Raw genomic sequence first — 72,089 nt, 5'->3', positions numbered from 1 at the left:
CAAGAACACAACAGCAATGCGCAAAGGGGTGGTTCAAATGGCTCTGAGCACTATGGGACTTAACTTCTAAGGTCATAAGTCACCTAGAAATTAGAACTACTTAAACCTATCTAACCTAAGGACATCACACACATCCATGCCCGAGGTAGGATTCGAACCTGCGACCGTAGCGGTCGCGCGGTTCCAGACTGTAGCGCCTAGAACCGCTCGGCCACCCCGGCTGGCGCAAAGGGGTGCAAGCATACGTTTCTGGTTTGACGATCACCGAGGCACCCTGTCGCACTTTGCATGGTCCGTTGAATCCCATAGAGAATGCCTGCAACTATTTGGACAAGTAAGTGCAACGTAACAACTGGCATCCCTGGAATTTGGTATCGCTACAGGATGTAATCATCAATGAGTTGCTTCAGGTGGATACAGCATACCCGAAGAATGTGATGTCTCCTTGGGGGAGGGTATGGGGGAGGGGGGGCGGGGGACTAATCTTTCGTTTGGTGTACTTACTTGTTTTCTAGTAATTAGAAGTTTGGGGATCACTATAGTATTGTACACGCTCAAATTCTATTTTAATGACCACCCACTCGTATCCAAAGTAACAGCCATTTACTGCACTTCCTGCAGCAAGAAGAGTTGGAAGTGACTCAGTCAAGGGGTGATCGGATTCCACTAGTATATACACTGATCAGCCAGAACATTACGATCACCTACCTAATAGCCAGCATGTCCAACTTTGGCACGGGTAGCACGGGCGATGCGTCGTGGCATGGAAGCAATGAGGCCTTGGTAAGTCGCTGGAGGGAGTTGGCACCACATTTGTACATACAAGTTACCTAATTCCGGGGAAGGCGACGATGAGCCCTGACGCCACGTTCAGGCACATCCCCGATGCGTTCCATCGGGTTCAGATCTGGCAAGTTGGGAGGCCAGCACATCAACTGGAATGCGCCACTGAATTCTTCGAACCACTCCATTACGCTTCTGGCCTTGTGACGCAGCGCATTATCTTGTTGAAAAATGTCGTTGCTGTCAGGAAACATGACCGTCATGAAGGGGTGTACGTGGTCTGCAACCAGTGTACGATACTCCTTGGCCGTCATGGTGCCCTGCACGACCTCCACTGGACCCATGGACGTCCAACTGAATGTTCCCCAGAGCGTAATGGAGCCGCCACCAGTCTGTCCCCGTACCACAGTACAAGAGTCAAGGAACTGTTTCCCTGGAAGACTACGGATTCACGCCCTCCCATAGGCATGATCTAGAAGATATTGGGATTCATCGGACCATGCAATGCTCTGCTACTGTTCCAACGTCCAATGCCGATGGTCACGTGCCCATTTCAGTCTTAGTTGCCGATTTCGTGGTTTTAGCATTGGCACATGAGTGGGTCGTCGGCTGCGGAGGCCCATCGTCAGGACTTTTCGGTGTACAGTGTGTTCAGGCACCCACGAACTCTACCTAACATTAAAGTCTGCAGCCAGTTCCGCCACAGTTCGCCGCCTATCCTGTTTTAGCAGTCTGCCCAGCCTAAGACGTCCGAGATCTGCAATGAGGGGTGGCCGCCCAACCCCATGACGTCTGGACGTAGTTTCACCTTGGTTTCGCCACGTGTTGAAGACACTCACCACTGCACTCCTCGAACATCCAACAAGTCGTGCAGTGTCCGAAATGCTCATTCCGAGCCTCCGGGCCATCACATCTGCCCTCGGTCAAACTCAGATTGATTGCTAGTCTTCCCCGATCTTCACACGGAGACGCCTGGGGTAGCCGCGCGGTCTAGGCGGCTTGTGACGATCCGTGCGGCTCACCCCGTCGGAGGTTCGAGTCCTCCTTCGGGCATGTGTGTGTGTGTTGTCCGTAGCGTAAATTAGTTTAAGTTAGTATAAGTAGTGTGTAGGCTTAGGGACCGATGACCTCAGCAGTTTGGTCCCATAAGACATTACCACAAATTTCCAATTTTCTTCACACGGACAGCACGCTCATTGATACTGCATACACCATGCGTGTCTCTGATTAGCAGTCATTCCTCACCAGGTGACTCTGCTACTGCATGGACGGATTTATATCGGTAGTAGGTCGGTGGTCATAATGTTGTGTTTGGCCTACTACAGTAATTGTTGTAGTGGCAGTATCGTTTGTTGATGAAAGGTACCTGCGAAGGATTCAAACAGTGAATACGACGATAAAATTGGTGCTACAGATATTCATTTGGTTCAAGTTTCTCAAGGGTTGGGGACCACAGAAGTATTCGGAAGAGTTAGTTGTTTTCTTACATTCTTATGAATATGTTGCAGCGTTTAAAGGTGAACTGTCTTACCGAAACATCCAATGCTCACAAATTAAGGCAGCAGTCACTTAACTGTGAACGGTAGTGAGTTCATTCAGAAGCTGGTGTGAGTCCCTTCCAAGGGATTAATGCTAACACGCCGACGTTCACCCATCCTGTGAAGCAGAAAATCTGACGAATTGGAGATGGTGCCGGTCATCAATCAGTAGCAATTAATTTCGATACTCTGATGCAAATGCCAGTCTCTTCTGTTAACGTATCGTTATATCGTGGATATGGAAACGACCAATCTGCATCAGACCCACTTGTGCAGCAGGATTCACTGAATCTGGCTGACCACTCTTGTTTAGCTATCCCTTTGTAGTATGCCTCTTGGCTGTCACCAACGATCTTGGTTGACTTTCTAGTCGGACATCAATAATTGTACCTGTAGATATGAAGTTTCACCGCTCTCATGAATTCGCTGCTTCGATAACTTTGCCGTGCCTGATGTGGAATCCGATCGCATCCTATTTGGATTAATACTTGGAGACAGCTGCTGCTTTGGAAAGGAGTGCCTCTGTCACCAAGGCGAACAGAGTGGTTCCGTGTGTCACGTATGGGACAATTTCAGCTGTGATTATGGCTGTCTGCGTCGTGGGTTCATCACAAATACACTAATTGATCAAAAGTATCCGGACATCCGTATGTACTACGAAATTTACCTCGAGATATCCGAGAGGCGGGCTCGCCAGTATCAAAGGAGATGGGAAGCATTGTGTTGTCAATAGAGAAGTAGTTACAGCAGCAACAGAGAGTAATAACAGGAGTGCTTCAGTGATTTCGAACTCAGACTATTCACTGGATGGCACCTGATTAAAAATTAAACAAGGAACCTTCAACATTACAACCTTTGTAAAGCTGACCAAGTCGACTGTTTGTGATGCGATTCTGAAGTGAAAACACGAAGGAGCGACTGTAGCTAAACCAACACCACGCTAACCTCATGTACTGGTGGGCAGGGCCCGTCAAGCGTTGCGGAGGATGGTTGTAAAAAAAATCGCAGGAAATCAACGGAAACGGACTGCTCTACCCAGAGTCCCGATCTGAACCCGGTGAAATGTGAAAAGCCATTCGGATGAATCAGAACGTTGACGTCGCTCCCAGCGTCCAATATCACCAGCTTCCCCCTTTCGGCTCTTGAGGAAGAACGGGCTGCCATTCCCCCACAGACATTCAGATACCTCATTAAATGTGCCTGAACAGAGTTAAAACCGCCATAAGGGCAAATAAGTGCCCAGATAATTTTGACCAAATAAGGTAGAACACTTTGTCTGCGAGTTCATGCGAGCATTGTGATTCTCACGAGCTACCGTGTCAATGGTGGCCCTCTACTCATCGAAAATTGGAGCTGACGGAGTCAATTACCGAAGGCAGTAACTTGTTGATGACTGATGTTGCTGTCGATTATTGCAGATTGTAATAATGGGTAGACGCGTCGTTACAATTTAAATGCTTGCTATACCACCTTGTGGGTTCACTGCACATCACAGGCGCAGAGAACAGAACGTGATCATGAAATCCGGAGTTTAACCTTCGAAGCAGTGGTACAGGCCGATGGCATACTTTTAATAGGTCGAAAGTCACAAGAGGCAATGAATCTTGCTTGTCGTCCGCCTCGGTAATTGCGTAGTCAGCGCAGCGGATTGCTAAATTGAGGGGCCCGGGTTCGATTCCCGGACGGGTTGGAGATTTTTCCCCCCTGGGGGGCTGGGTGTTCTGTTGTCCTTACTTTTGTATCGTCATAATTGACGTTAATATTAAGATGGCTGAATGGGCACGGACCGAATGCCAATAAATTAAAAAAAGTAAAAAATATTGATTACCGTCATGGCCCTTTCCGGGCAGAGGACGGAGATATTCCCGTGTGGGGGTTGTTTGTAAATGATGGGTTACCTGATAATTCTGCAACCGTTTATCACCGGAGAACGAAATAAGAGAGCTAATCCTGAAGTTCTGATCATCTCATAAAAATATCGTTGCGGAATTAATTTTTTTGTTTGTTTACAGGTGCAAAAAATGGTTCAAATGGCTCTGAGCACTATGGGACTTAACATCTGTGGTCATCAGTCCCCTAGAACTTAAAACTACTTAAACCTAACTAACCTAAGGACATCACACACATCCATGCCCGAGGCAGGATTCGAACCTGCGACCGTAGCAGTCGCGCGGTTCCGGACTGAGCGCCTAGAACCGCGAGACCACCGCGTCCGGCTTACAGGTGCACTTCTACAGTCACAGTGTGCAGTGAAATCCAGCGCCACAGTCTTTAGCACACCGCAAAAAAAAGGTTCAGCTCAGTGATAAAGTGGAGTGTCGTTTTCTGCATTTTCAAGTTGAATGCGGCTACGATAACGCATAATAAGTTGGAGTAAGAGGATGGCAAGACAGCAGTACAGTATGGCACAAAGGTTAGAAGGCACAGACAGTTACGGGGTGGGCAAACACGGTGAATGACGATGAACGAAGTGATGGACCTAGAATCGCAAAAGACGTGGCGCTCTTGGTGGTCGGACACTGGTGTTTCGCAGTCGAGATGACAATGGAAAAACATGGAACTCAGTTATGGATCACTTTTCAATATTTTAAACACGACAGAAATCGGCGTCCGTTTGAATCTGCTACTGCTCACACTATTTCAGAAAGCCAGCCCATCCGAGGCAGCAGCGAAATTCTTACTGCCGTGTCAGACCAACTCAAATGATTTCTTTAGCATGGACGATTGTTGGGTGTATCACTGCGACCCCAAAACATAGGAACAAAGCAAGTAGTAGAAATATGTGGATTCACCACCAACGAAAAAGGCGAAGAGCGAACCACTGTCTGACAAGATGATTCTGAATACTTTTTAGAGAGCCATGATATGGTGCTTAGAGATTATGCTCGTAATGGGCAAACCGTCAAGGAGCGTTACTACTAAAAACTCGAGCCAATGTTACGGAAGACTGTCAATACGAAGAGTCGCGGGAAGCAGTCCAAGGGGATCTTATGCTCCAAGACAACACTCCATGTCATTCCGGACAGGACACAATAACATACACTCATGCTCATAAGTTAAGGATAATGCTTATACATGGTGAAACAACGCTCTGGTGGGCGGTTTACGGGTTTAAATCACCTCGGAGTATGACCATGCGGTGCATTTGACCTGCGGTCGTCGCACGGTGGCGCTGGCAGCAGTCCGCATACGCAGAGGTGTGTCGGTGCATGTCAAGAGTACAGTGCAGCGAGTAAGTGTGCAGACGTTTTCAGACGTGCCAATGGTGACTGTGTTTTGAAAATGGCTCAAAGAACACATATCGATGACGTTATGAGGGGTAGAATACTAGGGCGACTGGAGGCTGGCCATACACAGCAGATCGTAGCACGGGCCCTCAGTGTGCTACAAAGTGTGATCTCAAGATTATGGCAACGATTCCAGCAGACAGGAAACGTGTCCAGGCGCTACAGTACGGGATGTCCACAGTGTACAACACCACAAGAAGACCGGTATTTCACCATCAGTGCCCGCAGACGGCCACGGAGTATTGCAGGTAGCCTTGCTCGGGACCTTACCGGAGCCACTGGAACAGTTGTCTCCAGGCACACAGTCTACAGACGACTGAACAGACATGGTTTATTCGCCCTGAGACCTGGAAGGTGCAATCCACTGACCCCTGGTCGCAGGAGAGCCCGTAAAGCCTGGTGTCAAGAAGACAGTACATGGTCATTGGAACAGTGGTCCCACGTTATGTTCACGGACGAGTACAGGTATAGTCTGAACAGTAATTCTCACCGGGTTTTCATCTGGCGTGAACCAGGAACCAGATACCGACCACTTAATGTCCTTGAATGGGACCTGTATGCAGGTCGCGGTTTGATGGTGTGGGGTGGGATTATGATTGGTGCACGTACACCCCTGCATGTCTTTGACAGAGGAACTGTCAAAGAGGTCAGGTGTATAGGGACGTCATTTTGTACCAGTATGTCCGCCTTTTCAGAGGTGCAGTGGGTCCCATCTTCCTCCTGACGGATGATAACGCACGGTCCCATTGAGCTGCCATCGTGGAGGAGTACCTTGAAACAGAAGATTTCAGGCGAGTGGAGTGGCCTGCCTGTTCTACAGACCTAAACCCCATAGAGCACGTCTGCGGTGCTCTCGGTCGACGTATCGCTGCACGTCTTCAAACCCCTAGGACACTTCAGGAGCTCCGACAGGCACTGTTGCAAGAATGGGAGGCTATACCCCAGCAGCTGCTCGACCACCTACCCAGAGTATGCCAACCCGTTGTGCGGCCTGTGTACGTGTGCATGGTGATCATATACCATATTGATGTCGGGGTACATGCGAAGGAAACAGTGGAGTTTTGTAGCACATGCGTTTCGGGACAGTTTTCTCAACTTATCACCAATACCGTGGACTTACAGATTGTGTGTGTCCCCTATGCGCCTATGCTGTTAGCACCAGTTTTGTGTAGTGCCACGTTGTGTGGCACCACATTCTGCAATTATCCTTAATTTATGAGCATGAGTGTATTTTGCTGCTTTGCACTATTAAATTTGACCTCATCTCTCACATTGTCTTAACATGACGTCTCTAAAATGATGACGACGTGATTCGAGCTGGAACGTTTCCTGAAAAGCTAAAACTCATATTTCTAAAACCAAAGTCTCCACCAAGCCATTAAATAGTTGGGAAAAATGCGTCATATTGAAGGGCGAATACGGAGAGAAGGACTAAAACACTATCAGAAAGATTCATGGCCGCAATCCCAGTTTTTCGAGGTGGTACTTAAAAATTGAAAACTACCCCTCGTACGTACTATGCGCATCCGTTTTTCCGCCCATAAAACCTTCTGCGACCTAAGTCTTTAGTAAGAGAATTAACTGTACCATCACTCCAGATACGTTGCAGAATTATTTGAGGTTAACTCCAAAGATATAAGGGAGCCTGAGTAGCAGCCATATCATCTGACTTCAATCCTACTCAACTCGTTTGAGTCGACGTGACGCCCTTTGACTGTCAGACTCTTCAGCACTTTCTTTGTCTGATAGAAGTCATGCCTCGAGGAGTACTAGTAGGGATAAAACGGGGTGCTACACCCTTCTGGGCCCACACCTGTAAACAAATTCTGCAAGAGAGTATCCTCCTTCGTGTATCGCAGCAGTATGCGAAATCCGTAGGAACAGTCTATGAGTCTCTATAAATTTATTTCGTCAGTGCACATAACTTGACGTATCTCATGTGTTACGCGTTGTAGACACCATCTCATTGAGGTATTGATAATAGTATGACTCAACAGTGTTGTCCTCCATTAAGTTCAAATGGTTCAAATGGCTCTGAGCACTATGGGACTTAACATCTATGCTCATCAGTCCCCTAGAACTTAGAACTACTTAAACCTAACTAACCTAAGGACAGCACACAACACCCAGCCATCACGAGGCAGAGAAAATCGCTGACCCCGCCGGGAATCGAACCCGGGAACCCGGGCCCATTAAGTTCCCGGTGCTTCATATCAGAGATGATGCTAACCAAAAGGTACTCCTACAGAAATTTTACTTTACTTACAATGCTACCTAAACGAGGAAACCTTCCGTCGGTAGAGGTAATTCAGTAGCGAAATTATTAAACCATCAGCTTAGACGAAATTGAGTTCATTTAACTATCAGATCATACCAGTCGATGCAATAGTCGAGTCGTACCTAACGTGGGGTAAATGTACACTGTTAACTCACTGGTAGAATGTGAGAAATAGGGCGGTTAACATTGTAAAGTAACATGGTACAGAAACGATAACATAAACTTAGTTTTTAACAACTGATTTCGTGCTGGATCACTTGCGGGCAGTCCCCGTTCTATGAAAACGAGGAGGAAAATTAGAATCTCGTCGACATCATTGTCATTAGAGACGGAACACACACTAGGAAAAATTCAAGGCTGAAGAAGGAAATCGGTCATGCCCTTTCAAAGGAACTATCCCAGCATTTGCTCGGAGCGGTTTAGGGATATTGCGATAAACCTAAATCTGGAGAGCGGGACGCAAATTTCAACTGCCGTCCTCCCGAATGTGATTCCAGTGTGCTAAGCTGCGCCTCCTCGGTCGGTCCGTTCTATGAAGTCACAGATGTTCGCAGTCTAAAGTATCTTTGGGTCTATAAACAAATAGTATTCATATTTACAAGGCAATCAGTCATCATAATTAATAATAGGTAAGGAGTTAATAATTAAATATATCATCCAGTCTTTTTAGTACTACGTACCTTCGCTACTCTTTGACCTACAGACGGCCGAGAGTATCTGCCGGCTGACGTTTAGAGCTTCTGTACAGTTGCAACGATCGTATTTCTCTGCTCGGCGGCATCTAACTATTCTGGCGCTCTTAAATAGGTCTCCTTGGAAGGTCCATCTGCTAGAGTAAACTTCCGTAGCTAATCTTAGCCAAGGATGTCAACAGTGCTGACACAACTGCAGCAACTTTTGTTGAATCTTAAATCAAATTATACTAATTTAAATGCGGAGATGAAACACTTGATCAAATTTTTCAGTGGTGATTTCGCTCTCCCACTGATAATGTCATTTCGTTGCTGCTGTGTAATAGAAGCTGTTTATACTTCTCGTTTGGAGTAAAAGTCTCGCATTTTCCAAAACACAATTACCTCTGGAGCATTGTGAGCATCTAACAGAAATCCTGTTTATCCAGTAATGTTTAAGTCGTCCGTAGCTTTTATAGTGTCTATTATAGCTGCTAAGAACCCCAGGTTAATATTTCTCACAGCATCCCACTGCTCTCAGTGGTCTATGTACGGTCTGTAATGTGTATGCCGAGTACAGTTTTCCAGACGCCTCTTTACAAGACTACTTGCTTCATATCCTGTGAAACGACTCGTTTCCAGTATTCAGGGCCCAATCAAGTTGCTCCCACGCTCATTGCAATCGTAACTGACGATATAGGGAGTAAACATTGGCGCGTATAGGCCGTCATCTGGGGTGCTGCTTATAAGGTTTACAAAGGCTGGTCTCCATCAAAATAATTGTGCATTCCACAGCATTATACTCTGCTATTGGCTGCTTCGCCATTGTTTTTTCCTTTACCCAGTAATCAAGAGTTCGATGGCCCCGATTTTAAGTGAGGAACTTACATCTAACTTCTTACCATCAGCTTGCCTTCTCATTGTGACTTTAGTTGTCATATTACGTGAAGTATCTGTTGGCTCTTTTGTACTCGTTTCAGCTATCAGTTCATAAATAACTTTGTCTTGGACACGGTCCTTAGTATCAGTCGTTTTCGCCCCTGCATCATTTATTGTAACTTTCACACTGGGACTTAGTACATAGGCATTCTCATACCTACAACAGGGCGGTTAGCGTAATTTTAAAATTCCGCTTTGAAGTCACATGAGAACTCATTTATTTTAAAGATTCACATCAAAGAAAGACCTATTGAGATGCGTGGGAACTCATTTGTCTAGTTGTATTGAGAAACTATCAAGAAAGTATGCGAATGAAACGAGAAATATCATATGAATCGCCGAACGATAACGTACAAAATGTCACTTACCACAACATTTTGCTTGTGAACACTGGGCTCGTATACAGGAGAACGGTGGTTTAAATCTCCATTCAGCCATACAGATTTACGTTAGTTGTGATGCCCCTACACCGATTAAGGCGAACGGCGAATGGTTACTATGAAAGGCACGTCCGGTATCTTTCCCCAGCGTTCCTCAATCCGAGATGTGCTCTCACTCTGACCTATTCGTCGACGGGACATTAAACGCTAGTCTGCCTATAACATTTCGGTTGAAGCTACCGTAGAAATCCATTTCTGCTGTTATATGCTGTATGTATCCCATGAGTTTGCGATAAATAAACCCAATTTCATTGATAGAGTTTTGTTTTATTTCTGTACCTTATATGTAGAGCAGAATCTACTGAGACTGTTGTCTGACGCTGAACTGAATATTAATCTTGTACACACAGCCACTACTTCTTCAACTTCCACACGTATTATATCTTCATCCTACTTTATGCTTGTGCGGGATTTGTGGCATCTCTGCTTTAACGTCAGCCAGTTAAGCGGGTGGCATAGCTGTGACCGTTCCGTGCACACTGTATCGACCAGATCGATGAACGAAATTTTTCTTTCTGGTTCTTTTGTTTCGTTTCATAAAACAAATGTTGTCAGAATACCAAGAGGCTCTTTACTCCAAGCTCTGTAGCAAAGTTTCTCTCTCTCTCTTTCTAATTCTTACTGTTGTTAAACAATTCATCTATTGCAGCAGTAACACACTTAGCTCGAAACCATTAGTACTGTTTTCCACTTACCCTTGGTACCGTAGGTAATATCATAGTCAGTACGTTATTTTATCACAGTCATTATATCAGCTTGTATACACTGGCTGACAAAACTTTCTTTCATATTGTGATATTCAACTTCTTCCTATGTAATGCGTTACTTAGTCCATATGAAACGCCTGCAAAACTTTCCTTCAACTAATGATTTATGTTATGAGAAGTGATGAAAGAAATAATTCATTTAGGAAGAAATTTGCTTTTGTGACGCGTTTTGTTTCTTACTCTGCAGTAGTAAGGTAGCAACAGCCGTGTCATATGCTTGCCCTCACAACCTGGGCTAAACTTGCGCCTTGGAGCACAGCTCTAATGGATGAACGAGCCGTACCGGTTTTCTGTCGCTGACTTCCTGAGAACAGCAGCTTCAGACAGGCCGTTCTGAGAAAGTGTAGTTATTATTGCTTTTTTTCGAAAACTTACTTCCAAAATAACATAACGCATTCTTTTTTAAATTAATTATTTCTCAAAGACTCTCGTCTTGTAAGATTAAAAGTTTTTTTGACTTTCAGATACATTTAGGTATAGCTTTACTATTTGCTGTGGATGTTTTCTTTTATTCTGAAAAGAATATACACTGAGGCGACAAAAGTTATGGGAAAACGATATGCACGTGTGCAGCTGGCAGTAGTATCGCGTGCACAAGGCATAAAAGGACAGTGCATTGGTTGAACTCTCATTTGTGTTCACGTGATTCATGTGTAAAAGTTTCCGACATGATTATGGCCGCAGGACGGGAATTAACCGACTTTGAACTCGGAATGGTAGTTGGAGCTCGACGCGGCGTTTGCGTAGAGTTGTTGGTGCTAAAAGACAAGCAACAGTGCGTGAAATAACCGCAGAAATCGATGTGGAACGTACGATGAACGTATCCGTTAGGCGAAATTTGGTATTAATCGGTTACGGCAGCAGACGGTCGACGCGAGAGTCTGTGCTAACAGCGTGACGACGCCTGCAGTGGGTTTCACGGGCTCGTGACCACATCGTTTGGACCCTAGACGACTGGAAAACTGTGGTATGGTCAAATGACACCCATTTCAGTTGATAAGTACTGATGATGGGGTACGAGTGTGACGCACACCAACGAAGCCATGGACCCAAGGTGGCAACAAGGCAATGTGCAGCTGGTGGTGGCTCCAGAATGGTGTTGGCTGTGTTTACATGGAATGGACTAATCCTCTGGTCAAACTGAACCGATGATTGAGCATTTGCAGCTATTCATGCACTTCATGTTTCCAAACAACAATGGAATTTTTATGGATGACAATGTGCCATGTCACTCGGCCACAATTATTTGTGATTGCTTTGCAGAACATTCCGCACAATTTGAGCGAATGATTTAGTCACCCAGATTGCCCAACATGAATCCCATCGGGCATTTATAGAACATAACCGAGAGGTTAGGTCGTGCACAACATCCTACACCGGCAACACTTTTTCAGTTATGGACGCCTGTGGAGGTAGCACGGCTCACCATATCTCCAGGGGACTTTCAACGACTGTTGAGTCCATGCCACGTCGAGTTGCTGCACTATGCTGGACAAAAGGAAGTCCGACAAGTTATTAGGAGGTACTCCTTGACATCTGTCATCAAAATGTATATACGATACATAAAATTTTCTGATTTAGGATGATTGTAAGAAAAACCGTTTCTCTTAGTCCACTGTTTTCATAATTCGAATACTGCCTTGTTGCACATTGTACTCCTGCGTCGATAACCATGGTCGAAAACGCAGGCCTGTTTGATGACTAGGTACCTAGTTCGAATACTAATGGTGCAGAAAATTTTCATTGCCATTGTTTGACTGAGAAGGAGAGGAGAACTTGTGGAGTAAACTTCCTCGTCGCTATACTTTGCTCGAATGCTGTCGATTCAATTGCACACCTCTCCGCAATGTCTGATCGAGTGAAGACGGGTGTCACTGTTGAATGTGATCCGTCTGTCGGATGGCGACATTCAGCTCGGCGGGTCACTTGGTGCTTTTCGAAAGTATTATGCCATGTGCTGGTATCAGATTTCATTTTCTTCCACTATACTACAGAATGCACTCTTCGCAGTTATGCATAAGATGCAGTTGTACATCCGGCACTCCACAGTAAGTCGGAGGAACGCATCTCCGCTAGCATCTCGCTCGGGAAGGAAGTGCAGGATTCTCTTCCTACACCAAACGCTCATTCCTGAATAAGCGCCGGCCGCTGTGACCGAGCGGCTCTAGGCGCTTCATTTTGGAACCGCGCTGCTGCTACGGTCGCAGGTTCGAATCCCGTCTCGGGAATGGATGTGTGTGATGTCCTTAGGTTAGTCAGGTTTAAGCAGTTATAAGTCTAGGGGACTGATGACCTTAGATGTTAAGTCTCATAGTGCTTAGAACCATTTGAGCCTGAAAAAGCGATTAATTTCGACTTTTGATGTTTAATTGTAAATTTTAGAGTAAGTTTATTCATGTGACCTCCGCCTATGTTCGACTTCAAAGTGCAATAAGCACTCACAATCCGCAGGTGGCAGCACAAACAATGGAGGGTATATAAAGCGCGTCGGGGGGACGAGGAAAGCAGTGCAGTCGTTGTCGTAATCCGGAAACGAAGTTATTTTTCTGACGTCCAAAAGGGCGTGATAACTGGTTTTCGGGCCAATGGTGGAAGTATTTCCCAAACGGCTAAATCTGTAAACTGTTCGAGTGCCGCCGTTGTTAACGTATGCCATGAATGACGAAATGGCGCTAGCCAAAACCGGCGACGAGGTAACTGTTGTGCACCACGGACCATAGATGAAAGGGGTGAATGACGGCTGCGGAGATGTATACGGGCGAATAGGAGTGCAAGTCTTGAGCAGCTGACCACCCAGATGTACCAAGGGTTTACCAACAGTTCAGTGAACCTTGCTGCGTAAGGACCTGTGCAGCAGACATTTCGTGCAGATACCGATGTGACTGCTGTAATCGGAGACGAAGGGTGGGATTTGCATGGCAGTAACGCAGCTGGACATCCACTGAGTGACGACATGTAGCTTTCCAGATGAATCACGTTTTATGCTCTATCGGATAGATGGCTGTTGGCGTGTACGGTGTGTAACGTCTGAAAGCGAACACCCTGCAACAGTCGTCCATGAAGGAGGAGGGAATCTTATCGTCTGGGGAATGTTTTCGTGGCATTCCCTGTGTAATCTTCCTATTCATGCACGCACAATGGATCAACACTAGTGTGCCTCTGTCCTTGCCGACCATGTCAACCCCTACATGCAGTTTGTTTTTCCTCGGAACGGTGGCATCTACCAGCAGGACAGTGCAGCGTGTCACCCAGCTCAGAGAGAGAGAGAGTGCGCGGCTCGAAGAGCACCAGCCTGAATTTACCATACACCCCTGGCCATCAAACTCCCCGGGTTTAAACCCAATCGAGAATGTGTGGGACCGTCTCGATCGGACTACTCGTGCCACGGATCCTCAACCGAGAAATATCCACATCCCTGTCGGTATCTACCAGAGCCTTATTGATTCTCTTCTTGCACGTCTCGCATCGATGGTTAGAAGATGGTTATTCAGGCTTTTGAAATGTTGTCACATTAATGTGACTGGACAGTATATAAATGATGGTTATTCAGGCTTTTGAAATGTTGTCACATTAATGTGACTGCACAGTGTATAAATCAATTTTCCGTTAAATACGGTATATCTTGAAATGACGTATCAGGATTTTATGCAGTATGTTGTGCATACACGAGAAATGTATTTGGCTCTACATTTACCAGTTTTTCAACAATACGTTTTACGGTACCTGTCCCTACAATGATTTAATAACGATCGTTTGCGAGAAATACCAATTCAAATACTTTCAGATGTGAAATATGAACAAACGTCAAACGTCGGCTATCAAGTCCGATGAAAAGTCAGATCATAAGCTAGCTATGACGTGAATCTCTTTCAATCATCTCGTAGTAAAAATGTTTCTCCATTGATGTTAGCGAACAGCAAAGAATGCCTCGTGGAACCTTAAATACTGGTAACTGTCCAGTAGATGCAAAACTTGGGCAAAATAATTGCGCCAAAACTGAAACACTACAGTTTCAAACCTTACTAGGCTTTGTCCCTTACTGGTAACACGACTATGAGATTTAAATGGTTGCATATCGCGTTGGGTAGCCGTCAAGTAAATCGTTGTGGCTTTATTTCCACGGGGTATATGCATTTTTGCGATCATAGTATTTTAATTACCACCTCGAAAAAATAAAGTTGGGTAATTAATTATTTGTTTCCAGAATAAAATTATCACTCTGCAGCGGAGTGTGCGCTGATATGAAACTTCCTGCGAGGTTAAAATTGTGTGCCGGACCGAGACTCGAACTCAGGAAGGAAGGGGTTCTGTCGTTTGGGGGAAGAGGCCAAACAGCGTGGTCATCGGTCTCTTGTATTATTGAAGGACGGGGAAGGAAGTCGGCCGTGCCCTTTCAAAGGAGCAATCCCGGCATTTGCCTGGAGCGGTTTAGGGAAATAACGGAAAACCTAAATCAGGATGGTCGGGCGCGGGATGAACCGTCGTCCTCCCAAATGCGAGTCCAGTGTGCTAACCACTGCGCCACCTCGCTCGGTTAGGGAGGAGGGAAGGAGATGAGGTACGGGTTGAAATAAAGCTGGGAAGATGGGTCCTGAGTCGTGCTTGGGTGCTTGGGTGGCTCAGTCGGTTGAGCACTTGACCGCGAAAGGCAATGGCCCCGAGTTCGAGTCTCGGTCCGGTACGCGCTTTTAATCTGCCAGTTCATCTCGGCAGCTGCGCGGTCGGCGGCGCAGATTGTTAACCGACGGGGCCTGGCTTCGATTCCCGGCCGGGTCGGAGACTTTCCCTGCTCGGGCACTGGATGTTGTGCTGTCCTTACGTTGGTAGCGTCATAGCTGACATTGCACTATTGATCTGGCTATATGAGCACTTCCTAAAAGCCAATAAATTGAAGAAAAAAGTTTAAACTTTTTGTTTGTTTGCCAATACATTTGTGATGACTTGGTACGTATTGAATCTCCGTGCCCTGCGACATAGTCTAATACAAATGAATTAATTAGCGGCCTGGGTTGGCCTGAATAAGTTGCAACATTTCCGCTGCTGTTTTAAATGTATTATTGCTTGTTATACCACATTATTGAAGGCCTGCGCCGTTCATTTCGGGTCCTTCAGTGGCATACTAGACTACTGTTGTGCGGGATTTTTATTTAAACTTGCACGTCTCTTCAAACAATAAAAAAATTAAATACGTAACTTTGTATTCTCGAGATGGTACAGGGTGTTTCAAAAATGACCGATATATTTGAAACGGCAATAAAAACTAAACGAGCAGAGATAGAAATACACCGTTTGTTGCAATATGCTTGGGACAACAGTACATTTTCAGGCAGACAAACTTTCGAAATTACAGTAGTTACAATTTTCAACAACAGATGGCGCTGCGGTCTGGGAAACTCTATAGTACGATATTTTCCACATATCCACCACGCGTAGCAATAATATAGGGTAGTCTCTGAATGAAATTACCCGAAACCTTTGACAACGTGTCTGGCGGAATGGCTTCACATGCAGATGAGATGTACTGCTTCAGCTGTTCAATTGTTTCTGGATTCTGGCGGTACACCTGGTCTTTCAAGTGTCCCCACAGAAAGAAGTCACAGGGGTTCATGTCTGGCGAATTGGGAGGCCAATCCACGCCGTCTCCTGTATGTTTCGGATAGCCCAAAGCAATCACACGATCATCGAAATATTCATTCAGGAAATTAAAGACGTCGGCCGTGCGATGTGGCCGGGCACCATCTTGCATAAACCACGAGGTGTTCGCAGTGTCGTCTAAGGCAGTTTGTACCGCCACAAATTCACGAAGAATGTCCAGATAGCGTGATGCAGTAATCGTTTCGGATCTGAAAAATGGGCCAATGATTCCTTTGGAAGAAATGGCGGCCCAGACCAGTACTTTTTGAGGATGCAGGGACGATGGGACTGCAACATGGGGCTTTTCGGTTCCCCATATGCGCCAGTTCTGTTTATTGACGAAGCCGTCCAGGTAAAAATAAGCTTCGTCAGTAAACCAAATGCTGCCCACATGCATATCGCCGTCATCAATCCTGTGCACTATATCGTTAGCGAATGTCTCTCGTGCAGCAATGGTAGCGGCGCTGAGGGGTTGCCGCGTTTGAATTTTGTATGGATAGAGGTGTAAACTCTGGCGCATGAGACGATTCGTGGACGTTGGCGTCATTTGGACCGCAGCTGCAACACGGCGAACGGAAACCCGAGGCCGCTGTTGGATCACCTGCTGCACTAGCTGCGCGTTGCCCTCTGTGGTTGCCGTACGCGGTCGCCCTACCTTTCCAGCACGTTCATCCGTCACGTTCCCAGTCCGTTGAAATTTTTCAAACAGATCCTTTATTGTATCACTTTTCGGTCCTTTGGTTACATTAAACCTCCGTTGAAAACTTCGTCTTGTTGCAACAACACTGTGTTCTAGGCGGTGGAATTCCAACACCAGAAAAATCCTCTGTTCTAAGGAATAAACCATGTTGTCTACAGCACACTTGCACGTTGTGAACAGCACACGCTTACAGCAGAAAGACCACGTACAGAATGGCGCACCCACAGACTGCGTTGTCGTCTATATCTTTCACATCACTTGCAGCGCCATCTGTTGTTGTAAATTGTAACTACTGTAATTTCGAAAGTTTGTCCGCCTGAAAATGTACTGTTGTCCCAAGCATATTGCAACAAACAGTGTATTTCTATCGCTGCTCGTTTAGTTTTTATTGCCGTTTCAAATATACCGGTCATTTTTGAAACACCCTGTAAATAGAACTGCATGACTACCCGTCGTCAGCTGCGGTGCGTATTAGCCTCAGGGAGGCCTTTGGCGATAATTTCGAGCGTAGTGCTAGCGGGCTCATCTGCCGCTGCGAGGCGCTGCTGGGCCAGCGCTGGCTGCACGGCGTGGCGACGGGCAGGCGGGCGCCTCCGTCTCCGCTGCCGCCAACGCCGCCCTCGCCTTCAAATCCCCGAATTATTTTCCGCTAACGCCACCCTTATCGGCCATCCGCTGCCGCTCTGCTGTTTACACGCGCCCCCGTCTTGCACTGCTTCACGCCGCGGCGTATGACTTTGCTCGTTCGTATACTTGCGTTTCTCCACTACGCATGTACACTGCGTAACAACAAAAAGTGGATCACCCACACGAGGAGGAGGAAACGAAGCGAAACTTCACGGGTTGCGAGAGTATGTGACGATCATTCAGTGGTTACTAAATCGAGTCGAATTAAAAAGAAATTGGCAGTATGAGTCCACTTACCAGTATAACGTTACACAACTTCTGACCTGTATGTGTGCACTGATTCGGTTGGGAAGCTGTCGTAAAGCCGTTGTATCATCTCCTGAGGCCATCTAACCCATTATCGTTGTAACTGGTCCTTGATATCCTGGATTCTGGCACTGGGACAGTTGACGTCCGAGCAGGTTCAAATGGCTCCAAGCACTATGGGACTTAACATCTGAGGTCATCAGTCCCCTAGACTTAGAACTACCTAAACTTAACTAACCTAAGGGTCCGCAACTCGTGGTCGTGCGGTAGCGTTCTCGCTTCCCGCGCCCGGGTTCCCGGGTTCGATTCCCGGCGGGGTCAGGGATTTTCTCTCCCTCGTGTTGACTGGGTGTTGTGTGCTGTCCTTAGGTTAGTTAGGTTTAAGTAGTTCTAAGTTCAAGGGGACTGATGACCATAGATGTTAAGTCCCATAGTGCTCAGAGACATTTGAACCATGTTTTTTGAACTAACCTAAGGACATCACACACATCCACGCCTGAGGCAGGATTCGAACCTGCGACCGTAGCAGCCGCGTGGTTCCGGACTGAAGCGCCGAGCAGGTTACACACGTGTTCTGTAGGGGCAGATTTGGAGATGATGTTTATCGTGGGAGTACCTAAGCATCGCGTAGACAGTTCATAGGGAGCCGTAGCATTTGTGGATGAGAATTGTCCTGTTGAAAAGTGGCACTACGATACTGTTGCATGCGAGATATCACAATATAACGCAGGATGTTCAGAGTGCTATTAATCACTCTCATCCGTGACCTGAAGTCATACTTGATGGCATCCCACACTATGACTTGTAAGGATGGGATTCCTTCCCAGGTCAACACCATACTCGCCGTGGATGTTCATCCATGGAAGTGCAGTTCTGCCATTCACTGCTCTAAACGCACCCGTTTGTGTTGTGGTGTTAGCATCGGCCTACTCGTGGGACGGTAAAGCTCCTACTAGTTTCTGATCAATTGTGCGGATGACACAAATAGCTGCAGGAAGTCCATTGCACGATCTCGACTGGCAGCCGTGGATGTGAATGGTATACGATGTGCTTTGTGCACAATACGGTGATCCTCAACTGTAGTGGTCAGACATAGAGCCGACGAGTATAATTGCCTTCAGTATCCCCGGGCTATTGTCACGTCTAAGTGTCCCACGAAACTGTATATTGCACAATTCGACCACTCGACCAAATGGAGACCCACAATGAGATCCTTTTTACTCTCTCTCAGCTTCTGATAACGCGGTCTCACACGAGTAGGCAGTGTATACTTCTTCGTCACAGCAATCAGTCAACATATGACGCTGTTGGTACCCTGTCAGACATGGTAACAACACTAAACAACAAAAGCCTGATGGATGTTCTACCTGTCCCAGAGAATTGCAGCTCTAATAATTTACAGACCTACTGATGATGTGCACTAAGTTACATCGGCATCCTAGCCTGTCTTCTGGCTGCTTGACTTATTTTGTTAGACAGCGCAGATTACTACATTCAAGAAGGTGCGCAAATGATCGTGTAGCACAAAGTCAAATTTGAATTTCTCTCGGCGTATCTAACGTTGTGTAAAGTCCTAAATTACCACTACAATGCACAAATGAAACGAGCCTAGCCCAATCAGACACCAAAAGATGACGTAAGCAGAAAAAAACACACATCGCACACAGCATTTGCATCACTGATGTGTGGTTTTGGAAACCCAGCTCACCCTCAAATTCAGAGCTTATGGAGCTCCCTTCGCATTGGTTTGGTGCTGACAGAGTTCGCAGATGCGGCATTGAATTCTGCAGTGACTTTCGCAGCTGTCCTCCTCTTATTTTTCGTCACAATCCTCTTCAATGCCGGCCGGGGTGGCCAAGCGCTTAAAGGCGCTACAGTCTGAAACCGCGCGACCGCTGCGGTCGCAGGTTCGAATCCTGCCTTGGGCATGGATGTGTGTGATGTCCTTAGGTTAGTTAGGTTTAAGTAGTTCTAAGTTCTAGGGGACTGATGTCACGATCACGGATGATGTTTTCCCCTGAATGCAGTATGAATCATCGATACGGTGCGTCTTGAAACACCAAACACTTCGTCCACCTGGGTTACAGAAGCAGCCACCACACGACCATCAACAATTTGCTCTCGTTCGAATTCACTTAGCTCCTACATAATGCAATCACAAATTCTATAATTCACTCAGAACTACACAAAATACTGTTCTGACCACGACTGACATTTGCAGTGAATTGGGGCCATTGCACAGGTACCGTTCTTGGTCAAGTACTATGGCGCCACCTGCAGCCTTGAGTAGTGTATTTATGTTCAAGCATGCATTTTTCTCTGCGTTTCCATATTTTCGTCCAACCCCGTATATAAGTGGAGAAGAGACGAATGGTGAATTCTCCTTGCGAAGATACAGGCAAAAAATGGAGAAATCCATTGTTATAAGCTATTTTGACAGAGCGGAGTTCTCATTATCCGGCGCCTGGGAAAGAGTATCTCGAAAACGGCGAAGCTCGTCGGCTGCCCTTGTGATCATCTTTTGGAAAGTGGTTGATTGGCGGTGAAACAACGAACACGCGACAAGGTGTTGAACATCCATGCCTCATCACAGAGCACGGAGGCCGGAGGTTTGCTCGCTCTGAAAGCAGGGCAGGTGGCGATCAGTGGCAGATCTGACGAGAGATTACGCTGGTACGTTGTGGAACATGGGGCTCCGTAACCGACGACCCCAACATTTTCCCACGTTGACCCAACGACATCGTCAGTTACGACTGAGTGGCCTCGACATAATCGAGAATGGACAGTGGATCAAAGGTCGCATGAATCACATTTCTTTTTACACCAGGTCGATGGTCGTATTCGGATACATCGCCATCTAGGCGAACGGCTGCTAGAAACCTGAATGCTCCACGGACACAGTCTCATGGGCTCAATATTACGTTATTGGGCTCATTCATATGGGCTTCCATGGGATTGTGGTGTTAATAGGAAGTTCCATGACTGTCGTGGACTACGTGAACATTATTGTGGACCACTTAAATCCCTAATTGGTCGATGTCTCGACGACGGCGATGGCCTCATTTAGCGGGATAAATTCGAGGCAAATTATAAAGTACACTCATGCTCATAAATTAAGGATAATTGTAGAATGTGGTACCACGCAACGTGGCAGTACCAAAAACTGGGGCTAATAATATAGGCACATAGGGAACACACACGACACAGATCTGTAAGTCCACGGTATTGGTGATAATTTGAGAAAACCGTCCAGAAACACATGTGATACAAAACTCCACTGTTTCCTGCGCATGTACCCCCACATCAATATGTGATATGATCACCATGCACACGTACACAGGCCGGACAACGGGTTGGCATACTCTGGAGCAGGTGGTCGAGCAGCTGCTGGGGTATACCCTCCAATTCTTGCACCAGTGCCTGTCGGAGCTCCTGAAGTGTCCTAAGGGTTTGAAGATGTGCAGTGATACGTCGACCGGAAACATCCCAGACGTGCTCGATGGGGTTTAGGTCTGGAGAACAGGCAAGCCACTCCATTCGCCTGATATCTTCTGTTCCATGGTTCTTCTCCATGATGTCAGCTCGGTGGGGCCGTGCGTTATCATCCATCAGGAGGAAGGTAGGACCCACTGCACCCCTGAAAAGGCGGACAGACTGGTGCAAAATGACGTCCCGATACACCCGACCGGTTACAGTTCCTCTGTCGAAGACATGCAGGGGTGTACGTGCAGCAATCATAATCCTACCCCACTCCATCAAACCATGACCTCTATACAGGTCCCTTTCAAGGACATTAGGGGGTTGGTATCTGGTTCCTGGTTCACGCCAGATGAAAACCCGGCGAGAATCACTGTTCAGACTATACCTGCATTCGTCCGTTGACATAACCTGGGACCACTGTTCTAATGACCATGTACTGTGTTCTTGACACCAGGCTTTACGGGTACTCCTGTGACCAGGGGTCGGTGGAATGCACCTTGCAGCTCTCCGGGCGAATAATCCATGTCTGTTCAGTCGTCTATAGACTGTGTGTCTGGAGACAACTGTTCCAGTGGGTGCGGCGAGGTCCCGAGCAAGGCTACCTGCAGTACTCCGTGGCCGTCTGCTGGCAGTAATGGTGAGATATCGGTCTTCTTGTGGTGTTGTACACTGTCGACGTCCCGTACTGTAGCGCCTGGACACGTTCCCTGTCTGCTGGAATCGTTGCCATAATCTTGAGATCACACTTTGTGGCACACTGAGGGCCCGTGCTACGATCTGCTGTGTTTGACCAGCCTCCAGTCGCCGTAGTATTCTATCCCTCATAACGTCATCAACATGTGTTCTTTGAGCCATTTTCAACACACATTCACTATTAGGACGACTGAAAACGTCTGCACACTTAGTCGCTGCACCGTACTCTGACATGCACCAACACACCTCTGCGTATGTGGGCTGCTGCCAGCGCCACCGTGCGACGACCGCAGGTCAAATGCACTGCATGGTCATCCCCCGAGTTGATTTAAACCTGCAAACCGCCCACCAGAGCGTTATTTCACCATGTATCAGCATTATCCTTTCTTTATGAGCATGAGTGTAGTTGGCAGTATGAGCCCTATTATCAATATGACGTTGCAATGCCTCTGGCTTGGATACATCAATGCATCTCTCAGCATGATGACAGGGTTTACTTCAGTGATTACCAAAGCGAGTCAAATTTACAAAGAATTTGGCAGTTGAGTCAACTTCTCAGTATGACGTTGCCTCCCTTAGGCCTGGCTGCATCATTCTGCATGATAACTATTAGTGTCACAAGGCTAGAATCGTGTTACAATTGGTTGAAACTCAGTTTATGTCTTAGCTATGGGTATTAAATACTAATGAGTGAACAAGTAGCATTAACTTTGTCCAATTGTTGCTCGACCAGGGAGGCACTAGGATTCCACGGAGGATTTAAGCTTAAACCTCCGTCTCTGTGTATAAGACCAGCCGCTAGTTTAATCTCAGCAGATTCCTTAATATCACTGCCGGCCGGTGTGGCCATGCGGTTAAAGGCGCTTCAGTCTGGAACCGCGTGACCGCTACGGTCGCAGGTTCGAATCCTGCCTCGGGCATGGATGTGTGTGATGTCCTTAGGTTAGTTAGGTTTGATTAGTTCTAAGTTCTAGGCGACTGATGACCTCAGAAGTTAAGTCGCATAGTGCTCAGAGCCATTTGAACCTTAATATCACTAACCTAGTAACTGGAAGTGCATGCCCAGAATCTCTGTGTTGCCATACTGCAATAGATGGCAGGTATCAAGGAAACGCTATGCAGTCGCAGATTTGCTAGCCTGTTGTATGTGTGTGTGACGCTTATGCAGTATATACAGGTCTTGATGATCTGATCGACATATGATTTGCTTCGGCTGAATGGAATACGGTAGACTTACCCCCTCCCCTTATGCGAACCAAGATTAACTACTTAAATTCTGCGTAGAATCCTGCTCCAAACAACAGACGGACAGAGTTAGCGCTACTTGCTGGCTCGTTACTACTTAATATTTCCCTGTCGATAACGTCCGACAGTTGCTTTCTGGTTGACGTAGCCCCTCCTACTAACGGTTTAAGTTTTCTTAAAATAGCCACATCTCGTTTCATTTGTGCCTCGATAATGAGGAGGTGATCACTTGTCGAAATAGCGGTAGTTGAAGTAAAAGTTATCTAGCTGTTTGTTCGTAAGTTTTTTGAACACTGTGTAGCATAGTTTCCACGCCAGCAGTTACATCTTGAGTGTAAGTCCTGATCGAACAGAGTGCGTTTCGTTTTCCGTAGTTTTCTTATTTTCCTTAAGGTGAATAATTTAACATTTCGATCGCGAGTGGTAGTAAGCTTTCCTATAAAGTACACACATACTGCAAAATCTGAATACCACTACTTTATCCTGTTATACCTAATTACCACCAGCGATGACTTGAAACTTGATTATTGTATATGCGTCCAGTTCTTGATAACATTCTTGATATAATTCAAGACACTAGTTTGGCCAACTTGGTTCAGACACAAATAACTGTTTTAACTGGAAAAGGAGCCAGTAGTTGAGGTAATTCTCAAAAGACACGTGGTTCATTACTTAAGGATGTGGTAATTGCAAATAATCTGTTCGTGTATGAAATTTATGGTTGACTACATGAACATGTGTAAAAGCAGCGTAAGCATCTATTGAGTGTACGTAACATCACTGGATTGCATATTGCAAGCATGTGTTATATCCATCACACTGCCCATTACTAACCTTTCTAAAATGAAGTAAATTCCACTGCTGATTCTTGCTACTATTATTGTTATTAATAGTTATTATTCTCATTCCATTCTCGTTTCGGCTTTTTAACGCTAAACGGATTTTTATGTGTTATAATAGAATAGTGTGGATGCATGATGACAAATTACATGATCGTGTTTTGTAGATAAAATTAACAGAAGGCCAACGCCGATTACTTGCTCCATCCTTCCAGAGATAAGCGAGTGTTTCGTTCCTAAAGTCCTCGATGGAAGCCACGTAATCCTTTGCTGAAACTTCCTCGCCGCCCTACCCTACACCTGAGTTACGTTTACACAGAGTGAGGTGGGATACTGGAAATTCCTTTCAGAGGACCGAGGAGTCGCAGTGGCATGGGCAGACGATTTGTTTCCGGGAAGTGAGGTGTGGGAGAGGGGGGGGGGGGACCCTCAGTTGGTTTAACATCTCTTCGATGTTGTCACCGGTACTGGCGGTTAGGTGAGATGATAAAAAGCCTGAAGAAAGCGGAAGTGACTTAAAATACAAACTCAGTGTCTTAATTACTGTACCTTCTCGGTCATTCGTATCGAGTCACCGCTGTTATCTTGCCACGATGTCTTGAATTGTTCCTTATACTGTAGCACTGTAGCTCCTTATAAAGAAAGCTACTTATCGAAGACACTACCAACAACAAACTGATAGGCTTATTTTGACACCAAGTGTGTGCGATTTATCATGAGCGAAAAGTGAAGCAAATTCTTTGTACAGTACATGTGGAACATATTGACACTTTACGTCAAAGTACGTTAATTTATATCTGTGAACCGTGAAGACAATACATAACCAGCACTCCCAGGTGATTAACCTGTCACTGCAGTATACACGTCAAATACTGCCAACGGTCGTCTGTCATATAAAAACGTAATTTTATTCTAAATCGCGGGATGTATAGGAACTATGCTGCCAGTAACTATCATTTCCATGATTCAGCCTTCGTACTTAAAAAATGACGGAACACTCTGATGTTGTACATAGAGAAGGTGCATTAGGAATTAAAGTTTCATCTACACGGCCTGATAAAAAAGTGAAGCACCTGTAAGGAGTGGAGGAACGAAATGAAACTTTGCAGGTTGCGACGGTATGTGATGTTCTTTCAGGAATTACAAAGTCGAGTCAAATCTTCAAAGAACTTGCCACAACGAGTCCGCTTCTTAATATGACGTTGTACGTCCTCTGGCGTGGATGCAAGCGCTGATTCGGTCGGGAAGGGATTCATATCGACATCGCATCCTCTCCTGAGGCGAACTGGCTCACACTTGCTGTAATTGGTCCTTGACATCATAGACTCTAGCACTGGGACGGAGATGAGTCTCAACTGGTCCCATACATGTTCTGTCGGGAACAGATCTGGCGATCTTGCAGGTCACAGGGATATGTCAACCCACGCAGATAGATTACACAAACAAATACCAAATGTGGACGATCATTGTCCTGTTGAAAAATGGCAGCAGGACGTATGATATCCGTGACATATCGTTGTGCAGTCTTATTTCCCTCCGTCACTACTATCCGTGATGTGAAGTCATACCCGATGGCTTCCCACACCACGACAGCGTCTCTGCGAAACGTAGGATGCATGCGGCCTATACACAGGTCTCCGCCATGTTCACCGACGATGGTCAACCGGGATAGTGCAGAACCGCGATTCATTGCTGAACACAATGAGACGTCATTCATCTGCAGTCTGTGTTTACCGGTCACAGTATCACTCCAAACGCAGCCGTTTGTTTTGTGGTGTTGATGAGAGCCTATGCATGTAAAGGTGATTTCCTAGTACTGGTGTTCCTAGTCTCCAATCAATGGTATGGGATGACACAGAATGTTGCTGGCAGCTTATTACTTATTCTCGGATGGCAGGGCAGATGTGAAGGGAATGCGATGTACTCGGTGCATACTATGGAGACCCTGCCCTTGTGGTGGTCAGGCGTGGCCTACCGGGACCTGGCCAACGAATGTGACTGCTGTCACCGTTCCCAAGTTATCCAACATCGGGCTGCTGTCACACTCCAGTGCTCCACATATCTGGATATTGCGCGATTCGACGACACAGACAAATGGAGATGCGCAATGAGGCCCATTTAAAACTCTGTCAGGTGCTAATAATATGTCTCACACGACTATGCGAACCTACCAGGCCTAGTAACAACACTAGGCTCGAGCAACACTTTTACACTCTGCTGCAGAGAGCTGCAATTCTATCATTTACATAACCGCCGATAGTGTGTACACTGACATCCGACCATGTCTCTTTGGTGCTTAACTTTGTTCTTCGCGCAGTCTATGAAGGTAAGAAAACAGGAATTATTTTGGCGTCAAAAACAAATGATGGGAGAAAGCTACTTTTATTTTTGTCTCTAATCAGTTATTACGTAAGACATATACGTTGCACACAGAGATGGTGGGAAATGGTCATAATCTCGAGGGAGACGACTTTTTTTACATCCACTCAACATTAGCCAAGCCGTGTTCGTGTATGGGTCATATGTCATAAATAGGCAATGTTGCATACCCTTTGGTTTACAAAAAAATCTGTTATTGGGTTTCAGGAGTATCCTCGTCCTAGATTTACCATGAAGTGAGTTAAGCCCTATTTAGGCGAAGTGAATAGGAAAAACGCTTCGTGCAGATCTCTGATTAAAAAGTACTTTCGTTCAATTTAAATTATTTTTCCTCGTAATTTTTCGTAGAAAGCTCTATATAAAAAAGTTTTCAACGTTCTTAGTTTTGTGGCTCAGAAACTGGGTAAAGTGTGCTGCAGCTTCGAATTAGCTTTCCGTTTCCAGTGACATCGTCGTCGACAGGACGTTAAAACCTGATCTCCCCTCCTTCCTAAGGAACTACTTTTGTTACCGTAGTTTCTCGGTAAACTCTAAACTTCCTACCTTCCTTCTCTCACCAAATTCCTTTCAGATTTAACGAGATAACGCGTAAACTCAGTATACTGAAAACGATCACACGTGTTCAGTCGAATTGTCCTTTACTTCAGGATTATTACTTATACTGCAATGAGACCTCTCCCTACAGCTACCAAATGAAAAATGCTTTGAGGATTGTCGTACCAACTATATTGAGAAAATGATTCGTCTTTCTCCGGACAGCCGGCCGGTGTAGCCGAGCGGTTCTAGGCGCTTCAGTCCGGAACCGCGCGACTGCTACGGTCGCAGGTTCGAATCCTGCCTCGGGCATGGATGTGTGTGATGTATTTAGGTTAGTTACGTTTAGGTAGTTCTAGGGGACTGATGACCAGAGATGTTAAGTCCCATAGTGCTCAATTTTTTTTCTCCGGACAAGGAAAGGTTTGTAACGTTTATCTGATGTTACAGTCCAGTAGCATTATTACCAAACCGCTATTTGTTTATTCTCCACCTGTAGTTCGTGACAAACATCTTTGAAAGCATAAATATGTGTTTTTCATCATTATAGCGCTCTTTCAGGCATTTCTGATGTGTTGACTAAATGTTAGCTACTCCTTATTTAAAGTACATTAATATGTCACATACTAGTATTTATAAAATAACTTCTATTCTTTACAACAAGAATACAAAGAGAATTAAGTATATAACTTTGGTATATAGCACCGGTATGAGTGCTTAATGCATCAGGGCGTTGTGGGGCAGTGCTTAACACACATCACTCGCGTTCTAGGAGAGCAGCGTTCATATCCCGGTCTAGTCATCCTGTCGTCTGAATTCTGCCGTTTCCCTCAACCACGAAAAACTTGAAAAGTCCTCCCGCGCCTTTCCATTGCATCCTTGTCTGATTCACGCATGTGATCCAGTTCTAATTACATTGGCTGACAAACCGGGTGAAGCGCCCAGAAGATATCTGCGGTATGTAAATAATTAGTGTTGCAATTCTACGAAACAGTTGTGGTCCAGCTTCCCTCAGGAGAGAATACAACGGCTTTATGACGCCATTCTCAGCCAAATCGATGGATACACTCATGGCAGCGTGATGCAACGCCATACTGATAAGTGGAATCTTACTGTCACCTTTTTTTACAAATTTTACTTGATTTGGAATCACTGAAGTAACATCACATATCCTCCCAACCTGTGAAGTTTCACTTCGTTCCTCCTCTCCTTCTGGGTGCTTCACTTTTTTTCTTCTTTTTGCCAGGAAGCATTGTCTTCAGCAATCACCGGAGAGGTGAGGATGGAAATTAAGAACTGAGAGGCGTTGTATCAAAGGTGACACACAGGCTCATGTTCTGGGAGACCGTTTACATTATCGGTCTTGTGTTTCGTGCACTGCTCCTTTTTCCTTCTTGTTGCGCCCCGCAGATTTATGTGGTTCATGTTTCATTCTACAATGAGTAAACAACCCATCATTTGCCAGCTAAGGACCGAAATCGACTGAGTTACCTAGTTTATTTGAACGGAAAAAACTGTTGTAAAACAAGTATTCATTTTTGCCTAAGATCTTATACATTTGTAATTAATTTATCAATTCAGATAAGCTAACACCCTTGTAGAGAAAATATTTATATTCATTTTCAAATATAAGTGTAGTTTTCTGGTTTCCCTGAAAATGAAATTAATCTGTCCATAACCTAGTAAACAGGAATAGCTGTTATTGGTGTATAGTACGCACCACGACTTACTGATGACATTTACTGTTGGAATACCGACAGCATGCGTCTGAAAACGAACCAGGCAGTATATTAAATATTACAATATCTATCTCGCGAAATTACTGTGTAGGTAAAAATTACACAAATTAGCGTTATATGGAAGTTTATGCGTCGGATTAGAATGAATCCTTCTCCACAAGCTTATTGACGATTGTTTGCTGAGTTCAAAAAGAAGATATCTACTGTTTATATAAAAAACTGAAGTTTAGCATACAACTGAAACCGAAGCAAAGACAGGATTATTCTTGTACAATCCATCGATAAATCTGGTAAAGGGTACCTTCTGTCAGAGCTACGCGTTGAAGAGTGGTCACTGATTTAAGTAGGCAAGACGCCGATGCGGATTTAAGCGACGAGCAGTGGTCAGGATGGTCACTGACTGCGTGTAGCCATTAGAAGCAAACGCCGTGGAAAACTAAGTGGCGGGATCCTTCTGCATGAGGACGCGCGCCCCCTCGCGGAAAGACTCAGCAGTCAGCACATGCGGCCGGGCGCAGCACTTCCGCGTCGCTGCCCGCAGAGCTCTGCGAGAAACATAACCTCCCAGGCTACCACTTACACGGGAAGGGTGAAAAACCGAGGGACCGTCTCACTCGTGTCAAGTGCGCTACTTCACAAACAGTAGAAAATCGCTTAGGAATCTTGGCCATTCTACTCTAACATTTTAGTTGATAACGTGATAAACGCACTGTACGAGGACTATTCTTCACAGGTACGAGGGCCCTTCCATTACTAAGGTCCGGTCGGTCACGAAATGGTAACCACAGTGATAATCCGATTAAGCTTTGCACAGTTGTGCTGGGCAGTGTCTCCAGTGTGCCTGTCGATAGTTTCACGGCGCTATTTTCAGTTCTGAGCGTACAGTGAGCAGGTAAAGATGCCTAGGAAATACAATGAAGAGCCAAAGAAGCTGATACACCTTCCTGATATCGTGTAGGGCTCCCGCGACCACGCAAAAGTGCCGCAACACGACCCGACTAATGTCTGAAGTAGTACCGAAGGGAACTGACACCATGAATGCTGCAGGGCTGTTCATAAATCCATAAGAGCACGAGGGGATGGAGATCTCTTCTGAATAGCACTTTGCAAGACATCCCAGATATGCTCAATAATGTTCATCTCTGGGAATCTGGCGGCCAGCGGAAATGTTTAAACTTAGAAAAGTGTTCCTGCAGTCAATCTGTAGCAGTTCAGGACGTGTGGGGTGGCGCATTGTCCTGCTGAAAATGCCCAAGTTCATCGGAGTACAGAATGGACATAAATGGATGCAGGTGATCAGACAGGATGCTTATGTACGTGTTACCTGTCAGAGTTGTATCAGTGGTCCCATATCACTCCAACTGCACCCGCCCCACACTATTACAGAGTCACCATCAGCTCGAACAGTCCCCTGCTGACATGCAGTGTCCATGGATTCATAGGTTCTCTCCATACCCGTTCACGTCCGTCCCCTCCATACAATTTGAAACGAGATTCTTCCGACCAGGAAACATGTTTCCAATCATCTGCAATCCATTGTCGGTGTTGACAGCCCAGACGAGGCGTAAAGGTTCGTATCGTGCAGTCATCAATGGTATACGAGTATCGCATCGATGATGTTTCGTTAAATGGTTCGCACGCTGACACTTGCTGATGGCCCAGGATTGAAATCTGCAGCAATTTGCGGAAGGATTGCACTTCTGTGACGTTGAAAGGTTATCTTCAGTCGTCGTCGGTTCAAAATGGCTCTGAGCACTATGGGGCTTAACATCTGAGGTCATGAGTCCCCTAGAACTTAGAACTACTTAAACCTAACTAACCTAAAGACATCACACACATCCATGCCCAAGGCAGGATTCGAACCTGCGACCGTAGCGGTCGCCCGGTTCCAGACTGTAGCGCCTAGATCCGCTCGGCCACCCCGGCCGGCAGTCGTCGTTGGTCCCGTCCTGCAGGATCTTTTTTCAGCCGCAGCGATGTTGGAGATTTGATGTTTCACCTGATTCCTGATATGGTCGTACGGGGAAATCCCCACTTCATCGCTACCTCGGAGCTGCTGTGTCGCATCGCTCGTGCGCCGACTATATCATTGCATCAAAGGTCACTTAAATCTTGATAACCTGCCACTGTAGCAGCAGTAACTGATCTAACAACTGCGCCAGACACGTGTTGTCGTATATAGGCGTTACCGACCGCAGCGCCGTATTCTGCCTGTTCACATGTCGCTGTATTTGAATACGCATGCCTATACCAGTTCCTTTGGCGCTTCAGCATAGTATAAGTGCCAGATGAGCAATTTCGCCTGAATTCATGCAGCCCACACAACGTAACTATCATGCATTTCGTACTTCATGACAATTCTTGGTCGCGCACTGCAGAGGCAATGAAGACGCTTATGCAGCTCATGTGGAGCTACGGCGATAGAACAACAGCCAATCAGCGACGAGCGCGCCGAAGTGTGTACTTGCCTTAGCTAACACCTGTTATGCTAAGGACCGCAGTTAGTAATTAAATTAGCTAAAGATAATGGTTTGAGCTACATAGTCATATCTAAGTAATCTTATCGATGGCAGGCAACGTTACACGCAAATTTCCGTGAGGTTTACTGAGTGAAGTATGACTATTAAATCAGTTACGCTTTAGGTACCGTAATACCATTAATTTGTTACGATAATAAGCTGTAGTGCAGAAACAACGTGCTTACAGTACCACAAGTCGACGATCTCGTTTTGGAGACTCTATTCCATGCCACACCGTATAACAACGGCCACTAGCTTCAGAGAGTACTGACGTATTGTTAGCTGGATAGTGCGAGATCGTACAGAGGTGTAACGTACCTTGAGTGAGGAAATGGACTTATTTCTAACAAGACAAGTGGCCAAACGAACAACTGAACTACGTCTGAAGCACTGCAGACTCTCAGCACGGCGCCCATTGTTGCGGCTTTCCTTGACGCAGCAGCAAACAGTGCTGTGACGGAAGTGGTGCAGCCAATGATACCACTGGATACAGTATGACGTCATTTTTTCAGACAAATCCCGATTCTTCGTACACCATCGCGATGAACTTATCCGTGTACGGAGGCTTCAACGAGAACGAACATTGCCAGATTGTGTTCATCGTCATCATGTGGGCCCAGCATCTGGGGTGTTTGTATGATACACCATCGGGTATACAAGGTACACAAGAGGATGACCTCTGGCTCACATAACCGGTAGTTTGGACAGTAGCCGCTACATTTCCGATGTGTGAAGGCCTATACCTGTACCCTATCTCTGAGGTCTCTATGTTGTTATATTCCAGTAAGATTGCCAAAGACCGCTTGTTGCCACAGCTGTTTTGACTTACCTCTATACAGAGCGTGTTAGATATTGCCCTGATCAACAAATATCCGGATCTCTTACACGTTGAGAACTTCGGGTCGTGGGTTGCTGAAACGGCCGAGCGGCTCTAGGCGCTTCAGTGCGGAAACGCGCTGCTGCTACGGTCGCAGGTTCGAATCCTGCCTCGGGCATGGATGTGTGTGATGTCCTTAGGTTAGTCAGGTTTAAGTAGTTTCTAAGTCTAGGGGATTGATGACCTCAGATGTTGAGTCCCATAATGCTTAGAGCCATTTGAACCATTTGAACCATTTGTTTCCGAAACAGGAGCGCCACCACTGACCACTCACTGTGATTGATGAACTCTGGAGTGGAGCTGAACTACGTGGGGAGTTCAATAAGTAATGCGTCACATTTTTTCTGAAAGCAGGTTGATCTTATTCAAATGGTTCAAATGGCTCTGAGCACTATGGGACTTAACATCTTAGGTCATCAGTCCCCTAGACCTTAAAACTACTTAAACCTAACTAACCTAAGGACATCACACACATCCACGCCCAAGGCAGGATTCGAACCTGCGACCGTAACAGTCCCGCGGTTCCGGACTGCAGCGCCTAGAACCGCACGACCACCGCGGCCGGTTGGTTGATTTTATTCAGTATTTCGATACACCAAATTATTCACCACTCTTTTGGCTATTTTTGAACATAATCTCCATTAATGCGACGGTCTTACGCAACCTCACTAGGAGGGCCTGTATGCGTGCATGGTACCACTATATTGGTCGACTGCGAGGTCCGGACTGTAGGGTGGATGAGGAGGAACAGTCCAAAACAGCTTTGTGAGCTCGTTTCGGGTTCACAGACTTGTGTGAGGCCTAATTTTTGATCCGTTGATCACCGCGAATGAGAGAATCCGCAACTTCTAACATTGGAGGAGTCACAGCTGTGTGCAGCCGGCCGGTATGTCGGAGATCGGACAAGTTTGCGCGACCGTGTTGCCATGGTTACAAACGCCTCACCCAATGACTCACCCTACTTTTTTTCTCTAACAGGTCACCATAAACAACCTGCAAGTCCAAATGAATATCTGTGATGCTCTGCTTTGCCGCCAAAAGAAACTCAATGGCAAATACTTGGAACGCACCTCCGTTACACACGCCGTTGTGAAGGTTACTTGTAGTGCCGCCACAAATCGGAACTTCATGAAACTGCAGTGGCTCCAGTGGGAATATTTCACGATGTTCCACAACAAATTCCACATTTTTTTCAACCGAAATTGGTCTAGAATAAAAATGTTGTATTACTTACTGAAGGCCCTCATAGCAATGAATGATCTACCCGCGTCTGTCATCCGAACTGCGATTGACTTGTAGGTCAGCTGCGTTATAGCAGAGGTGGCAACTCTATGCACTAAAGTTCGCACTCCGCATACCCCCAAATCTCTTACAGATTTAATAATGCACTTTATTACTACATTGTACTACTATAAACAGGTATATTATGGTTATTTGTTATCCTTCCTAGAGTTCTAAATTTGAGGTCGAGCAGCGTATAATAAAGCCAAGGAATACTAATACAATGCTGCTACCAAGCAACAGAAAAGTTTTACCTGGTGTGTGGTGTTTGTACGTTAATGAAGCGTCCCACACTATAACGAATGTTACGTATATGCTGCACGGAACAGACTAATCACTGAACCTATATACACTACTGGCCATTAAAATTGCTACACCACGAAGATGACGTGTTACAGACGCGAAATTTAACCGACAGGAAGAAGATGCTGTCTTAGGCAAATTATTAGCTTTCCAACCGATTTCTCATACACAAACAGCAGTTGACAGGCGTTGCCTGGTGAAACGTTGTTGTGTGCCTCATGTAATGAGGAGAAATGCGTACCATCACGTTTCCGACTTTGATAATGATCGGATTGTAGGCTACCGCGACTGTGGTTTATCGTATCGCGACATTGCTGCTCGGGTTGGTCGAGATCCAATGACTGTTAGCAGAATATGGAATCGGTGGGCTCAGGAGGGTAATACGGAACGCCGTGCAGGCATCTTATCCGCATGGCTGTAACGGATCGTGCAGCCACGTCTCGATCCCTGAGTCAACAGATGGGGACGTTTGCAAGACAACAACCATCTGCACGAACAGTTCGACGACGTTTGCAGCAGCATGGACAATCAGCTTGGAGACCATGGCTGCGGTTACCCTTGACGCTGCATCACAGACAGGAGCGCCTGCGATGGTGTACTCAACGACGAACCTGGGTGCTCGAATAGCAAAACGTCATTTTTTCGGATGAATCCGGGTTCTGTTTACAGCACCATGATGGTCGTATCCGTGTTTGGCGACATCGCGGTGTACGCACATTGGAAGCATGTATTCGTCATCGCCATACGGGCGTATCACCCGGCATGATGGTATGGGGTGCCATTGGTTACACGTCTCGGTCACCTCTTGTTCGCATTGACGGCACTTTGAACAGTGAAAGTTACATTTCAGATGTGTTACGACCCGTGGCTCTACCCTTTATTCGATCCCTGCGAAACCCTAAATTTCAGCAGGATAATGCACGACCGCATGTTGCAGGCCCTGGACGGGCCTTTCTGGATACAGAAAATGCTCGACTGCTGCCCTGGCCAGCACATTCTCCTGATCTCTCACCAATTGGAAACGTCTGGTCAATGGTGGCCGAGCAACTGGCTCATCACAATACGCCAGTCACTACTCTTGATGTAATGTGGTATCGTGTTGAAGATGCATGGGCAGCTGTACCTGTACACGCCATCCAAGCTCTGTTTGACTCAATGCCCAGGCGTATCAAGGCCGTTATTACGGCCAGAGGTGGTTGTTCTGGGTACTGATTTCTCAGGATCTACGCTCCCAAATTGCGTGAAAATGAAATCACGTGTGCCGGCCGAAGTGGCCGTGCGGTTCTAGGCGCTACAGTCTGGAGCCGAGCGACCGCAACGGTCGCAGGTTCGAATCCTGCCTCGGGCATGGATGTGTGTGATGTCCTTAGGTTAGTTAGGTTTAATTAGTTCTAAGTTCTAGGCGACTGATGACCTCAGAAGTTAAGTCGCATAGTGCTCAGAGCCATTTGAACCATTTTTTGAAATCACGTGCCAGTTGTATTATATATTTGTCCAATGAATACCCGTTTATCATCTGCGTTTCTTCTTGGTGTAGCAATTTTAATGGTTTTAATGTCCAGTAGTGTATTTTTATAATCAATTCATATCAAATTATAAATAAAATTTTATATTACACGTTAGAAGTATTTCAGTTTAACTTTTTTTCCATTACTGTTACAATTAAGATCCATGAGTTCTTACAACTAACGCATTCGGTCTTCATTCTAGGTAATTTTGATATTTCCAGTGCCTAATAGGAACATGGTTCGAAAAGAGATATTATGTTCGTGATTTTTAGAGAAAATTTCTAGGCCTAGTTATGAAGACTTACTATCTTTATGATAATACACATGTAAGCAATGGGAAACATATGCAGGAGTCATTAGCTAAGCAGTGGCAGCGCGCAGCAGAGCAGCGATAGTGGTCCTTATTGATTGCGCCCCGTCGCCACTGTACATCCCCGGCGCCGCTGCTGCCTGCCGGCTCCTTTAATCTGGTATCGCCTATTCTTTCGCCGGCGACATAACGCCCCCGCGACCCTCCGACCTGCTCGCCCTCAGGCACATTTATTTATTTCGCTCTTCCCCCTGTTTTCCTGCACCGCCGTTCTCTCGGACTTTCGGCTCAGTGTATATCACTGTTCCTCTACTTTCCTTTATTTTATTGTTGCACAATGCATAGGCAATTACAGACACTGTTACAAACGTTAGACGAAAATGTTACACTTTTTTCAACAACGTCAGACGTGTTTATTACATGAAGAGTTTTTCAGTTACATTCATATCGTTTTGAATGGAAGAAAAAAATAATAATTTCAAACAATTTTTGTGCACTGAAGGCATACGATGACACTTGAAATACATAATAATTAAAATTATTATTACTAGTGTATATCGTTATATTGAAAAAAGCATAATGACTTTGTCAGATGGCGTTTTAGCCCTCCAGTGTTAGTCCTATGTAGAGTTGTAAAACTACTGCTGTCTACTGTAGATTATCGTAAGCAAGCATAGGCTACAGTAGGCTTCGTAGTAACTTTGGTCAGCTAAGGTGGTACAGGCATTACCTGTGTGGAAGGTGTGTTGCATATACACCTAGCGTTACCTCATAACGATCACTTTCTTTGTGTATGCGATCAGCATCCTATAAGTTTTCTGTCAAAACCAGAAGTGTTGAACCGTCCAGAAACTGAGCGAGGATATATAAACGGCAGGCTACCCTTAACCTACTGATCATTTTTGTTCGACATAGGTATCCTCCTGTCCATTGCTTCAAAGTGAACCATAGTTACAGCAAAATTGAAATTTTCAGTGTTTAATTCAGGTTTTATTCGAGAATTGCTGGTTTGTAACATGAAACAGAAGTATGTTGTAGTAAAAAGAAATGAAAAAAATGCAGATTTATCATACAGCACTAAAAAGCGTAATTTTCTCAAGGAAAAAAATTAAATAAAAAATACCTGCAAAACAAAAATATATCAAACATCACTTCAACACTTCATCGAATTGATGTAAAACATGTTTCTGTTATTAATAAACAACTTTCGTGTTTATCAATAACAACAAGAAACTCTTGCCTTTGATCATGATGAAGAACGTTCTACTGAGTGCAAAATAGCAACAAAAATTATATACAATTCTTTATTTTTGTGCATGTAAACTGTACTTCCATCAAACGTAATGGATTTGGTTGCATAAATGCGGTAAAGCTACCTATAAAATCCAATTCATAGTAGGAGAAGATGTAAAAAAAAACAATAGATTATAACTGAAAAATATGCGGTTCTAATTATGTGCAAAACAAGCAAAAAAAAAAATTAAGAAAAAGCCGTCGGCTCCCAGTTTCTGTCTTACACATTGCTTACGTTTCTTTCCCTACTAACACTACCAATACTTGTGGTAATTCTACCGTTTACTGCGTCATTTATGTAGTGTATCAAAATTACAAAGCCGTCGTTTTGGCGGAGCGTAGCTCTAGTCCTATGCGTCTTCATGATTTACTTGTAACACAATGAAATGATATCAAGAAATCAAGGCCTGTGCACTAATCGAATATATGATCACGGACTACTTGAATTATTTACATCTACATACATACTCCATACGTCAATGGCATACTGTGCATCGCAGAGTGTATCTTGTACGCCTGTTAGCCATTCCAGTTCCTGGCCCACTCGCAAATAGAGCGAGTGAAAAACGATTGTTTGTACTCGTATTCTATCGTACGAGCCGTGATTTCTCTTATCATGTCTTCGGGATCCTTATGCCAGATGTTTGTTGGTGGCAGTTGGATCGATCGTTCTGATGTCTGTCACAAATGCTGGTTCCCTGAAGTTTCTAAATAACGGTTCGAGGAAAGAAAGCCTTCTTACCTCCAGGGATTCCAGTTTGAGTTCACGGTGCGTTTCCGTAAAACTCTCATGTTAATCGAGCCTCCTGGTAACAAATTTACCAACACACCTCTGAACTGCTTTGATGTCTTTCTGCAGTCCTACCTGGTAGGGATGCCAAACACTCTGTCAGTACTCAAGAATGGGCATACAATTGTTCTATAGGCGTGCAGAACAATTCGTTCATGGATGAGCTGGACTTTCAGAGAAGCCTCCCAATAAATCGTAATCGACAGCTTGCCTTCCCTATGACCGACGTTACATCTCGTTGCGTTTCATTTCGCTTTGCGATGTTAGTCTTAGACATTTACTCGACGTGACTGTGTCAAGCAGCACACTGCTGATACTAAATTATAACAAAATAGAATAATTTTTCCGACTCATCTGCATTAATGAACATTTTTCCACATTCAGAGTAATTTTCCATTTATCAGTTATGTTACATACTGTTTGGGCTACAATAAATCCTAAGTCTATACCCGATCGAACATTTATGATATCATACACTCCTGGAAATGGAAAAAAGAACACATTGACACCGGTGTGTCAGACCCACCATACTTGCTCCGGACACTGCGAGAGGGCTGCACAAGCAATGATCACACGCACGGCACAGCGGGCACACCAGGAACCGCGGTGTTGGCCGTCGAATGGCGCTAGCTGCGCAGCATTTGTGCACCGCCGCCGTCAGTGTCAGCCAGTTTGCCGTGGCATACGGAGCTCCATCGCAGTCTTTAACACTGGTAGCATGCCGCGACAGCGTGGACGTGAACCGTATGTGCAGTTGACGGACTTTGAGCGAGGGCGTATAGTGGGCATGCGGGAGGCCGGGTGGACGTACCGCCGAATTGCTCAACACGTGGGGCGTGAGGTCTCCACAGTACATCGATGTTGTCGCCAGTGGTCGGCGGAAGGTGCACGTGCCCGTCGACCTGGGACCGGACCGCAGCGACGCACGGATGCACGCCAAGACCGTAGGATCCTACGCAGTGCCGTAGGGGACCGCACCGCCACTTCCCAGCAAATTAGGGACACTGTTGCTCCTGGGGTATCGGCGAGGACCATTCGCAACCATCTCCATGAAGCTGGGCTGCGGTCCCGCACACCGTTAGGCCGTCTTCCGCTCACGCCCCAACATCGTGCAGCCCGCCTCCAGTGGTGTCGCGACAGGCGTGAATGGAGGGACGAATGGAGACGTGTCGTCTTCAGCGATGAGAGTCGCTTCTGCCTTGGTGCCAATGATGGTCGTATGCGTGTTTGGCGCCGTGCAGGTGAGCGCCACAATCAGGACTGCATACGACCGAGGCACACAGGGCCAACACCTGGCATCATGGTGTGGGGAGCGATCTCCTACACTGGCCGTACACCACTGGTGATCATCGAGGGGACACTGAATAGTGCACGGTACATCCAAACCGTCATCGAACCCATCGTTCTACCATTCCTAGACCGGCAAGGAAACTTGCTGTTCCAACAGGACAATGCACGTCCGCATGTATCCCGTGCCACCCAACGTGCTCTAGAAGGTGTAAGTCAACTACCCTGGCCAGCAAGATCTCCGGATCTGTCCCCCATTGAGCATGTTTGGGACTGGATGAAGCGTCGTCTCACGCGGTCTGCACGTCCAGCACGAACGCTGGTCCAACTGAGGCGCCAGGTGGAAATGGCATGGCAAGCCGTTCCACAGGACTACATCCAGCATCTCTACGATCGTCTCCATGGGAGAATAGCAGCCTGCATTGCTGCGAAAGGTGGATATACACTGTACTAGTGCCGACATTGTGCATGCTCTGTTGCCTGTGTCTATGTGCCTGTGGTTCTGTCAGTGTGATCATGTGATGTATCTGACCCCAGGAATGTGTCAATAAAGTTTCCCCTTCCTGGGACAATGAATTCACGGTGTTCTTATTTCAATTTCCAGGAGTGTATATGACGTCAATTCCGGTCCAGCATCAATTGGAAAGACGTCACAGGCGAATTACAATAACTGTGAGATAGTTTGCCTCAGAAAAGGAATGTAGTTCGAATTAGATAAGCATGCAACACTTAATTAGGCCAAGGAGGCTGCTACGTCCAGCTTTGATAAAACCTGTGGAGTCTACATTATGTAATCAAAGTCTATGGACGCAGCACCGAATTCATAATGTTTTCATATTTTTGAATCACAGTCATGTAATAATGTTTGAATGATATTTCCGCCATTTGACTATACAAGTTCTTTGTTTTACATGACTATCTTGATTTCAGCCTTAAGCCATTATCAATAACAATTTTTGCCTTTTTAAGTGAAATCGCATCTAGATCTATTGAAATGGCGTGCCAGCGTGTAGATAAGTATAAAATCAATGAAACATTTTCAACTTTCGTTGATTTTGTGCTTATGTACACGCTAGGACTCCCAGTTCAGTGGACCTCGACACTAACTCCACTTAACAAAGTCTGTTCATACCCAACATCATTCCACAACCGCAATACCAGATCGGATACGTCTAGCATCTTGGCTGTACCTTTACATAACACAAAATCTTTCTCCGTGTCATTCTCCATCTCAGCCATACGACTATGGAACGCGCTCCACTGTGATCTGCGTCTTATCCAGAACCACTCAACATTCAAGAGGGAACTCAAGACTTACATATTAGGGACGGTATAGCCACCATTGTTGTGCCCCTCTCATCTCTTTCTTTCTCCTCTCCATCATAGCTTCGAATTTTACCATTCTATTTCTCTTCCTCTGACCTATCTACCACTTCTATACCTCTTTCACTCCCATTCTATCGTCTTATGTCTCTGCTTGATGAGAATAACTCACAAGCTGCAAGAATATAACGAGAAAATTCCCAACTAGCAATAGGACTGATATTCATAAAAGAAAAATATGTTTACTTTCATATACATAGTCATTGCTATTATTATTATTATTATTCTTGATAGTTATAATTATTTTTTGATTGTTATAATTATCATTGTACTACTTTTACAATCTCTATTTTTTTCTTTAACATTGATATTGTATAACATGTTATATGTCCTTAATGTTCTGTAGAAACTGAAATTTGTTAAATCAGAGTACGCCTGGTTAGGTGTAAGAGAGGGCCTGAAGGCCCTAATCTTGCCAGGTAAAATAAATGTATAACTAAATAAATAAATAAAATTGATGTACTTGGTAATGGCTTCAAGGCCGATATCATAATATTAATGTAAAATAAAGTAGTTGTACATTAAAACGGCGGAAGTATCACTCAAATATCACTGACTTCACGCTGTGGGAGCTCGGGCAATGCAATTTCGTTATAACAGGTTTTATTAATGGACAAGGAAACCATCAGATGTCAGCCATATACCTATTAGCACGAATCATCCAGACATTCAAGTGGAATGACTTGCGAAAACCATGCAAAACTCGCATAAGGACGGCAATAACGTAACCTCTTAGCACATGCATTATCATTTCATTCCAACAACTCTCCAGGTCATTGAGCGGGAGGGCGTATTATTGAAGGTAGTACGTGTGTAGTTAGAAGAACTGGACTACAAATCTCCGTTGGGGCATTCTGACATGGTATATTTAATTATTTCCATCAATCATTTCAGGGGGATAGCATGACGAGTCTTTCAACAAGGCTATGTCATATTTCTTCTCTCATGATCATCCCAAGGAATTCAATTAGTTACGTCGACTTGACGTTAAACACTTAAATTTCTACCTTCTCATCGTTATGTGTGCTTAAGGTGTAGTTTAGTGATTGTTTTTGTTACTCACAGCGTCCTCTCGAGATATATTTCTGCCTTTTACAGTCACATATTTCACTAACTACTGTCCTGACATCACGTCGTTCGTAAATGTGATCCTCTCTAAGTGATGCGTTGGGAAGATTACCTGTCTTAATAAATCAACTGTTATATCTGCTCACTGGTCCATGTTTATCATTGTTTATCTTTCCTATTTTTCTGATTATCAATAGACTGTCCGAAGCCCTTCGCTTCTCCTGGTTTGGCGATCCTCACTGTGAGATTGTTTTCTTTTGCCAAACGCTTCTTTCAATATCTCTGGGCCAAATTTATAACCCTTTGGAAAGCATTTTAGTTATTTAATTTCCCAGACGAACTGAATAAACTGAATCCAGAGATATGATAACGGATTTTCCGAATGTTTCTTAAACGATTTCAGACAACTGTATAGTTAGATTCTTCAATAAGATCACGACCAGCTTCCTGCTTCATCATAGTGCAGCTAAGCTATTGCCTCCAATTCTAGTGACCTCCAAGCCAAGGGGCTTCAAACTTTAACCATTCTTCCTTATATTATTTGCACACACACACACACACACACACACACACACACACACACACACACACACACACACACACCTTTGAAAATGGCTTATCTGTGTCAACTGTGCGCCGTACCTGGCTACTCCCGTCGCATTTTTCTGGGGGATCAAGCGGTTTGGCTGTATCAGAGAGGTCGAACCTCCCCTTTTCGCCCTCTCTGCAGAACAAACGTAGAAGTTTACTTCACACGAACTCATCACCGTATCCACTCTGAACGGTTACACTTCAGATTAAACGTTGCTCTCAGCTCTGAAGAACTGCCACGTGACACAAGAGAGAACATGGTTCCAGTTTGGCTGTTAAACTACCGAAGCAGCTTTCTTCATATTTACCGACCGAGAAGGCGCTTTGGTTGAGAGAGAGCATTTGTAAGTTGCAGGAATTGAGCTTCAGTATCCACTGAAATTTCTTATTCAGATTTCCTGCTATTTCCCAAAATTTATTATAGACGTCGGTGGGAGGTTTTTTTAGTATAGATCAGTACCAGATACTTTCCGTATTCTTGTCTAATGGAGCTTGTGCTCCGTCTCTAATAACCTATCTGCTGACGAGACGTTGCAGTCCAATCTTCCATCTTCTCCATGAATGCATTATTACATCGCAAGAAGTACAGAACGAAGAACTACTTAGTTCTTGCTCTATTTTTTTAAAAATGTTTTGCTCCTATTGTGTATCCTGGCTGTTTGCTTGCATAGTCCTACGTTTTCTTATTTCGTTTTCGATAACTTTTCCTTTCTCTGTCGTTTAAATTTCCTGTAAGAAAGACAGCGTCTATCACCTTCAGTTTTTATCATGAGACTGAGAGCGAAGTGGGATTAGTTGGTACCTATGCACTATAGGAATGGGGCTCAAATCACAAGTCATCAATCGTGATATAATTTTCCAACGCTTTAGTGTTCCCTTAGAAAAAACACGGCTGATTTCCTCTTACATCCTTCCAGAATCCGAGCTTGGACTCCATTTCCAAAGGCAAAGTTTTGGTTTGGGTCACCATCTGAAACAATTTTAAACAATCAGTGAGTCTCATTACAGTGTACTGTCCATTTCTGGGTGAGGTAGTCATTGATTAGAACACAGTTTCTCTCTTCGAGATTCCTGGTTGTCTGTTCGTCAGCTCATGTGCCATCAACTATGTAAATTGTTTCTTTTTTATATTGGTGACTTTGTAGATCGCACTCTCATTGCTCTTAAGAGAAATCATTTTGATAGCTGCTTTCAGAGCGTACTTTCTACCAGCCTTTTTGATAGTATTAGCCTTCAACATCTGGCGTTCTAATTTTTCGAACCTGCTGATTAATTGAAGTGCGTAACTACCCACTATAAATTCTACCTCTTTGCTGAGATTGCATCTATTGAATCTCTCAATTACATTGTTAGATCTTATTTTAGTGCTAAACGTTTTCTGCATTTTGCCTGTCGTATTGTAAGTCTTCCACTATCTTTTATAATCGAGGAATGTATTTCATTGATCACGTGACATCTATTTGTTTGCCTGTTTCTTGAAACGCCTGTTTGCTTTTAATTAGAGTGAAAGATGCGTCTTCCTCGCCGCTCTGTTTCGTGAGCCTTTTATTTTTCTCTGTCTTCCCTAGTACGTCTCATCACGAAGGCTTCCTTTTTTCTGAATATTTCTTTTTTAGCGGTTTTCACGTTAAAAATCCAAGTCAGTATGGAACTAAAACTAACTCCTAGATCATGCTCATAATACCGCGTTATGGGGACCGGCTGCGATCTCATTGTTCGCCGTACGGCGTTATGCTGTTGGTTTTTGGGGGCCCATGGGGTCAACGCCCAGCTTTCCCGGCCGTTGGGTTCCCAGACCTTGGAGTTGTTACTTTTCATTCAAATATCTTCTCAATAGAATCACGAGTCTAAGTGGACCCCTTTACAGTTCTCTCTCTCTCTCTCTCTCTCTCTCTCTCTCTCTCTCTCTCTCTCTCTCTCTCGTCTCCCCCCCCCCCCCCCACCCCAACCACAAACACACAAAAAATGTTCAAATGCGTGTGAAATCTTATGGGACTTAACTGCTAAGGTCATCAGTCCCCAAGCTTACATACTACTTAACCTAAAGTATCCTAAGGACAAACACACACCCATGCCCGAGGGAGGACTCGAACCTCCGCCGGGACCAGCCGCACAGTCCATGACTGCAGCGCCCTAGACCGCTCGGCTAATCCCGCGCGGCACAGACACACACACATACACACACACACACACACACACACACACACACACACACACACACACACACACACACACACACACACACACTTCAAGGAAAAATCCCTCGCAGTACCAGGATTTGAACCCGGTTCCTCCTCATAGCAGTCAGATGCACTGTGACTACTAAGCTTGGCGTGTGTGTAACGAACGTTGTATTACATTACTGAAACGAGGCTGATAGTTCTGTATTTTTTTCCTTGTCTCTGCCGTTGATATAAAGTAGAACAATTACAGCAGTATTCCGAACTCGGGGACTTGGTTTTTTTTGCAGACGTTCTGTAAACAGTTTTACATGTTCCTTTTGTATTAGTCACACATCAGATGGTTTTATGTGCTCAGTATTACATTCATTTCGAAATGTCACTGCTTTAATTTTTAACTTTCATTGTTTGATTAAAATTTTGAACTGTAGAAACATTAAAGGAAATCTTAGAAGTTTTGTACAATACAGTCCCTTCTCTACTGATTTTTACTGTGCTGTCTGTCATCTTAACTGATAAAGTGTGAAGCTACAAGTTTGTTTAGTTTTCCTTGCATAGTTATTGCTTTCAAATGTTTTTCTTATTAAGTTTTTATTGTACCATCTCACTTCGTGTCGGGGAATTTACCAACAGTTTTATTTTATTTGGCGTAGTCTATAAAATACCCGTGTTTCATTTGATTAAACCTTTGCTAACTAACGCCCCTTTCGCTTACGTCACTATAACTTCATATAACGAGATAATCATTATACATAACCAAAGTTGGTGGGTATAGATAAAATACTAAACGATAACCATTGTTTACTCAAAAGCTACACTTGCTGCTTAAATCAATCTGGTATACCTACCTACTCTAAAATACTCTAATCCGCACTTCTGATTTCCTGCCTCATAAATTTGTTTCTCTCTAGTTCTGTTCGTCCTGGAACTTGCTGGTTTACGATTTGGAAGAGGCTTGAGACGTCACATCCATTAACATACCGTTGTTGTTTAATAAGTAGTTTCATTTTAGTTCTATTTACTTCTTGCAAAACCACTTTCAATTTTTTTCTTCTGAAAGTAGCTGTTAAGGACAACAATGTTGCTCCTTTCGCCAAATTAAAATAATGTATCACCTGTGTTGTTTTTGTTATTGTACCAAAATTTCCCACTTAAGAATCTTTCTTTAGTATTTATACAACTTTTGCGTTAAAATGCCCCATTATCACTTAATTACTTAATGCATGTTTGTCTTCCAGCTTACGTCTGTCATAATATCTGTAAGGGCTTAGGCTTACAGGACTCTATAATTCTCGCTTTTTCTTGCTCTTTAAAAAAGTGCCCTTATTTAAACAATGCAGAAATCTTTTATTGGAAAAAAAGTAACCCATATTTTTCTATTATATTAGTGCATAACGGGCATGCACTTGAGAACGAATGCTGAGTGTCGTATACCTTACAGTTTCTCATCTTCTCTGTTCTGAGGCGTAAATAGTATTGTGGATATGTCACAGAGTTTACGAGATTTCTAAATCAGTGTCTAATAAACTCTCACTGCCGTACGGACGCAAACCTTGAACAACTACGGAAGAAACACTTTACCCTTTACTTTTCATGAGCGACAGACTATATGGATGTGGTAAATGCCTTTATGTTGAGGATTGTAAGACGGTATGAAACATGGCAAGTGGAAATCGGCGCTAACTACGAGACGCACATTAAAACTCCTCCTTTGTTAATACTGCCAACGAGGTCGCCAATATTGGCGCGGAACGCTTTATGTTAACAAAGCAATAATACTGGCTTTTTCTTCCAACGGGCGAACACGATACAAGCAATAGCCACATTCTTTACTGGCACATTTTGCGCGCATTAATAATTCTTTAATCTGGTCGAACACAGAGTTGACTCCTGTCGCCCAAAATCAACAACACATAACATGCAGGAACATGCAGCGCACCCTCCCTGGAAACCGCGGATGAATTTCCCAACCTAGGAAACACGATGCGGAGCGTGTTCAAAACGCCGATGACATCGCAAATAGCACCACTACACTCACCCATTTGCTTTACTGAGTTTATTAATGGCGCGAATCTCTTCGTGCACATGACATATCAATAGTTAAATATGTATGCCCGATGAAATCGAAATAAGCACAACTCTGACAATACGTTTTGCCCAGAAAGGACGTGAGTAGATAAACACGCCATTAGCTTGTCATTGCTCGTTTTCGTTTCGTCAGCGATAACATATGTGCACCCTCTGTGTGTTTAGTATGTCTTCAACTTCTTAATTATTTTTCCGTGGACTAGAGGTGAAAGATACCGATGATTGTTTTCAGAATGGTATCCGTGTCATTTGGAAATTGGCGCTTAATAACACCGTTTATCGTGTCAAATTCAATAACGCATACTTATGAATAGCGTTGAATAATGTTTATGGTATCCTTGGCGTCTGAAGGTATTGTGCATGTTGGATTCCATTTTAGGCATAAGGATTGAGACTTTGTGGTGTCTAACTGTTTTTCTATCTTCTAATGGGACCTACTTCAAGGTCCAATCGAGACATCGTTATTTGGGTTAGCCATGATTTTTCTTAATCGATTAGACGAATACTAGGGTTCATCCTTGAGCCGCTGTTTCTTCACTAGCCTGACGTTACTCATCTGAGTTAATGATGCGTTCCTTACTCACTAGCTATCGATGGTAATTAAGCCCTAAATAAATAAACTGTTTTATAAAGCACTTTTCACCCCAACTGGCAAGAAGTAAATGAAGACGAAAGAGTAAGTTTTCTATGTCCCATCAAAAAAGAGGTTATTCAAGATGAACAATAACATAGTTGATTACTAATGTAATAATTATCTTAGCCACGCTAACGTACTACTTATTTTTCACTTACCATCTCTCAGACACAGGAGAGCGGAACGCTTCAACTTGTATCTTTGCACTTGTAACATTTTTGTCCTACAATCCTATATATTAGTTCCTATTCGAAATTATACGTACGCGGTTTCCACCAGAAGCACATAAACTTTCTTGGCTAATGTAGAAACACCCTGTGTACTTTATTTCATGTTTATAAAAATAGATGGAAATTTCTATTTAAAAAATTTACCATTATAAAATTATAAAAATATAGGAATGTCCACATTAAAGCGAATAATAATATTGATTGTTACGTCAGTTTAAGTCTTACTGATGTTTTTAATTGTAGTGGTTAGTAAAACATTGCTTGTAGCAATGCTACTGTGGAAATTACTGTATCTTTGACAAAGCTTGACATTTAGTAAAGTTGTCCGAGACATTAAGAGGTGATCCATTAATCAATAGACGTTACTGCTTTTGAACCTGTAATAAAGTGCACAGTTAGAAGACAAAACCAATTTGAGTGTCATGAAATCAAAATGTTTCTCCATCAATGTAATTTTTCTTTAACTAGGAAACTATGTCTGTCGTATGTGTTTACACAGATTAAAATGAACAATGAAGTCAACAAATACAAAGTAGGATGCATCGCTGGACTTTTTTAGAAGACGAGGCAGTATCTCAGAATTCATCAGAAAATCGACGAGGGCGTGCTGACAGTAAAGCCTCCGAATTTCTCATGTGAAGATTCTTAAGGCCTTTTAAATGAAACAAACTTTATTGACATTCTACATCTTTATTCTTCATCTCCTAATGTTTCTCAGCGTAGTCACCCTGCAGACGAACACATTTCTCCCAACGAGAGACCAGTTCGTTGACACAGTCAGTGTAGAAAGTTTGACGTTGTTAACAGAGTCACAGCCTCACCTCTGCTCGCACAGCTCCATCACCATCAAAGCGAAGTCCTCGAAGGTGATGTTTAAGTTTTGGAAACAGATGAAAATCGGATAGGGCCAAATCGGGACTGTATAGACGCTGATCGATGGCGGTAAACCCAAGGCGTCGGTATATCTGCACATGTCTCAGCGCTCGTGTGTGGTCTAGCATTGTCATGCTGAAGATGGTCCATGTGTGGATGAATGTTTTCTGCGGTGAGAACTCGACTACGCCGGCCGCGGTGGTCTAGCGGTTCTGGGCGCGCAGTCCGGAACAGCGCGGCTGCTACAGTCGCAGGTTCGAATCCTGCCTCGGGCATGGATGTGTGTGATGTCCTTAGGTTAGTTAGGTTTAAGTAGTTCTAAGTTCTAGGGGACTGATGACCACAGATGTTGAGTCCCATAGTGCTCAGAGCCATTTGAACCATTTGAACTCGACTACAGAGCGCGGTTTCTCACTCACCGACGTAAGTACGTCACATACCCTCATGTTACACTCAGCAGTTCGGAGCCCTCTAGCGGCAGAGGGTTTCAACTTGCTTCGGCGAAGAGGGAGAGTTGACCGAGTAATATTAATAGCATGTAATACCCCAACCGATGTTGAAAACAGAACAAAAAATTTGGACCCATTAGGTTTCGGTACGCCCTCGTATTTGTCACGACCGTCCCGAGTATAGCGAAAACTACTGAAATATGTGTAGTCGATATCTATTAGCAGCCAGCGCCATGGTCGGTGAAAGCCGTCCCAATCAGACCACACGACACTTGTAATTTTGTGACACCATATATTCCATGGCAGTGAAAATTGGTGGGAGAGGTTATAAACGTTCACTTTTCAGTCACTGTACACTGATGTTTCCCTACCAACTTCAGGTTCCGCTGTTGTAAGCTTAATTAATAAATACGGTTATTAGTGCTGACTGATCTATGTGTATAAACTGGCAACGGCCTTGCCGCAGTGGATATACTGGTTCCCGTGAGATCACCGAAGTTAAGCGCTGTTGGGCGTGGCCGGCACTTGGATGGGTGACCATCCAGCCGCCACGCGCTGTTGCCATTTTTCGGGGTTCACTCAGCCTCGTGATGCCAACTGAGGAGCTACTCGGCCGAATAGTAGCGGCTTCGGTCAAGAATACCATCATAACGACAGGGAGAGCGGTGTGCTGACCACACTCCCCTCCTATCCGCATCCTCCTCTGAGGATGACACGGCGGTCGGATGGTCCCGGTAGGCCACTCGTGGCCTGAAGACGGAGTGCTTTATATGTATAAACTGCAATTGAGGCTAAAGGTATTTTTCGCGTAGTATCGTAGTTATTCAAAGGCCCATTAATATAAATGATCCACTACATGAAATCCAGTGCGCTCTGTCATCTACACGGAGTAACTTTATTTCATGAGTGCGTAAGTACTAACGAGTGCGCCAACAGAGGATCAATTATCACTTACCCAAAAAAAAGGGACGCCTACTTACTGCTAAAATTTACGATTAATAAAGGTGATGAACATTAATGGAAGTAAATTCTGTAATCGTGCTGTACCTTTCCTCCTAAAGCTGCTTACTGATAGTTCCAATGGTTACTCTACTTCATATGGTTGGAATCACAGGCTCGATACTCATGCTAATAGTGACCTAGTTATCAAAAATCTGTCATAACTACTGGTTTCACAGCCTTTTGCTTAGTGCCATCTTCACTTTCCACAAATTTCCAAATTTAGTTTACTAGCACTTATTTCCTGTTAGCCACTAAGTTGAGCCACCACTGCTATGGCAGTCTTATTCCTCCTTTTCTCTACTTTCTCTGCTGGGAGCTACTACAAGTCATTTTCCTGGGGCGTGGCTGTCGGAGGTTTATAGGTAAATAATATGAAACAATACAATAACAAAATTGAAAACACTGTAAAGAAAAGCAAACTTTGGAATATTTACACTGATTGCAATTACGTAACTATACTACACGTTTCAGCACTAAGTAATATTATACAGTTTCCATCACAAACCCCGGAAAGTCCATTTCACTGTTTTAACAACTGAAACGAAAAATAAGAACGAATATTTAAGTGCCTGTCACCTTTTTATCCGTACATTCTGAACTCGTTACCCTGTTGGTTTTTTATTTGCGCTTAACCAAACCTTTACCTTATGTAGTGCTTTGCAGATGTGAAAAATGTCAAGCTGCATCGTCCTTGGAATTCCACGCTGTATGAGCCTATACTAAGATGGCTGAAGGCAAGGAGATACTACCTCCACTAGTACTATGCCTAGAACATAAAGTTATGTCCAATACAACTTCCCAACTTTCAGGCTGATGTTAAGGTTTTTATTTTTCTGGGAAATTTGGAACATTATTTAACTTCAACACGGAGAATTAAAGTTTGTGCCTTATCCTTAAATACTTGTTGTCTTGCTTAATATTCTCCTGTTTCTACTTCGTCGTGTTGTTAGCTTCTGTTCAGAGACATCCTAGTGTTAGCTCTTTTGAACGTTTCAGTGTATGCAGCGCTATACAGTGCTTTTATGTAGCTTTCAGCAACGTCCACCGCGAGACAACATGGTTAAAATAGTTTCTACTCCTTTGGATACGGAACACTATTTGTCACCTTTGAGAAACACTCAGGAATCAATTTGGCTGATGTGCTTCATCAACATGACGTCGTGTTGCCATTTCTGTTTATCAAGCAACTATGACCCCGTTTTGCTTAACATTTAGCACGCTCTACAGCGATATAAGAATTCCTGGGGAGGGAAGCCTTTCACATTATCAGAAGAGTTGGAGATTTGAAGCAAATAGTAGACAATATGCCGAGTTGGATTTCTGTTATACTTAGTTTACGTTGCTTATGTACTGAGGTGAGCCTACAAAACGTACAAATAATATAAAATTCATTTTGTGTACATCGACAGTATTTAATGTTACTGTTTAGATGCATTAATGGTAGCCCAGAAAGTCATGTATAGCGCCGTTCGTCTTTAACATTTATAAAATACCGATTGCATTTATAGATCATTCAATTCCTGTACAGAATAATCATGTAGTACAGCTGGTTTGCATTAGGATTTGCTGTGAACTTGCACTTCTAATTTATCTAAATTTATATTTATTATATTAGACATTCAAAACGATAAAAATGCTAAAGTTCCTACCAACAGCACGGCAGGTTTTTAATTGGAGATCAATTTAATAATGTACCTTTGTCTTAGCTGGAGTGGCTAACCGAGCATACCAAATTTATAATTTACAAGGCAAAAAATTACTTGTGGTAAAAAGAAAGGACGGTACTATCGAGGAAACAGTCCTTCATGAAGTCAAGAAATCTTTCTGCAGTATAGAAAATATCACTGGGAAATCTTTCTGGTTTCCCAAAAAAATTTCAATTAGGTAATTGACTCAAAATTACTTCTTAATCACAGCCTGCAGATGTTTAAAGAATGGGCGTATTCTAGAATAGTATGCTTCATGTCAGTAATAAAAATCATAATACAAGGAAGAGGAAGGTGTATGTTCATATCATCACGGTACCAACAGTTACAATACACAATAAAACTTTCAAACAGCGTTAATAGTTGGATGCTTCAAAATGTGAGGCAGCACGTTGCAACAATAGTAAACGCCATTATTAAATCTATGCGTACTACAAAAGTTTTGGCTGGACGTAAATTTTCTTGACTGTTACTCATTAATGAATTTGTAAAATGTTATTTAAAATCAGTAATGGTCCGTATTTCCTCCTATGAAGGCTCTTAGAAGAAACCGAGGAAGACTGTAAAGTTTCTAAAATTCTGCTACTATTTAGAAGCGTTGTCGTCATGGGGTATTTTGCTGGACATTTTTTTCTCGTGGATCAGTGCAACGCTAATCGATTCATATTATGATCCGTAGGATTCGACGGCGGATACTCACCCCCTTCCTTCACGGTTGATAAGTGAAAGGCAGTCCGGGTGAGGTTCGTTCTTTGTTCTTTGAAGAGCTTCCTGGCAACCATCCCTCTGTCTGCTCTTCTGGGTTAATTGCCCGTGAACTGAAGTAGTGATTGTCTATCCCCAGTACCATATTAATTAGCGTTTCCGCTATTAGCACACCAGCAAGCAATTTTTCCATTATTCAAGTGACCTGGAGGGCGAAGCTACGTGACTTGGAAAAAAAAGTTTAATCATCTGCAATTTTCTAGAGGGACGACCTAGACGACTGCATTTCGAGTACATATGGATCATTTCATGGTCAGACAAACTGCAATTTATTTAACTCCTTGTTTAGTCGCTGAGCATTTTACGATGCAAATAAAGAGTATACGTTTACTGCATATCATCAATTTAAACTACCATAATATTAAGAAGTATAAATCCTGTTACGTAATGGAAGATGATTTACAATCATCCTATGGTAATGATCATTGCTCCAGCTCAGATAATGATCTGCTGATTAACGATAAATATTACTCAATGTAATCTTTTAAAACACGTAAAAGGAAAGCTGTTTACTTACTTTCAATTTGATGCCTCGTCGGCCACTAGCCAATCAGTTTTGCTACCTCTTCAAATGGTTCAAATGGCTCTGAGCACTATGGGACTTAACAGCTGAGGTCATCAGTCCCCTAGAACTTAGAACTAATTAAACCTAACTAACCTAAGGGCATCACACACATCCATGCCCGAGGCAGGATTCGAACCTGCGACCGTAGCAGCCGCTTGGTTCCGGACTGCTACCTCTTCATTTGAGGTGCTACACACCTGACCTTGCGGAATTAAATAAATCGCTTCCATAACTAAAACACGAGGCAATGAGTGTGATTTGAACCTGTGACTTTATAGTAGGTATGTTGCTCCATACACCACGAGAAAGCACACACGGGCAATTAGCTTTGTTTATAATTAAAAGGAAAAAGTGTTTTATAATGCTCAGTTAGTTCGCTAGTCTTGCATTGGCTCCTTTTTCTTGTTCATAAACATGAAGATGCCGCAGTGATAATACCGGTTCCCGTCAGATCACCGAAGTTAAGCGATGTCGGACTTGGCTAGCACTTGGATGGGTGACTGTTCGCTCTGCAGAGCGCTGTTGGAAAGCGGGGTGCACTCAACCCTTGTGCAGCAAACTGAGGAGCTACTAGATCGAGAAGTAGAGGCTCCGGTCACGAAAACTGACAACGACCGGGAGAACGGTGTGCTGACCGCATGCCCCTCCATATTCGCATCCAGTGACGCCTATTGGCAGAGGATGAAATGCCAGTTGGTCAGTACCGTTGGGCCTTCCGAGGTCTGTTCGGAAAGACTTTAGTTTAGTTTTATAAATATGAAGATGAGTGACCTACAGTTTAAATCTGCCACATAATGAATAAAACAGTGATTTTCCTCTTAATGAGTAAAACAAAAGAAAAACTGTACCTTTGAAGGCATTCCTCCAGAATCTGCTTCACAGATTCTTGCACGAATTTCCTGTACGGAGAGTAGGTGATGGTTAAAGGTACCGTGTGTTAACTGTAAGACGGCAGAGTTGTGAGGGGAGTGCGGGGAGAGGAGGAAGCAAGCATTGGCTGGCGAGGGGAGAGGAGCTGTTGGGGGGGGGGGGGGGGGACAAGGCACGCCTACCAGTTGCACTGCTGGCACTACAAATTACACGAACGCAAACGAAAGGCTTGGAAGTAAAACACGCTTTAAATGTTGTTCGTAAACGAAACTGAAATCGTCATGTACATTATATATATATATATATATATATATATATTTGTCTACTATGCGCTCACAAACCATTCATCCGATTGCAATGAAACTTTGGCGAGTTGTTCTCCGTAGGCCTACCGGTAGGGCTTGTTGACGACTCCCGAGATGGGCCAGCAACTGCCTCTTCACTCATTTTGATAATGTTTAGCACAACTGCACAATAAAAACACGCACAACAGTACAGCGCAAAACAATAACGAAGCAGACGACAATGACTACCTTGTACAACACAGTCAGCTACGTAATGTTGGCACCAGTCGAATCTGCGTGCCTACCGAAGCCTCCCGACGTTAACCGACTTCTACCGATTCAGGACTAGGGAGAGGTCTGCCATCTAAAAGTTTACACACTGTACATTGTGGTAGGATGTGGATAACTTACAAGTTAAGGAAAGGGAGTACATGTTCGTAGAAACAACGCAACAGTTAAAGTGGGGAATATCGCTGCGATGGGGGTTTCCTGCACAAATTTATGGATGTGTAAGTTTCTGGATGTATAAGATTTCCAGAGGTATTCCAGGAGTTTTGGAAGAGTGGAAACGTACCTTGTATGGTCCTGCAGAAACCTTTTTACTAGTAGGTGAGGAAATAATGCTGATGATACCGAACATGTCACGTGTGCAATCTCTGCAGCTGGCGAAAATCTGCATTCCAAACAGGAAACTGGTACTAAATTTCATTTTGAAAATTTGTGACCAACAAAGAATCAGAAACACCAGTCTCTGTAAAAAGCTAGCGAGAATGAGATACGAAGGATGGGAGATTTGTGGTTTACAGTTATGTTGAGAAGGAGAGCATTCGGGTCGGAGTACAAATTCGGCTTGGATATGGATGGATAAGGATATCTGCCGTCCCCATATTTCCCTCAAACTGTTTAAGAAAACCACGGAAAACCTAAATGGCCTCCGTGTCCAGTTCCTTAACCAGTTTGATGGTGAGAACAAGGCATAACATGGCACAACAGACATAGCAGCTGTCATAACAAAGATAAGCAAGCATCGGACGGTAAAATAAGAAGTGATCGTATCGTTGTGTGTGTGTGTGTGTGTGTGTGTGTGTGTGTGTGTGTGTGTGTGTGTGTTCACGGAGACAGCTCCTTAAAGTGAATGCCGTTGTGAGTAACTGGAGTACTCTTACTTGTTCCCTATTGCATCACACACTTCTCCTCGAAACGCACATAGCACAATTAATGTGGTGGGTCTTGTTGTTGGCAATTGTTCCACGCGAGCCGGGACAATCTCCTCTAACGCTTTTGTGAAAACAGTTCGCCGTCTAGCATTTGGACCAACACATTAAGTGTACAAATAGGTCCGCCTGACGAGATGAGTTGCAATAAACTTTACACGCCGGTGATGTCGAAAGCCATATGAGGCGATATATTCTGATTGCCAACACGGCACCGTTCACACATATGTGAAGATATTGCCGTCATACGTTTCATAAAATTTGGTCCCTGGCACGGCTGCCAGCGCCTCTCCTTGGCAGACGATACTGGAAGGAATGTCCTATCATGCGCATCAGATGGTTCAGTCGCTGCCGAATTGTCTCGGAATGGATAGAGAAAGGCTCTACAGATATGAGGTTGTTTGTGTGCCCTCCCATACACATCTTACCATCAACATTTTCCAGGTCACGTGACCTCTATTTTGTGAAGCACATATGGGCTACATTCGACACTTCTCCGACCAGTGTGTCTGAGGTGTGGGCGTTGGTGAAGTGCTTATGGATCAGGATGGCCCCCGAACGCTTCTAGTTAAGTATATTTGGTAGATGTCTCTGATTCAGTTGTTTTTTAAAATATCGACAATGTGGTATCCACATAAAACAGACTTGAAATTGCCGGACTGTATGGGAACGCATTATTTTCTTCACACAGTACTGTGCGGTTATGTAGGACGCTTTTACTATTACTAATATACTGACCGACACTGCACGACTGGGGAGTTCCTATTTCAGCCCATTTACTTCATTTTCTATACAGAGTGATTTTTTCCACCGTGTACAAACTATAGGGACTGATCGATGAGAGGATATACACTCCTGGAAATTGAAATAAGAACACCGTGAATTCATTGTCCCAGGAAGGGGAAACTTTATTGACACATTCCTGGGGTCAGATACATCACATGATCACACTGACAGAACCACAGGCACATAGACACAGGCAACAGAGCATGCACAATGTCGGCACTAGTACAGTGTATATCCACCTTTCGCAGCAATGCAGGGTGCTATTCTCCCATGGAGACGATCGTAGAGATGCTGGATGTAGTCCTGTGGAACGGCTTGCCATGCCATTTCCACCTGGCGCCTCAGTTGGACCAACGTTCGTGCTGGACGTGCAGACCGCGTGAGACGACGCTTCATCCAGTCCCAAACATGCTCAATGGGGGACGGATCCGGAGATCTTGCTGGCCAGGGTAGTTGACTTACACCTTCTAGAGCACGTTGGGTGGCACGGGATACATGCGGACGTGCATTGTCCTGTTGGAACAGCAAGTTCCCTTGCCGGTCTAGGAATGGTAGAACGATGGGTTCGATGACGGTTTGGATGTACCGTGCACTATTCAGTGTCCCCTCGACGATCACCAGTGGTGTACGGCCAGTGTAGGAGATCGCTCCCCACACCATGATGCCGGGTGTTGGCCCTGTGTGCCTCGGTCGTATGCAGTCCTGATTGTGGCGCTCACCTGCACGGCGCCAAACACGCATACGACCATCATTGGCACCAAGGCAGAAGCGACTCTCATCGCTGAAGACGACACGTCTCCATTCGTCCCTCCATTCACGCCTGTCGCGACACCACTGGAGGCGGGCTGCACGATGTTGGGGCGTGAGCGGAAGACGGCCTAACGGTGTGCGGGACCGCAGCCCAGCTTCATGGAGATGGTTGCGAATGGTCCTCGCCGATACCCCAGGAGCAACAGTGTCCCTAATTTGCTGGGAAGTGGCGGTGCGGTCCCCTACGGCACTGCGTAGGATCCTACGGTCTTGGCGTGCATCCGTGCGTCGCTGCGGTCCGGTCCCAGGTCGACGGGCACGTGCACCTTCCGCCGACCACTGGCGACAACATCGATGTACTGTGGAGACCTCACGCCCCACGTGTTGAGCAATTCGGCGGTACGTCCACCCGGCCTCCCGCATGCCCACTATACGCCCTCGCTCAAAGTCCGTCAACTGCACATACGGTTCACGTCCACGCTGTCGCGGCATGCTACCAGTGTTAAAGACTGCGATGGAGCTCCGTATGCCACGGCAAACTGGCTGACACTGACGGCGGCGGTGCACAAATGCTGCGCAGCTAGCGCCATTCGACGGCCAACACCGCGGTTCCTGGTGTGCCCGCTGTGCCGTGCGTGTGATCATTGCTTGTGCAGCCCTCTCGCAGTGTCCGGAGCAAGTATGGTGGGTCTGACACACCGGTGTCAATGTGTTCTTTTTTCCATTTCCAGGAGTGTAGAACAAAAGAGGTCTAATGAACTTGTATCCGGAAATGTATGGTTTCCATGCTAGAGACCATTTATGCAATCATACTTTATTACAGAGACCGAGTTCTAATACGGGCTGTACCATGCAGCCACCGTTACAGTACGCATGGTTTCCTCCTTGAGAGTGGGACTGTTCCCCATACGTCCTGCCCTAGTATACTCTTCTGCCATAGTAACTGATAATGCTGTGTCAGATTCACTTCTCTTGCTGACTCACCTTGTAGTGGATGTGATGCAGCGTTGTACACAATGGTTCCGTATTAGAATCGAGAGCTTGCCGACATGGTGTTTAATTACGGAAAGGCAAACGGCAATGGGCGGCTGGCAGCAAGGTTGTGTCAGGAGACCTATCCCCGCCAACAACAACCACAGCATTTGATGTTTGCAATAGAGTTTCACCGTTTTTCTGAGACAGGGTCTTCTCATGATGCAGGAAATCATGAAGGACGTACCCAGACTTGGAGAAAAATGTGATTAACGCTGTGGAAGGTGACCGCTGTGTAAGTTGCCCCGCCAGTACAGGGTAAGCTAGACGACCGTGTGGAACATTCTCCATGACAGTTGTTACTGTCCTTATCACTTACAGCGCGTGCAGGGGTTACAAGCGATAGACTTTCCATATCGGGAGCAGTTTTGTCACTGGTTTCTTCACCATGTATGCCGGCCGCAGTGGCCGAGCGGTTCTAGGCGCCTCAGTCTGCAATCGCGCGACCGCTACGGTCGCAGGTACGAATCCTGCCTCGGGCATGGATGTCTGTGATGTCCTTAGGTTAGTTAGGTTTAAGTAGTTCTAAGTTCTAGGGGACTGATGACATCAGATGTTAAGTCCCATAGTGCTCAGAGCCATTTTTTTTTCACCATTAAATCACGATTCCGGTATTTGTGTCATCCATCCTATTCACAGATGAGGCAACCTGTACGCAGAGTAGTATCTTTAACTTTAATAACAGTCATCTGTGGTATAATATGCAGAACACCTGTCGTGTGACGGCGAATCATGCCTTCCCTGCTGCAAGAAGTACCATTGATGATTCGAAGGGTTATATGGTTGCTACAAGATGGTACTCCAGCCCACTTCACCGTCTATGTCCGGACTTATCTCAATCGTGTTTTCTGTGGTCGGTGGATCGGACGAGGAGGTCCAGTTGCATGGTCTGCTCGTTCACCGGATCTCAACCCGTGAAATTTCTGGTTATGGGGTCATCTCAAAAGTATCGTGCATGCAGAGCCCGTTCCACATGTGGAGACACTACAGCAGCGTTTTCATGCTGTCTTTGACACTTTTAGGATGCAGCCTGGCCGCTGTGAACGTGTGAGACAGAACACACTTCGGTGCGTACATGCATGCGTTGAAGCACATGGAAACCATTATCGACGTATACTGTAACTGTGTCTGCATGCCGGCCGCGGTGGTCTAGCGGTTCTAGGCGCTCAGTCCGGAACCGTGCGACTGCTACGGTCGCAGGTTCGAATCCTAGCCTCGGCCATGGATGTGTGTGATGTCCTTAGGTTAGTTAGGTTTAAGTAGTTCTAAGTTCTAGGGGACTGATGACCACAGATGTTAAGTCTCATAGTGCTCAGAGCCATTTGAACCATTTGTGGCTGCATGGTAAAACGCGTATTAGACCACAGTCTCTGTAACAATGTATGATTGAATAAATGGTCTCTAGCATGGAAAGCACGCATTTCCGGACGTAAGTTCATTAGACCTTTTTTGTTCCGTATCCTCTCATCGATCAATCCCTGGAGTTTGACACCGTGGAAAAAATCACCCTGTACATTGCCAGGTAAAAAAGGTGCAGCTTTCAGAGTTCAGGAAGAAACGAAATAAAACTTCACGGGTTGAGAGGATCTGTGATGTTATTCCAGGGATTACAAAATCGAGTAAAATTTACAAAGAACTTTGCGGCTCCACAGTTTTAGCCATGCGTGTCTGATTTCTTGCTTCTAATGGAGCGCCACATCCCACATGCCAACTCCAGGACAGGCGTAACGTTATGTGAACACTGGGTTGGCACTTTCCTCGTTCTGGTTGCGGTTTACGCTCCCCGATGAGCACTGAGCACTCACGTACCCCGGACAGACCATCTCTCGGCGCTGCACTGCCCGGACGCTCCCGTGACCCCAGGCTTGTGTTCGATCCTATTTTTAGGCGGCACACAGCCGTCGTGTGGCCTGCTTTGCCACACGTGAAACACTTAAAATTCTCTCCGCGCTGCGTCCTCCTTCGCTTCCTGACGCTCATCTTCAACCTTTCCTTGTTAAGGATTGTTTTCTGGCATTTTTTGCACAAAGTATGGTTCTACTGTTAGCGTTCCTCAATCAGTTGGAACGGATCCCGTATGCAATCAATTTGTTGTCCGTCTGTTAAGACCCATTTCACTCAGGAACGGACAGAAATATCCGGTTGAACTTTATGTCAAATACTAATGTCTACTGTCCCTTGGGAGTGTACAGTGAAATCAAAAAAGCTACGACCATTTATGTCACATATTTTGATGCTCTCAAACTCACTCATCAACTCCCACCAAAAAGAAAAATGCTCACATCGTAACACAAAAAAGGCGAGTTAGTAATAGTACCCGTCTCTCCCAATATAATGCATCGTGTTAAGTAAATGAACGAGATAAATAGTATCACGCCGTAAAACATGGTACATGTCATCCAATATGGCATTTCCAGAATGAGATTTTCACTCTGCAGGGGAGTGTGTGCTGATATGAAACTTCCTGGCAGATTAAAACTGTGTGCCGGACCGAGACTCGAACTCGGGACCTTTGCCTTCCGCGGGCAAGTGCTCTACCAACTGAGCTACCCAAGCACGACTCACGCCCCGTCCTCACAGCTTTACTTCCGCCAGTACCTCGTCTCCTACCTTCCAAACTTTACAGAAGCTCTCCTGCGAACCTTGCAGAACTAGCACTCCTGAAAGAAAGGATATTGCGGAGACATGGCTTAGCCACAGCCTGGGGGATGTTTCCAGAATGGTAGAGCACATGCCCGCGAAAGGTAAAGGTCCCGAGTTCGAGTCTCGGTCCGGCACACAGCTTTAATCTGCCAGGAAGTTTAATATGGCATTTGTCATTCCGTGCAAGATGACAGAACGTCTTATTAAAGTTTAGGATACATGCATCCCCACTCTGCGATACTTGCTGTTCTAGATTCACCCCTAGTTCTGGCATCTCCCACCATACGTGTAACAGGGGTGGATCTAAGAGAGCTAACTGTTTTGGAGAATCAGGGTAAACTAGTAAAAAAACCGCGAATACGTCAATATGTTTTGAGTTAAAAGTCTTTTAAGCTGCTAGTTAAGTTGAAAATGTAGTTCCCTTCTTTTATATCCGTAACTCTGCCCAGCACATATTTGCCTTTTGTGTCCTACAGTAGGAATATTTTTCATTCTGGTTCCCAACTTTTCTCAGCCATAATTTTGACATTAGACCGCCATAGCTTGGCAACAGACGTAGATTTTTGTTAACTTGGGCGACGACTGATCCGGTAAAGGTTTCTTTTATTGTCTTTCGAACCATGTTGCTAACGACCATTAATTACATGTCATTGTCTATCTTCTTTCAAAATTAGAACTGATTCACACAAGTCTGAAACATAGAACTGTCACGCGTAAGAAAATTCGCAAAAATGTGTTTTTTGCACTAAAATCCGAATGAAGCTAGATTTTTTGAAAGTGAGTTTTCAATTTTATCGTAATAATGCACTTTTTGTTTATTTTACCCTCTTTACTCCGGCTCCGCACAGTCACTTCACGTAACAACGAATTTTACGTGCTACAATTAGCTCGACTTTAAACCGTCGTATCTGGACAACGGATAGAGAATACTGGATAAAAAAATTCGTTTTCCCTTTATCCATTTTATCTACCTTCGTGCAAAGTTTGGACCGATTCGTAGAAGTTTAAAGAACAGAAGTGCTGTGGCACAGAATACTCCCAAAAAACGTGATTTTTGCAAGTGAAATCCAAACGAAGCACGATTTAGACCAAGACCTGATACGCCGCTGGACCAAATTTGAACCAGTCCGGAGTTCTTTAAAGGTGAGTCCGGAGTTCTTTAAAGGTGACTGTTTTTGCACGCAAAATCCGAACAGCATACGTGCAAATGGTGCTATTAGTTGAGCATTAGTTTCAGACTAATAAAATCTTATGCAAAAGGAGTTAATCGATTCCGAAAGTCTATCTGGGCGCCAGCACCGTTTCGTTACTTAAACCTCGCTTAACATACCGTAACATAGCTAAGTAAGACAGATGTTCGAATGGCTGTACAAGTGGCTGCTAGTCCGGGATAAACCAACAATTTCTTACCCCATAGGGACCAAGCATCAAGACCCCCAAACCACGGTTCTGCGTGCCACCTTTTCAGACATAATTGTTACAGCGCTTCCGCGCCCTGACGATGGGATGCTTGCTGTTGACGTGGAATCATGAAATTTGGCAAGAAAAAAGGTTTCATAGTACGAGTAAAGTAAAAAAAATCAGATAATTCTTAATTTGTAAATATATCACATCAAAAATATTTTTTGTAATTTGTTATCAGTCTGTCTGTGGGCTGCTAAGACACCTTTTACTCAGGTAGCAAGTTGAAATTTATTTGCGGTCCGTTGGCGATGTAAAAAATTTAAGCTTCTATGTCAATATAATCAAAAGATAAGGTCATTAATGTCACATATTTTGATTCTCGCACACTCTCTTGTCAAAATCTGTATATGAACTTTCTGTATGCATAATTAAGTTTGTACATATCCCTCAGAGCGCAAATCCTACTCGCATTTGCTTGTTACGTTTTTTTTCAATAAGTCTACTTTCATTTCCCTATTTCTGGGTGTTTATGTTCATTGATATGGTTCTCTTGGCCAGCCTACTGTCAGACATTAATACTCAATCGTAAGTTTGATGATACGAGACGTTTGATTTTTTGGTATACTTGACGATTATTTTAGACAGTTTGTTGCATGCATTAAGCGAGAAGTTCTTTTGCTTCAAGCATGTACCTTAATTCTAAATTGTTATTCTAATGCTGCCGGCCGATGTGGCCGAGCGGTTCTAGACGCTTCAGTCTGGAACCGCGCGACTGCTACGGTCGCAGGTTCGAATCCTGCCTCGGGCATGGATGTGTGTGATGTCCTTAGGTTAGTTAGGTTTAAGTAGTTCTAAGCTCTAGGGGACTGGTGACCTCAGATGTTAAGTCCCATAGTGCTCAGAGCCATTTGAACCATATTCTAATGCTATTGGCTCTAACGATTAAGTTGTTTTCCTTGGTCATTTTCGCGAATGTTGGACTTTTTTTAAAAAAGGTAAGTTTACTGGACCTTTTAAACGGAGGTAAGTTTTCATCATCTTTGTTGGAGTATTAACACCGTGAGCTGAGTGACATTAAACTCAGCAGATTAGTAGGTAAGTTCTACCGAGAAAATCAAGTCTTGCCCGTCTCTGGAAAGTATATTGATTATCAACTAGCGACACGCCCTGCCTTTACACGGGTAGCACTAAGTGTCTACCCTCCGGACAACTTCAATGGTGTAGCGGTAATATATTACATACACAAACCTGCCTTGTGAATCAATCTATCAGTGGAAACCGTATACAAATCTCTACAGTAATTCCTTGGATTAGCCTTCACATACGGACACGCGACGAAGGACTTTAATCTATAATTTGTAGTGATACAATAGACGGACGGACGACTGGTTACAGTACAAGTTTTACGAGGTCACACCGCAATTTCAGTATGCCTAATGAACGAATTAGAAATTTTTCAGTCCTCTGAAATAAATTTGCAATGAGCAACAGAAACTCTACGTGCTTAACAAGTAACGGCTTTTCCAGATCTTCGTATATGATAAAGGAGGGAAAGTTCTTACTTACAGAGAAATAAAATATTTGACAATTCTCAGAAACATGTATGAAAATATCGTAAAATGGAAAAACTCTCATGTGTTCTCAGCTCGCAATATAAAAGTTCTTTCAGTTATTGGCAGAGACATTAAAGAGGTAACTAAAGTGGATGGCGTATCCACTTGCAACCTGCGTATCGTAATAAAGATGTGATTAGAATTCGTGCTCGGTTCTTTGGAGAGACTAACCTAAGTAATATAGACAGGTGGCTACTCTAAAGGGATATAAGCACATATCTCGATCTCTTCTCTTGCTACCAGAATATCTCTTGAAACGCTCGCTTGTAAGCAAACACTGCCTCTTTGTGGATCTCTGTCGTTCCTCACTATGGATTTGCTCCAGCCGCTGTAAGGCTAACACGAGTAGGACACCGCCCACATACACTACTGGTCATTAAAACTGGCATGTATTATACACTGAGGTGACAGAAGTCATGGGATAGCGGTATGCACGTATGCAGATGACGGTAGTATCGCGTACACAAGGCTAAAATTGCAATTCATTTCCGCAGCTGTCATTTGTACTCATGTGATTTATGTGAAAAGGTCTCCGACGTCATTGTGGCCACACAACGGGAGCTAACAGGCTTTGAAAGCGGATTGGTAGTTCGAGCTAGATGCATGGGACATTCTTTTTCGGAAATTTTTAGGGAATTTAATATTCCGAGATCTACAATCTAACGAGTGCGCCGAGAATACGAAATTTCAGGCATTACCATTCCACGGACAACGCAGTGGCCGATGGCCTTCACCTGACCAACAACAGTGGCGTCTGCGTGGAATCATTGCTAACAGACAAACGACACTGCTTGAAATAACAGCAGAAACCAATGTGGGATGTGCGGCGAATGTGTCTGCTAGGACAAAGCGGGGAAATTTGGCGTTAGTGGTCTATGGCAGTAGACGACCTACGCGTGTGCCTTCGCTAACAGCACGAAATCGCCTGCAGCGCCTCTCCTGGATTCGTGACCATGCCTGTTGAACCCTAGGCGACTGGAAAACCGTGGCCTGGTCAGATGAGGCCCAAATCACTTGGTAAGTGCTGATGGCATGGTTCGAGTGTGACGAAGACCAGCGAAGCGATGGACCCAAGTTGTCAACAAGACAATGTGCAAGCTAGTATTGGCTCCATAATGATGTGGTCTGTATTTACATAGCATGGGACTGGGTCCTCTTGTCCAACTGAACCGATCATTGTCTGGAAATGGTTGCGTTCGGCTAATTGGAGATCATTTGCAGCCATTCATGGACTTCAAGTTTCCAAATTGCGATGGAATTTTTATGGATGACAATGCTCCATGTCACCGGGCCAAACTGTTCGCTATTGGTTTGAAAAACATTCTGGACAATTCGAGGGAACGATTTAGCCACTCAGATCGCCCGACATGAACCTCAACGAACATTTTTATAGCACATAATCGTGAGGTCAGCGCGTGCACAAAATCCTGCACCGGCAACACTTTTGCAGTTATGGTGACTTCGGGACTACATTTATTTCTCTTTGCTCATTGTCACATCAAAAGTAACCCCTGAAAAATCGGAACTTCTGTCAGTTAATTCTTTCGACTCAGTTAACTCGGCATGTATACAAACACTAGATTTTGTTCTAAGAAAAGAATGTCTGTTATCTGAGTATGTCAGATGAAATAACATTAGTGGCAAAACAGTCTTATAGTAGATGTAAAGTGACGTAATCGTGGGAATAGTTACGAAAAGGAATTGTCTTAATTCACAAAGTGGTTTACACTGTGGGTGCATTTTCTGCAGAGGTGTGGCTCAAATCTGCGTCTGGCTATTGTGATTTCGTCTACCTGCAGTTTCCTCTAAACTACCTCGCTGTCTCTGATGCTCTCGATGACGATCGGCTGGCTGAGGTGATTAAGGCATCGGAATCCATATTCGGTAGGAAAGGAGCTCAAACCACTATCCGGTCATCCTGATTCAGTTTTTTGGTGTTTTTTTTAGTTTACTTGCAAAATTACCTTATTATGGCTTGCTAAGTGGGCCACGGTTGCTTCAATTCTCATAACTTCTCCAAATGATCCAGTGATTCATGTATGATGAAATCGATCTGAAACTTAAAAAAGTCTTGCCTTATTTCTTTCGATGTCGGCGGAATGTTAAATGTCAACCTTTTTTCCTTCTTTCTAGTAAATGTCTTCAGATCGCAGCCGCTGATGTCTACATAGTTGCAAAATAATATTCCGGAGCACCCTCTCTGTCTCGGAAAATGTGAAAGATAAATGACGTTCATCGATGCTAGTGGGCAATTTCTACTGAACGATGGCAAACTTAACATGGTCCAGCCAAGATCATTCAACTTACACAGCACAAGGGAAGAAAATACAGATAGTCAATTCGTAGATGTATGGTATAAAGCCGAAATGCAACTTGTAAGTGAAGGAAATTTCTTCTTTCCTAGATAATCGATTTATGAAATGAATGGTGACTTTGAGTAAACGTGCGAATAATGATACCAATGACACATGGGCCTTTTATGCAGTCCGTTCCAATGAGCATTTTTCTACGTAGTGTCAGTTTACAACAATGGAGAGACACCAGATGGTAGATCAAATCAACTGACAAAAAAATAACAATAATAATGAAACAATTTTTGACTCTTTTTAGATAATTATAATCTTCTCGCATCAATCGTTCGACGTCCTCATTTTCAGTGTGACTCTGAAAGATTTTCTTATAAAAATATGTAGTTGAAAATAAAAAAAGCTTTGACTGATACTGGCATCGAAATTGCGAATAAAGCTGCAGCAATTAATCGGAGAGGATCTCTGATCTCAAAGCAGAGACCAAAAGTTTACAAAAAATAGGAAACTGGAAAGAAGTGATAGAATTGTCACAATGCCCTTGCAGAGAAAGTCTACTCACGTACTATACTTACAGGTTTTCAAAATTCTCTGCTTTATGTCTGGAATGTCGTACTATAGTTCCATAGTTTTCAGCACGAAAGATGTAAATTATATATTTGGGCTTTAGTGCTGCAGCAAGTATATGTGAAAAGGGAGCGGATAACAAAACTCGTATGCTTTGCCCAGACTCCCTACTGGCTTTGAAGAGAATGGACCAAAGGACCTCAAGGCCGTAAAACAGACTAATTGAGTTAATGAGAACAGAACAAGCAAGGTGTCGTAAAATACCTCGGAGAAAACAAATGGACAATTCACAGTGTTATACGAGCGACGTAACGCTACCGACAAAATTTCGAAGGTTCTGAGTGTTTTGGTATAAGGGGCCCATGGTCTGCGGTGGCTTGTTGTCTAGTAATTACATTGCGTCTGATTTCTCACCTCCATATATCTTTGTATCAGTGTTGCACTGAAACTATCTGCACAACAGTACAAATGACGATAGTATGCATAGTATGTTTTGTTTGGAAACAAATTTGTTCCATGCACTCACGGCACTTGCTGTGAACTTTGAACTTGCATTCAGTACTCCTCAGTACTGTTTCAGGTTTGTTTTTCCGCCAGTGTTAGTTGTAGAGGCGTTAACGGTGACGGTTTACCGACGAAGAGTTAGCCATATGTACCTCGTGTATGGGATCAGTAAATTGTATTGAACAATGGCACAACGACGCTGTACTGAGCTGTTCTATTAGTGACGGACCTTTGAATCTTCACATAAGCGTCATCAAATGATTGGAAATTTTCGCGTTTTGGTGATTGCGTATTACAGGCTTTTACGCTGTTGTGAAGCTATTTTCACGTAAACAAAAGTAAGTAGGGAAACAAACCAAATAAAACATAATTGCATCGTACCGTGTAGCGGCCCACTGAAGACCTAGGGTCTACCATACCAAAATACTCAAAGTATCACTCAACAACGTCTGAAATTTTGGTGGTGCAGTTTGGGTTCATCCTTTTAGAAGTTACCGTGGAGTGTAACACAGAGTAACATGTAACTGCAAATGAAGATATAACGTAAATTAACAATGTGGTCAAAGTCACAGTACGTTACAGCAGGCACTAGACATGCATATCAGACATGTGTTCGCAGTTAGGGTCAATGCCCAATGGAGACAATTACACGATCTCGATCGGGGAGCGATTTACTGCTGCTCAGTAAGGGCAACCCGTAAAAGAAATATCATAGCACGTACTATTTGCTCCCATGTCCACTATTTTCGATGTTACTGGAAGCTGAAATTGTTACGGAAATCTAATAATTTAACCGATAAAGATCGCCAAAATCTAAAGCGCATGGTACGAATCAATCAGTCATCAGGGATCCTTCTCAGCCAGGGTAAAGAACTGAACTATAAAGCTCAGTTTCAGAAAGATCAGTCGGGACATGACAGGAGTCGCTTTTCATGGTAGTGCTGATGCCTGAACTAGCTTACTATAAGATGGAGCTCGTGACGCCAGAGGAAAAAGGTTTATAGAACTATGAGCCACTCTGATGTCACACTTAGATGGTGTGGGCTGACCTAGTGATATTTCTTTGCATGTTTCGGAGACAATGAAACTCGCTGGAGGCAGTGTGATGGTCTGATGCTGTTTCGCCTACTTTTCCTCCAGCCATAACTGCAGGTTGATAGCAAACTGAATGTATGTGTTGATGAAAACATGGAAAGAGTGTGCTAACAATTGGGGTTTGGATCTTTTCCTACGCACAAAGCAAGCACGACTGCGTCACGCGATGAAACTCACGTGAGTCGGATCTGTTGGCCTGCTGTAGAGGATTTCAGGGTAGAGTTGTAAAAGGAAACTCTCTACAATCCAAGAAAAAACTGGTATCACTTCTCATTGCGGTTATTTTTGAATCCTCCTCATTACCTTCAAGCGCCACTACTGCAGAAAGAATTTCGAAAACACTGCGCCCTGAACCAACAGTCTTTAACAGCCGTACAGGTCAGCCGGGTGGGAAACCCCAAAACTCTGATCACCATAAAGAATGCTTCATAACGAAATACTTTCTAGAGTAAGCAGTACGTACCAACGCTTATTTTTACAGTATAATGTGAACTGAATTATAATTTATTTGATTTTTCCCAAGAAGCACAACCCTAAATTAGCTTGTGTGCCTCACTTTCTGCTTTCTATTTTTAAATATAGAAATGATCATGTAATTATTTGTAGGGTAGATTTGTGTCGTTTAGTTTTTTGTATTGTTTCGTTCTAAAACAAAATAGGGCCGAATATTCTATGAATATTTTAAATGATTAGCTGCGTTCTGTTGTTTAGATGCTCTGATCTAGGACGTACATCGTCCTCCATATTGCAGAATTGATTAACTGGAATATTTATCCCACAAGTAGAGTACTAGTGAGAAAAACTAGTGGGGTTGAGATTTCCCTCTCACTTTTCCTAATTCGTTTTCCTGTGTTGATAAAAAGTAACACAAACAAGTTTTAATTCTTTATTACCAAGAGACAACAAGATCGTCACAACACAGTTACTTCAGTTACACTAGAGGCTCAAAAATGCCTTCATTGACTTGTAAACGGAGGTTACACAGGTACGAGTAGTTCACGTTCCGTCTAACACGGTCAAAGGCTGCAGTGGTGTTCTTGATTCCTACTACTGCTGCTGCTATCCGGCAACCAGATCCTCTTCTGATTCAACAGAGGTTTTGTAAACAAGATTGCACAACTCTCATCACACAAAAAAGTCCAGTAGCATCCAATCTGGGGACGGAGCAGGCCGTTGTACAGGACCACCATTGCCAGTACACTTTTCTGGAAACTGTCGGTTCAAGAATCGACACAAAGGACGATTGAACTGTGCCGCAGCCCCGTCATACACTGTTGTTACTTTTAAAAATATCTGGAAATCGATAAATCGATACTTCAAAAATTTATCATTATTGACTCTCGATATATAGACAAAAAGTATCCATATATCGAAGAAAAAATATCGATTGGCTATAAAAACGTCGGCTGCACATTTTAAATACACTGCTGATTTTCGTGTTGTATTTCTAAGTACTGATTTATTATTTTATATTCTGCACATCAACAAGCTAGCAGCCTGCCTATCTCCCTTAAAGCAAGAAAGAAAACCACTTAATTAGAAAATCTCTAAGTTAAAATGGGACATAGTGCAGATGAAAAGCTTGTACTACAATACATGTTTGGTCGACTGTTGTGTTGTTAATAAACAACTGTTTACATTGTGCACCGTCATGCAGTATTTCGTCCCAGGTAACCTCTGATACCTTCTTTTCTTAATTTATCATTGGCTACATGTCGAAATAAACCTTTTTTCACGTTGATATAGCAAAATTACGTGGTGAAGCTAAACGTTACAGTTTCTGTTGTTAGCGTCAAGCGCCAATTACGTCAGCATTTCGCCTCACACATCTCCACCCACCACTAAGGCCAATCATGTCATTACGACTTTTGTTCGTCATTTTTAGCAACTGTTATGAAGAACGTCGATGCAAAGCAATAACACACTAGTTTTTAAAGCAACTGGTGTGCTATTTCTTCACATCTGAAATGTTGCTATTCCTGTCATACCGCTACCCCTGCCCCCCCCCCCCCCCCCCCCTCGCCCCAAACACACACACAGTGCAACTGGACTTCTTTTGTGTTGTGTTATCTATACTTGCTTCACTCAGTGAAGGAGGTACTGAAGTCAAGGAGGTGCTGAAAGCTCAAAAAGTAATAAGACTCCTTCACATAGTGAAAGTAAAATTATGTTCTGCTACAGTTTCAAAAGAACAATTTCAAATATTTACCGAAAATTGCGAAAAATGTTAATATAAAATATCGGCACTCGATATTGTCATTTTGATATTAACATATTAATGTATCGGTGTAGGTAATTTCGCTGATGTACAGTGAAGCGCCAAAGAATCTGGTACAGGCATACCTATTCAAATACAGAGATATGTAAACAGGCAAAATACGGCGCTTGTCTTCGTGTCCCATGCAACATATCAGAGTTTGTCACTTTAAATGCTTTTCATGCTGTAAAATTCAAAATCATCAACCAGTGTCCAAATGTACTGAGTTATATTCCAAATCTCTCTGCCTGCAAGTGATTCATAAAAAGAGAGCGGGTGACATTGTTACTAGTTTTCATTCCATCCCATGGGTGCGCTAAGCTTGGTGCCCCGCTACGTGTTATTCGAGAGGTAGAGGCTTTGTACAATTACGGGGTGTTAACCTGTCCTTTCTTCCCATTACATACGCATCGCTAAAAACACAAGAAGTTTGCTATGAAGTTATTGATCAATGACAACCACAGGACACAAGTCTCCACTTTACCCCCTATAAGAAAGGAGAGAATGGCAGTAGCTTGACCACCTCTAGTAAGGCTTTGTCAAGACATCAGTGCGTGATCCTCGCAACATCCACAATGACCATTGACTAGTAGAAGGGCCTTGGCTCCTAGCTGTACTGATTAGCTCTATTTTCTGCTTACCGCATCACCTTAAGATTTTTTTCCCATGCAGGGACAGCTTTGCGGCTCACGACAAGTGGAAGCGTCGCACGTAAGTTGTCAGAGAGTCAGATGAGAAGTCTCCACTCTTAGCTATCGAATTTGTCGCTTGACGTCTTAAGCAATAGGTAGAAGGAGCGGGTGGGTGCGGCCGGTCGTGATAGAGAGAGAGAGAGTGAGAGAGAGTGAGGGGGGGGAGGTAACGCTCCGCCACAAACAGGTCGGTCCCCCGGTGAGAAGCCTCCAAACCTTTCATTGAAGTCACCGTCACATTGTTATTACGAATGAACAACTAAATTTCTCATTGCGCCAACTACGCACCGTTGACTAATATACACCGCTGCAAGTGACATCCGAAATAAGGACTACGCCCAGAACCTTAATTATTATTTTAGAATTGGAATATCACAGTGCGTCATTGTGCACAGGGTTCGCCTCTCCAGCGCTCTTAAACCACACAGTCATCGGTACTGCACTAAATAAACACAAAAATACATAGAGTCATCCTGGCTGTCAAAATTATGTGCGTTGCTACGTAAAGGAACTTTAACAATGGAGATGCGAAGCTGCCATTATGACGCTACATTCTATATCATGCCATCAAGACTGATTCTGAAGATATAGTGAATGACGAAACAGAATAGAAGAAATTTATCTCCTAGATTGTTCAAATGCGCTACAGTGATTTTAATACCACGGCATCCGTAGGAAAATGCATAATTCTATATCTCCATCATTGATTTCGATATTTTTTGCAGTTACGCAATACGTTATCTGTTCACAAATACTTATGGTTTTTGAAGACAAGAAGATAACTCTGTAGAAGCTACCATCGTCTACGAAAGCTGAGATCGTGGGAAATTGAGTTTACCTTAATGTGCCTCACGACATGCAAAATGGATGTGTCGTGATTGTTGTCTTTCAAACAGAGGGTATCCAATATGTTGTCAATCTTGAGACGCCGTGAGGAGCAAAGGTAACGTCGGGAGTACCTTAAAAAGTGGGATGGGATCGGCATCATTCACAATACGTGCAAGTATGAGTAGACAGTATCGGCAAGTATTTGAAAATGTATTTCACCATTCAGATTTATGTTTTCCTTAAACAGTGTTGCCATGGTTCCCTTGAAAAGGACGCAGACGAAGTTCTTCGTCACTTTTCCTTAGACGGAACTTGTGCCCTCTTTCTAATCTTCTCGTCATCGAAGAGAAACTTAAATCCTACTCTTCCTTTTAATACGAGAATACTCGAGGTAAAATGAACATTTGTGTAAATTTATGATAAAAATGTACTAATATTCCGAAATAGAGCTCTTTTAGTTGAATGAACTTTTTACAATTTTTTTTCAGTGGACGTAATCCTTCGCTAAAGTGTTATTCCTGAATCTCTGCGAAACATCCATCTACGACGACTATAGTTCAAATGTTCAGATATGTGTGAAATCTTATGGGACTTAACTGCTAAGGTTATCAGTCCCTAAGCTTACACACTACTTAACCTAAATTATCCTAAGGACAAACACAC

At 44.1% G+C, this 72,089-nt stretch overlaps 1 non-coding gene and 1 pseudogene across 1 annotated transcript; one reads left to right on the top strand and one right to left on the bottom strand.

Annotated features, from left to right (window-relative positions):
* The first annotated feature begins 48,990 nt into the window (after positions 1-48,990).
* LOC126186079 (5S ribosomal RNA) lies at positions 48,991-49,107 on the top strand (annotated as a pseudogene).
* A 10,892-nt stretch (positions 49,108-59,999) lies between these two features.
* On the bottom strand, positions 60,000-60,074 carry Trnap-cgg (transfer RNA proline (anticodon CGG)). The gene has a single exon. It is a non-coding gene; the product is annotated as a tRNA-Pro (tRNA).
* Between the last annotated feature and the right edge of the window lie 12,015 nt (positions 60,075-72,089).

Source organism: Schistocerca cancellata, chromosome 4, assembly GCF_023864275.1.
Source record: "Schistocerca cancellata isolate TAMUIC-IGC-003103 chromosome 4, iqSchCanc2.1, whole genome shotgun sequence".
In the NCBI taxonomy this organism is placed as follows: Eukaryota; Metazoa; Arthropoda; class Insecta; order Orthoptera; family Acrididae; genus Schistocerca; species Schistocerca cancellata.
Note: the sequence above shows the minus strand (reverse complement) of the source record. Positions and strands in the feature narration are given on the sequence as shown.